This window comes from Rhamphochromis sp. 'chilingali' (genome assembly GCF_963969265.1).
Source record: "Rhamphochromis sp. 'chilingali' genome assembly, chromosome: 2".
In the NCBI taxonomy this organism is placed as follows: Eukaryota; Metazoa; Chordata; class Actinopteri; order Cichliformes; family Cichlidae; genus Rhamphochromis; species Rhamphochromis sp. 'chilingali'.
In genome coordinates this window covers 636,642-705,941 of record NC_137930.1, presented here as the reverse complement: position 1 = coordinate 705,941, position 69,300 = coordinate 636,642, and the positions used below count along the sequence as shown (strand labels likewise).

Genomic DNA, 69,300 nt, shown 5'->3' with positions numbered 1-69,300 from the left:
CATGCTTCCTGCAGTTCACCTTCATCGGGAAGTTCGAGAGCCTGGAGCGTGACGCCAACTTCCTGCTCCGAAGCATCGGGGCGCCGGCTAACCTCACGTTCCCGGACTTCAAGGACAGGAACCCACTGGCGGAGAGGACATCCTCCAGCATCACGCAGAAGTACTTCTCACAGCTCAACGCCACCGAGCGGCAGAAGGTCTTCGACTTCTACTACATGGACTACCTGATGTTCGGGTACCCCAAGCCCTTCAGCGACCTGCACTGAGCCACTGCCGCGCTCAGCATGTTTGGCTCTGTTAACGTGTCAGAGGGGTGGGACAAGCTGAGGCTGCGTACCTGTGCAGGTGTGAGAGCTCCAGACTCAGAGACTGATTTTTGTGTTTGTGTGTTTTTAACGACTTCTGTGAAGTTTGTTGAGCCGCGTCCTGCAGAGAGAAGCTGTCAGATAACGGCGGGAATCACATGGATGCTTCCGGGCTCAGACGCCGTGATGTCACACATTGACAACTTTGAGTCAATTGCTTGCGACGTTGAGGCATCAGCCAATCAGATCGCATTTAGCCAAATCTGCTCCAAACGCAGCTGTTGGCGAAAGAAGCTGAGGTGGTCTGCACAATTGCGGAGGAGGATGAGGAGATGAGCCGATGTGACCTCTGACCTCGGCGTTGTGGCAAAGACACGGTCGAGATGCTGTTTAATAATTTTTTTTAATCAGTGAATCAGGCACAAAAATATAAAAATGTTTTTCACAAAAATGTCATTTTATTATTTAACCCGACATTATGACAGCGAACAGGAAGTATGATGCTGCGGACTGACCGAGCTCTGGATTATTTTAATAAAGACCTTAAATCTGCTCGGGTGGAGGAGTGGCTCAGTTGATCATTTATGTACAGTCTGTTTAAAGCAGGAACAGGAAGTGAGGTAGGAGGTGATGCTGCAAATGTGTTTGTGGTGATTTTCAGACGACCTCGAAGCCTTAACACTGCCTTCTCACCTGTGACCACAATAAACGAGACACTCTTTGAACACCTGGAGACTCGCCTCTTATTCTGATACTCACAGGCTGACCTTTGACCTTTGTGCTCAGGTCTGGGTGTAAATAAAGTTTAGCTCCCCTAACATCACCTGCAGACCGTCAGATTTGTTATTATTCACCTGTATTTATTCATCACTGACGCTCTCCCTGTGGACCCAGTTGGACCCTCTAGTGGCCAGTCCAGGCCTGGGAGCCTCATGTTTGATAGCAGAGGCCTAAGCTGGGTTTAGATTAACCTGGGTAACTTCAGGCTTAACCTGGTTTCTATACAGATAAATCACCATGGTAACTTAAGATCAAGATTAAAGATAAATAGGTATGACATCACCGCCTACTGACCAATCAGATCTCCAGAAAATACCATTTTTGGACGATCCCTCGGACCTCTGAGCTGGAACAGCAGGTCTGTTTTATCACCGTGCGATGTCTCATGTTTCTCCGCTGATCAGTGATTTTTAAAAAGCCGTTACCTTAGAAACAAACAGCAGCATCTCATCACTGAGCGCGCTCGGAGATGAGATAATGAAATATAATTAAAATGTTTACTTTGGCGCTGTTGAGCACCAGAGTTGTGATCTGTGGCGACGAGCTGGGCCCACGTTCTCCGACCCAAACAGGAAAACTGAGTTCACACGAGAATAAATCTGAGCTGACTTAACGAGTGACATTTAAAACGAGGCGTCACACTGTGACTCACAGGATCACCACCGGGGGGCAGAGTTTGACCTGTGTGTGCACCCACTGTTATCATCTTCAATGCCAACACAGAGCAGAGCAGCTACCTGAACATTGCTCCAACAGAGGTCCATCATCTTGTTAATAACTTTACCTCCTGTCACTGCGTACGACTCTGGATACTGTAGCTCTGGTGAAAAATAGACTTAAATCAGAAGTACCTGACTCCGTGGTATAATTCTCAAACACGTAGCGTAAAGCAGACGACTCGTTAGTTTCAGTCAGGTTTCAGAGCTCATCACAGCACAGAAGTGAAGATGAAGGTTGTAATGTTCTTATTCCTCTATGAATAAAACATCAAGAATTGCTCCTGGTGCTAGCTTCAGCTAACACCCAGTCTGTTTATTATTCTTTCTACAACGATCGCTTCTTCTTCTGTTCTGTATATCTTATTGATTCCAGAGCGCCCCCTGTGGGTAGCTTCAACAATAGCAACTATCATTACATCCCCTTTCCAAACAGGTTGGTGTTATAATAAGCACAATTCCAAAGAGAACTGTTACTCTGTAACATCTGAACATTCTTGTCTAACATTCAACATGTTATAAATTGTGCAACAAACTACATTCAGTAGTGTTTTTTTTTAACCAAAAGTTGTAGCACAAGTCAAACAAAATAAATCCAAATGTATACCTTACATCGTCCAGAATGAACCAAATGAATCCCATACAGCCCTCAAGCACATTAGAACTCTTCACCTTTGACAACTTGAACAGTCAATAACACATTATAACTCAGCAGGTCTCAATTAAGTGTGAACAATTACTATTCTAAATGAATTATTATCCGTTATTTACTTGTGATTTATTATTATTATTTTTTAACAATTCTTTACCACAACAGTTCACACTTGTTCTATGAGCCTCTCTGTAGGTTTCTTAGGTCTGGTAGACCTTCTCAGTATCTCAGACATTGGGGAAGGTGAAGGAGGCTCACTGTGGTGCTCAACAGGGTTAGCACCTCGTTGTTCAGTTCCAGTCTCTGTGTCCTGATGTTTAACATCCTGTGTCTTTAACAGACTTCTCCGGTTTCTTCTTAACACTTGTCCATTCTCTGTCTGAACAGCAAACGATCTGGGCCCTACTTCGCTGAGAACTGTTGCTTTTTTGTCCCAGAAATCTGGACCTGCAATCCTCACAACATCTCTTTCCTGAAGCGGTTCCAGACGCCTTGCAGTTTTGTCATAGTTCCTTTTCTGTCTGTGCTTGAGTTTCATTCTTTTGTCGGTCAGCTTGTTGTCATGTGCATTGTCATTTTCCTTGGAAATGTGTGCAAGTGTGGTGCGGAGCTTGCGATGCATGAGTAGCTCAGCAGGTGATGCCCCACACTCCAGGGATGAAGCTCTGTAGCTTAGCAGAGCCAGGTAAGGGTCGGTCTTACTGTCTCTTGCTTTTTTGAACAATCTCTTTACTATTTGGACTCCTTTTTCTGCCTGTCCATTCGCTTGGGGATACAAGGGACTAGAGGTGATATGTTGAAATCCATATTGTTTTGCAAAGTCACTAAATTCTCTACAGTCATATTGTGGACCATTGTCACTGATGACACACTGTGGAATTCCATGTCTGGCAAAAAAGCCCTTCATGTGTGTGATGACTGACTGTGCTGATGTACTGGAAAGCTGTGCCACTTCTGGATAATTAGAATAGTAGTCAATCACCAAAACATAGTCCTTGCCATCCAGATGAAATAAGTCCGTGCCTACCTTTTGCCATGGTGCAGTGGGTAGATCTGCTGCCAGCATTGGCTCTTTTGTTTGTTTGTAGTGATGTTTGAGACATGTTTCACATTTCTGTATCATCTCCTCAATATCCCTGTTGATGCCTGGCCAGTAAACTGCTTCTCTCGCTCTCCTTTTACATTTCTCCACTCCAAGATGTCCTTCATGGATACGCTGAAGCATGTCTTTCTGCATGGATTGAGGGATGACAATCTGGTTTTGTCTCAGCACCAGCCCATTAGCCATGCATAAATCAGCTCGCACAGAGTAGAACCCTGGACAGACTCCTTTTGACCACCCATTCTGTATAAGGTGTGATACTTTCTGCAGCACTGGATCTTTTGTCGTCTCCTGTACAATTTGCTGCAACATGACATCTGATGCTGGGAGTGAGGCAGTTACCATGTTTACATGTGTTTCAGCCTCCTCGGCTGTAGTGCTGACTAACCTGTCACCACTTGGTGCTGGCGCTCGGGATAATGCATCCGCGAGTACGATATATTTCCCAGGCGTGTAGATCAGCTCAAAATGGTAAATGGCCTCCATTTGTATAGCGCTTTTCTAGTCCATAGGACCCCAAAGCGCTTTACACTACATTCAGTCATTCACCCATTCACACACACATTCACACACTGGTGATGGCAGCTACATTGTAGCCACAGCTGCCCTGGGGCGCACTGACAGAGGCGAGGCTGCCGGACACTGGCGCCACCGGGCCCTCTGACCACCACCAGTAGGCAAACGTGGGGTTAGTATCTTGCCCAAGGATATTTGGCATGCAGCCAGGAGGCAGCCTGGGATCGAACCACCGACCTTCTGATTAGTGGCTGACCTGCTCTGCCACCTGAGCTACAGCCACCCCAAAATCATAGCGCTGCAACACCATCATCATGCGCTGAATTCTGGGTGACATGTCGTTGAGGTTCTTTTTTCTGATCGAGATGAGAGGTTTGTGATCAGTCTCTGCTGTAAAGGTTGGTAATCCATATACATAGCTGTGAAATTTTCCACACCCAAACACTAAGCCCAAAGTCTCTTTTTCAATTTGAGCATAGCGTTGTTCAGTTTCTGTCATTGATCTGGACGCATATGCTACAGGTTGCCACTTGTCTTTGTTCCTTTGGAGCAGAACTGCTCCCAAGCCATCTTTTGAGGCATCTGTTGAAATTTTTGTTGGCTTTGATGGATCAAAGAATGTCAAGACCGGCTCTGTAGTTACAGTTTCCTTCAATTTTTTCCACTCTTTCTCATGCCGGCCCGTCCACTCGAACACTGTGTTGTGCTGTAGCAGCTCCCTTAGGCATGCTGTCGTGGAGGTAAGATTAGGAATGAACTTACCCAGAAAGTTGATCATCCCCATTGCTCGCAAGACACCTTTTTTGTCAATGGGTGCTGGCATATCCAATATGGCTTGTACCTTTGACTGATCAGGTTCCACCCCTTCACTTGTAACCTTATCTCCCAGGAAGGTCATCTCTGAAACACCAAAGAGGCACTTGTCTCTATTCAGTTTAAGTCCATTCTTGTTAACTCTCCACAAAAGTTTCTCCAGCCTTTCATCATGTTGTTGCCTTGTATTTCCCCAGACTACGAGGTCATCTATGTAGACTCTGGTGCCTTCCAGCCCTTTGATCAGGGACTCCATTGCCCTGTGGAAGATCTCTGGTGCTGATTTAATTCCAAATGGGAGCCTCAAGAAACAGTAACGCCCAAATGGCGTGTTAAAGGTAGTGTACCTGCTGCTTTCTGGGTCTAGCCTCAGCTGCCAAAATCCATGTGATGCATCCAGTTTGCTAAAAAACGTATCTCCTGCCATTTCACTCATTATTTCCTCTCTCTTAGGGATCTGATAATGCTCTCTTTTAATATTTTCATTTAGATCTTTGGGATCAAGGCAGACTCTTAAGGCACCTGTATTCTTTTTCTTGACACAAGTGATAGAGTTCACCCAGTCTGTGGGCTCTTCCACTCGTTCAATGACACCCATTTGAGTCATTCTTTCAAGCTCTTTTTTCAAACTTGTCCGTAATGGAGCAGGCACTCTCCTTGGGGCATGCACCACAGGCACGGCATCATCCTTGAGCTGGATTTTGTAGGTGTAAGGCGATGTTCCATGTCCTTTGAAGACTGAAGGAAATTTACTGATAATGTCTGAACTTCCTTCATGCCCTTGGTGTTCCAGTCTTTTGCCTTGTTTGGCTTCTTTCATGGCGTCAGTATTAATCTGATAGATCCTCTTTACTAGTCCCAAGTCCTCAGATGTTTTATCTCCTAAAAGTGACTCGTGTCCATCAGGTACGATGGTGAACAAAATGTTATGCTGTTTGCCTTTTGCTGTCACTTTAAGTCTGCATCCTCCTTTTGTTTGTATTGGCTGGTTATTGTAGGCCCTCAGCGGCATGACTTTCTCTGTAAATCTTCTAGGCTTCTCAGTCAGTGCCTTGAATCCTTCTCGTTGATCAAGTTAGCTTTGGCCCCTGTGTCAATTTTAAATGTTACCAATGTCCCATTGACTAACAGTGGAGCAGTCCATTTATCATTTGTGACTGAACTAACACTTTGGCCAGTGTTATGTCTTGAAGACTGTGCATTGACATCTTCTTCATGTGACACCATCTTAATGAAAAATGTTTCACTTAGATCATCACTGTCATCTGTGTCTTCCTGCACAGTGTGTACTTTTTGTCCCTTGTTTTTGGAGAGACACATTTTTGCATAATGGTTTTGTCCTTTACATTTTGCACATTTTTTCCCATATGCGGGACATTGTTTTGGTCTGTGTTTCTCTCCACATCTCTTGCAAGTGAACATTTCATTGTCACACATTCTGTTTTTGTTGTCGTTGTTTTTGAATTTACTCCATGGCTTTCTTTTAATCGACACTGCATTCACTGCCTCATTTTCCTGTTGCGCTGCTCCTTGAACAGGCTCTCTAAACGTCAGTACATGTTGTCGTGCTAGCTCACTGGCTTGACTTATCTTTATAGCACTTTCCAGCGTTAGTTCTGTTTCTCTCAACAGTTTCTCTCGGAGCTTCTTCTCATTAGTTCCAAACACTATTTGATCTCGTATCATGGAGTCTCTGAGATCACCAAAACTGCAGGACTGAGCTTTGATCTTGAGGTCTGTGAGAAAAGTATCAAATGACTCACCCTGATGCTGTAAGCGTGAGCGAAAGACGTATCTCTCGTATGTTTCATTTTTCTTTGACAGACAGTGCTCGTCAGATTTCTTCATGACTTCATCAAAGTTATCTTTGTCCTCGGGCTGAGCAAACACAAAAGTGTTGAAGACCTCTACTGCTTCTGTGCCGGCGATGGTGAGCAGCATGGCTATTTTCCTTTCATCTGCCCGTCGATCCACTCCGACAGCTGCAATATACAGTTTGAACTGCTGTTTGAAAGTCCTCCAACTTGCATCCACGTTTCCAGTCAGTTTCAACGGACTTGGCGGTTTTATTGCATCCATCTTGTTGCATTGCTTCTTATAGAGATTGACAGACCACGTGACTTTCGTGCATTGCATGCCGTGAACTCGTGGCAAAACAATCCAAGTACCTGCATCAGATGCAAGCATTTGCAGCACCGCAAAACGTTCATTCTCCGGTTCCAATACCTTCTTGCTTTTTCTTTGCCCCCCAAAAAGGTATGTACAAAACGAAGGAGAACAATGCCGGTCCGTACAAAGACAGACTCGATGAAAAGTCAAAGAAAAGATACGAGGAAAAAATCAAAGGAGTGAAAGGGTCAGACCCTTACGAGCACACAGAGGGACAAAAGACGTTAGTGTGCTGCCCAACTTCACCACGCTCATATTTATAATCATACGGTTCTTGGAGTGAGTGCACACACTCATGAAGTTTAGTAACTTCAGGTCACTGCAACAAGCCCAGGTACAGTTTACCGACGGATGGGTGCAGGACCTTGAAATGCACCGTGTAGAACGAAAGACCATCGTACGTATCATAAGTTTACCAGTCTCACAAATCGTCGTCATAAATACACATTCGTTAACCGTTTATTAATATAACCTTTGAGCTCAACGGTAATTAATTAGTAGTGGAAATAATTTCTGGTAGCATCACAGAAATGTAGCAGTGACAATAATATTGTATGCTGTAATCGTACTGGACAATTAGTGATACAAAAAACCTGTTTTATCCTGTGAATAAAAGTATATGTTTTTGTCAATGTACCATAATAACAGAAGCGAAACGCAATATTGTGTCAGGACAATTCACTATTTATGCACAATAAATAAAGGAGCATAGCGCCACAATTTCTGTTCAGCGCCAGACTTGCTTGTAACCTATATCACCAATTATGTTAAGAAAAATGACGCATTAACTACAACAGCAGACTGACCTTTGTGGAAATGCTTGGAGCAGACTAACCTGTGAGCTGGAGTGCTCTGGGACGTTATATTTGGTCTTTGAATGGCTGCAATCCAGTCGCCTCTTTGTTACTTCGGAAACATGGCTCGAACAATTTCTCTTCAACGACGTAATCCGATAACAACCGATCTCTTTACCCGTCGGCTTCCCGTGGCTGTCATGCGACCGGCTATTGCAGTTAATAATACAACAGCTTCTTGACATTTTTGTGTTTCTTTTTATCGCTGTATAACTGATTTCAATTGAAAGCCTGCGTGCGCTAGTACCTCTTGCCACGAGTTCCCAGAATTCTTTGCGGTTCTACCCCTGAATGACGTCACATTTTCAATCTCTATTCTTAACCCATCTCCTGGTACCATGTAATGTTCTTATTCCTCTATGAATAAAACATCAAGAATTGCTCCTGGTGCTAGCTTCAGCTAGCTGTTTATTATTCTTTCTACAACGATCGCTTCTTCTTCTATTCTGTATATCTTATTGATTCCAGAGCGCCCCCTGTGGGTAGCTTCAACAATAGCAACTATCATTACAAAGGTCACAAATGATCTTCTTCTTGATACATGCTTCCCCTAGGCAGCATCACTAGAAGACATAGCATACATTTACACCGCTATGCAGACGATGCACTGCGGGTTTCTTCTTCACTCACTATGTGTTACCTCTCTGCATTGAATCATATCTGTTATTAATCTCTGTCTCTCTTCCACAGCATGTCTTTATCCTGTCTTCCTTCTCTCACCCAAACCAATCACAGCAGATGGCCCCGCCCCTCCCTGAGCCTGGTTCTGCCGGAGGTTTCTTCCTATTAAAAGGGAGTTTTTCCTTCCCACTGTCGCCAAAGTGCTGCTCATAGGGGTCATATGATAGTTTTTCTCTGTATCTATTATTGTGGGGTCTGCCTTACAATATAAAGCTTCTTGAGGCGACTGTTGTTGTGATTTGGCGCTGTGTTAATAACATTTAAACTGAATTGAATAAATCACTTAAACAGAAGCTGTGCAACAGAGTGAAGCAGTCTAAAATATGTCAAACAGCAGTTTAAATTTCAAATGTTTTATAATAAGACAAAACTATAAACTCACTCTAACTAACTGAAGCCTTTCATTGACCAAACAAACACATCGGTCCTCTCTGTGCACACACACTGCTGCTGTCAGTGTGTTTGTATGTAACAAAATCAAAGTGCAGACATGCGTTTGTGACTCTGTCACCGAGCTAACAGCCGATCACTCGGCATGTTTGTACTGTCGGCTCATGTTGCCTTCATGTTCCCAGGAGCACTCAGCTGACGACATCTAAAGACCTGCAGGCCGTTCGAGTCACATCTTCCTTAAACTAACAGCGTTTCATAAAGAGAACATCACAGCAGCAGCAGACACGGTGGTGTGATGGTCTGTGCTGCTCTGCTGCTTCAGGACAACTCGCTGTAACTGAGGGAATTCTGCTCTCTACCAGAAAACCCTGAAGGCAGCAGGACAATGATCAGGTCCTGCAGCACGTCCCCCTCCGATTGGCTCAAAGAACAAAATGAAGTTTTGGAAGTCTGGAATAAACGGCCTCAAAGGGGAGCCAAACCAGTACGATATGATTCAGGTGTAACAAAGATTTACAGGTGTGCGCGCTGATCTGTGTGTAACGTCTGAGGACTCACAAATGTGTTCATCCAAAGCCGAGTAAATTCAGACCTTTACAGTTAATGAAGTTCAGATCGTTAGCTTCAATAACGGCTCACAGATCCACAAACGTGAGCTGCGCTCAGGTCACGCTCTGTGTGGATCAGATCTGAAGGAGGAGGGCGGAGCGTCGTCCTCGGGGAACATTCTGGTTTCAGGTCTGTGTCATTCCTTCGTGCCGATCCAGTTTGTACCACAAGGTGGCGTCAGTGTTAGTGGGTCATCTTGTATTTACAGGACATTGTGGGAATATGTAAAAGAAATCAAAATAAACCGCGGGTGGGGGTTGCGCGCGCTCTGCAGCTGAAAATGCTTTCGGGTGCGCGCGCTCTCCTCTTCGCATGCGCAGGCTGGCGGCGCACGTCTCCATCCAGCAGTGCGCAGTAATTGAAATGGCGCATTTGGCCGCGGGCGGGTAATGCGTGATGGGACGCGTCATTCGGGAGGGGGCGGGACCTGCGGGATCTCACCTTCGTGCGCGCGCTGCCTCGGTGGGGTCGGGACTGTGACCTGGCCCCGGGGGTTCTGCGGGGCCCCGGGTGCTCTTCTGTCGGCCCTCCTCTCTGCTCCTCCTCAGTCTCTCCGGGACCGCAGCCCTGCCGCCGGGACGGAGCTCTCTCTCACGCCGCCCTCCATGTCCTCCGTGTCGGTCTCCTCTCAGGTGAGTGAGCGGGACGGGAGGGGGGCACAGGTGCTGCTGTGAGGCTCATTTATAAAGTTTTCGAGTTTATGACGTAAAACTAGAAATTCAGACGCGTTTCGGGGGAAGACACGCCGAGCTGCTCCGTTCTCGCCGCCAGACTCCATTAAAAAAACGTCCGATTTAAGTGTTCCGGGGTCCCGGTGACAAACAGCCACCACACCACACACCGTCGTGTTTTCCGTTGATTTCGTAGCACATTCTTCACGTCGGCACAAACAAATATTCTGACATTACAGAATGTTTCAGCGCAGTCGGAACCTTTGCCGGTAGCGCGTCTGCTTTCTGGCCATCCTTTAACGGCTGCTCCGCCGCTGTGGACGGACGTTATCTCCGTTATTTGTGGTTAAAGATAAGGTTCTCCAGAATTAACAGAGGGGTCGGTGAGGGTTCGTATCCAGATTTCACCAGAAGCCCGCACAGTGTGGAGAGGAGACCTTCACACAGGTCAGGAGACACCTGGCTTCGTTGGATTTGCGAGGATACGTTAAATGTTGGGTTTTTCTAAAGGAGCCTGGCGTATGTTGGTTTAAGTGCGAAAGTGGAAGGGCTTGATGTTCCGAACCCTAAAGTTCAAACACGTGGCCTCACGTGCAGGTCAATTCTTTATTTCAGGGTTTGATGAAAACCACGGACTGATCTCACGTCTGTTATTTCCCGATATTTGAACGCACCACTGCAGACAGGCAGGTGGGGGCGGGGCCCTACGCTGGTGTGACCCGAGGCAATGTTCACCTTTCATGCTCCATAGCCCAGGGGGCGGAAGATAAGGTTCTTCAGCGGCAGCAGCCACCCCCCAGGACACCTCCCACCCCGGCTCGTTATAAATTTATCTGAACCAGAATAAAAATAATTGTAACAAAACTTATGCTTTGAGGGGGGAGGAGCCCCTGCCCCTTCATCAGCCGAGGTCAGAGGTCAGATTATAGATGCCGTTATTCTGAGAGCGCTCCATCGTCCTTGTCTTCCTCCTCCATCAGTTTGACTCTGCCTAGGTCAGAGAAACACTAGTTGGCGCTGTTCGTCTTCCAGCTGGCTCAGTAAACAGCAGCAGCAGAAGAAAACTAGGCATAGGTTTAACACGCAGCGAATCCCCTGCTGGTCGTGTAGGGCAGTGTTTCCCAACCTTTTGGAGCCACGGCACACCCCCAAACAAAAATGTCACAAAAAGCACATTGATCATTTCCCCCGCACTCCAGGCGGCGCAGAATTGACTTGGTTTGTCCCCAGTTTACCTTTTTTGCTTCCTTCTGACCACTGCTCATGCTGGGGCTTCACCTGGGTCGGAGTTTCCTCCAGGACCAGGTCACACTGACTACTTTTCCTTTGCAATTACTTATCTATTGCTGTTACGCGCTGTGTCATCTCACAGCATGACTATTATGTCATTTCTTTGTCTTCTTCTTTTTTACTGGCAGTTGGCGACCCATTGAATTAGAGCAGGTAGTTGTACTGCCCTCTAGTGGAAGAGAATGCCATTGTTCTGCCCGTTACTCACGCTGGTTGCTTAGAGTACTAATCAGGTGGAACCAGATAATCTTCCACGGCTCACCTGATCATTTCTCACGGCACACCTATGTCCCGCACCCCAGTGATTGGGAAACACTGGTGTAGGGGTACTGCCCATAGGCTGTACATAAAAGATGGAAGCTGCCACCTTACTTCACCTCTTGGTTCGTCGCTCTATGCAGTTCGAGCTGAGCGTTTTTGGCCTCGCCAGCTTGGAGTAGGGTTTTAACTTGACCCACAGGTCAGGATTTGAAGGGGCGGAGCCAGGGTTTAAAGGAGGTGGAGCTATAACAACTAATTCCCGACTGTATCAGATAAAGAAGGATTATTTTGAGCTGTGAATTATGCAAAGCTGCTGAAACAATCACTTAAGCGTTTTAAACTCAGCAGGACACACCTGGGTAAATCCAGGTGAAGCCTCTTCAAAATAAAACCGGTGTGTTCTGAATTTTGACCTGCTGTTATTTGTGATAGGAGGGACGGAGCTTGTCCAGGATGTCTCTGAGCCACTCACCTGTGTCGCCCATGACGACCCAAGGTATCCCGTCGCCCGCCCAGCTCACCAAGGCCAACGCCCCTGTCCACATCGACGTGGGCGGGCACATGTACACCAGCAGCCTGGCGACGCTCACCAAGTTCCCGGAGTCCAGGTGAGAGACATGAGCCTGGGGGAATACCTGGGCATGCAAGTATGTTTACTGAAGTGAGGTGAGGTTTCCAGGTCAGTAAACACAACCAGAGTTCATACATAAGGCGCACGGGATTATAAGGGGCTCTGTCGACTTTCAGAAAAATCAAAGGGTTGATTTTAAGTGCGCCGTATTTTCCAAACAACTCGGTAATAACGACGGCCCGCTAGCATGCGCTACCAAAAATAGTGCTTTGTTGTGTATCTGACGGACGAAAGCTAAACCAGTTCCACACCAGTGAAGCTGCAGCATTTTTACAAACCAGTTCAGGTTCATCGTTTCATTCAACGATCCGCTTTCACTCTCCTCATTCTCCATCGCCACCATGTGCGTATGAAAACAAAGGCACTGCACATGCACGTTTTACCCATATTCTATCGCCATGTTTCATTTTCTTATTGTTGCCCAACGTTATACCAGTAGTACCGTGAGCGGTATGATATGGCCCAGCCCTAACACCCACACAAGTGTGTCTGAGTCAGGCCAGTACCAGCAGGTATCTACAGCCAATCAGGCTCTGATGTGGAGTCTTTCTCCATTACCTGTATCCACCCACAGCGCAACCATCAAAAACACAATGGTTTCACTTCCTGCTTTAAAAAAATAATCATGGCCTGAAACAAAAACAGCCATAATAACGTGATTAATGCTAATGTGTGTGTGCTGTATGCTAATATTACTCTGTGGTATAAAATATTAACATTAGAATGAGAAACAGACCCATGGCGGGGCCTTCCCCTAATTATTAAGTTAAAGATGAAAAGGAGCATTTAATGGTGATGCGATGAATACAAACACCTGCAGCTGTTTAATGGCGGGAACAGGGAGTTTAATGATGGCGTGTTTGATCGCTCTTTGCTGTACCCGACCAAAGAGAGCGAGAGAAGGACAGAGGAGCTCTAATTTACTTTTGAAGGCCAGAGGAGGCGACGAGGAGGCGAAGCTGATAAGAGGAGGAGGAGAAGAGATTCAGCCTGCAGAGACTCCACAAGAGCCTGACCACGGCTCAGAAATCCTCCAGCACACGTTACATGATCCTCCTCACTGAGCATGCTCAGACTGGGCTGGCTGTAGTGGATGGTAGAGCAGATCAGCTACTGACTGGAAGGTCGGTGGTTCGATCCTTGGCTTCCCCCAGTCTGCATGCCAAATATCCTCGGGCAAGCTACTGACCCCAAGCTGCGTCCATTGGAGTGTGAACGTTGGTTAGATTGGGTGCATGTGGCGTGTTGTATAGAGCGCTTTGAGGACTCTGGCAGAGAGCGCTCTATAAGAATCAGTCCATTTACCATTACTCCTCCTCCTCACCCAGCACGCGCGGACTCCTCCTCATCCCCATCATCATCATCCTCCTCATCCTCCTCACCCAGCACGCGCGGACTCCTCCTCCTCCTCCTCATCCCCATCATCATCATCCTCCTCATCCTCCTCACCCAGCACGCGCGGACTCCTCCTCCTCCTCATCCCCATCATCATCATCCTCCTCATCCTCCTCACCCAGCACGCGCATGGCTGCATGTTGTTGACCTTTGACCTCGGGCAGTCTGACATCAGACCGTGACCCCGGCTCGTGTCTCTGCAGGATCAGCCGGCTGTTCAGCGGTGCAGAGCCCATCGTGTTGGACAGTCTGAAGCAGCACTACTTCATCGACCGGGACGGCGACATCTTCCGCTACATCCTTAGTTTCCTGCGCACCTGCAAGCTGCTGCTTCCTGAAGACTTCCAGGTGAGCCCCTGCAGCAGCCGGCACAGGTGAACGCCTGTTCACGGTTCAGACCAGTTGCATTACTGATGATCTTTATATGGCTGCCCATCCGTGAGCCTGGGTCTTCCTGTTAAAAGGGAATTTTTCCACAGGCAGCGGTCCGCTTGTTGATTTCCTGTTATTGTGCGACCCTCAGCCTGAAGTATGAAGCTCGCTGAGGCACACGTGTGATTTGGTGCTACATTAACAAACCTGTAGCTGTATAACCCGTGAGCTTGGGCCAATCAGTGACCAGCAGAGCGTGAGAGGATCACATGCTGAGCAGAATCTAAATAAACTAAACCGAGACAACCGGCACGCGGTTTAGTTTATTTAGATTTCAGTTTCCATGGAAACAGCTAATGTTTATTTTACTTTCATGGTCAAATTTCACAAATGGGTAAAACAAACTCTGAGGAGACGTGAAGAGTTTGACTCAGAGATGATTGGTTCATACTGAGACTCGTTTTAGCTCGGACTCTGTAACACGCCGATGCGGCGGCGCAGACGAGTGTCTTTTACTAAATGAAAGCAGGAGGTGTGTGTTAGCAGCATACTGTTTCCTCTGATCTGTGTGTGTTGTTACTGAGACACCCGGCTCACAGTGAGTCAGACGGCCCGCGGACACACCGCCGCTTTACATAAACACACCCACCCCCACTTCCACCGGGGGGGGGCTTCGATGCAGCAGGACGCCTGAGGCAGTGAGGGGAAAAACCACAAACCTCCATCTGAGTGTCAGACAGAGAAAATCAGAGGCAAGAGAATTAAGTGTGCTCGGGTTTTCAGAATAAAAGCACCAGTACAGCAGGAAGTGAAGGTCAGGAGAGTTGTCTTTTTTAAAGGGAAATAGGAAGGAAAGAATTAAAGGAAAGAAGAATTGGAGAGAGGATGTGATGTGGAGCTCCTCGTGCTGCTGGGATTCTTCTCTGTGATTGGTAGATTGATCCTACATGCTCCAGCTGTTGATCTGACAGTTTTCAAATACCACGCAGGAAACAGGTCGTCCATCATGAGGTCATGTAATCAGGCTGATCTGTAATTAGCTTATTATTTATATTGATCAGCTGATCGTTGTCATGTGACTCTGTCCTCAGGACTTGCCCCAGCTGTACGAGGAGGCTCGGTACTACCAGCTGACTCCGATGGTGCGCGAGCTGGAGCGCTGGCAGGCGGAGCGCGAGGCCCAGCGGACGGCGCCCTGCGAGTGTCTGGTGGTCCGCGTCACACCTGACCTGGGCGAGAGGATCGCGCTGAGCGGCGAGAAGGTCCTCATCGAGGAAATCTTCCCCGAGACCGGAGACGTGATGTGCAACTCTGTGAACGCCGGCTGGAACCAGGACCCAACCCATGTCATCCGTTTCCCTCTGAACGGGTACCTGAGGCTCAACTCTGTGCAGGTGAGTCCGCTCGCATCGCCAAACGTTCTCCACACGCCAGGAGCCGAGGAGAGGCGGGTCTCATCTGTGCCTCCGTGTCTCCATGCAGGTCCTCGAGCGCCTCTTCCTGAAGGGCTTCGAAATCAAGGCGTCCTGCGGCGGCGGCGTCGACTCGTCCCAGTTCAGCGAGTACGTGCTGTGTCGCGACCTGCAGCACAGCCAGTCCGTCATCAGCACGCCAATCCGGATTAAGCAAGAGCCTCTGGACTAAAGAGCAGCGGTGACCGTGTCACCTGAGCACGCCGAGCACACCTGGAGCGGAGGCCTCAGGAGGCGGAGCTTGGCTGCCGTGTACATAATGGTTTTTCTAAGTGTCATTACATTTTTATAAAGTGCTGTTTGTATATTTAATGTGTTTGTAGCTCAGCTGTTGTTCTCATAAAAAGAAACCACACAAAGCTCCGCCCACTTTCTCCTTCTCTTTATTTCATTTTTTTTGCAAAGGTACAAACGACTGTAAAACGGCCCGGCGGGCCTCAGGTGCGAATACACAATGTAGGAAATATAAATAGTCCCAAAAATGGCGTCCTTCAGTTCATAGGGCTCTACGCCATCGCCACACAGACCGACATTAAAGCGTTAAAAACCTTCCGGAAACTTTCAAACTGCATTTCAACCACGAGGCTCGAGTCCAGTCGCACGCAGCCGCCGCCAGGAGGAGCACTTCCTGTTTCACCTTAAAGGGACAGTCCGTCAGTCTACCTGCTGAGAGTCGTGACGTTCAGACCCCGCCCCCTTCCAATGAAGCCACTCGTCATCAACATTTTTTCTAAAGAAACGACTTCATGAGGAAAAATGTTTTTTTTCCTCAAACGTGTAGAAAGTTGGAATTTTAGGCTACAGTTGCCCTACGGTAACCGCGGTAACCACAGTTGCTAGGGAAAATAAATAAATCTGCATTCTGCAGATGGCGCTGCATTCAAATCCTCGTGATCACGCGGCTGATGTTTTCCGAGCTGCATGGAAACCATGCCGGAAGTTGTAATAGTTCACCTTCAAAGTAAAAGCTTTGGCGTCACAGGCAACAAGATTTTAGCGCGTTTGCAGACAAGGTGCGTGTTCAGCGGGCGATCACAACAACAACGGGTGGTTACCAGGGCGTCAGTCTGCGTTAACAGGATATTTGTAATTTCATTATCTGAGAAAAGAATCAGCTGGTTAATCAAAACAAACTGGACATTGATTTTTCTAATCGATAAAAAGTTTTCAGGTTGTGAAATCTTGCTAGGTTTTGCGCTCGATTTGCCCGAAAACGCCACGACTTCACCGATCTGACCGTCCGGCTCTCACACAGATTTGTCTTAATGTTAAACTGTTCCTTTGACGAACACAACATCGTGAAAAGAAGCTCCTCCCATCACGTGACGGAACTGAGCCGAAGGATCTGAGCGCGATCAGAAAACTTTCAAAACAAAACGATGAGCCTGCGAGCCTGGCGTCCTGAGTGGGCCAACAGGAAATCTAAAGAGGTCGGGAAAGGTTTGACTCAAAGGCACCTGTTCAGGTACAGCGCTGGAGTCCGGAGGCGCTCGCCACCTCATCTCACAGGAGAAGCTCAGTGTCACGCTGCATGCCTGTCAGCTCAGCTTTTTATGGCGTCACAGGAACACCACGTGAAACCGCGCGAGACGGTTCACGTGTTGATTGGCGGACTAATTGCGTGGAGTTGCAGCGGAGGAGTTGCTGTGGACGAAAGGTTTCTAAGAGGAAGAGAAACCACAGCAACCAGAAACATTGGCGAAGAACAAAAGGACCCAAAGTGGCGCCCTGACGAACTCCACGCTGAAGTAGAATTTGCTCAAATGAGTAACTAAGAGAATAATTACAGGTGATGTGGTGATGTTCCTCAAGTCAGCGGCTAGACACAACAGAGGAGATCTCCCACACAGCTTCTCGAGGTCCAGCTGGATTGTGGGTAATGGAGGGGGCGGACTTAATAAGGCAGTTTATTTCCTGGTCACATGACTTGAAACAGTATTCAACAGCAGTTTGTTCCAGACGTCACTGCTGGACTCAACTACAGGGGTAGGCGTGGCCACAGCTTCGATAGCATAACCCAGGCCGCGTTTCACACCCTGTTTTAAACTGCATCAACGAGCAGCCGAGCACCAAAACAGACCAGCCTTTCAGCCAATCACAATCTGTCCAATCAGCCTTGGATCTGGTTTCTGATTGGCCTGATCTGGATGAGAGCAGTGGAGTGCTCCGCTAACGGAAGGGCGAGCTGAGGCGGGATGTCCTTTTCTAAAAATAATCGTAAAAGCAGAGCTGAGCGTTGAAAGGTGCCGTAAGGACTGAAGACCAGAATCAAACACCTCCGCTGGAGGACTGGGGGCGAGGGGGGGCGGCTGCGGTGGCTCCCTCCTCACTTCAGCAGAGCCTTGTAGAGTATCAGGGAGCGAGCCGTGGGCCGATCGTGCTCCATACAGAAGATTAAGTCCCTGAGGTTAACTCGTGTGATGCGCTGGCGGGGCTGCTGGCGGGAGGAGCCGGCCACGGAGGAGCCGGCGGCTGAGCCCGAGGACACCTGGAGAGGAGGAAGGAGAGAGGAGGCAGTGAGCAGGAAACAAACATGGAAGGAAAAAACATCCTGATGAGCTAAAGCTGCACTTGCTGTGCGACCTCTGACACACCGTTTGTCTCGCGGTCTTAAAAAGTGCCTGAAGCACAGCGACCTTTGACCTCCATGTTTGGTGCATTTAGAGATGCCGGGTCTATGCCGAGGCTCCGCCCCATGTCTGCACAAGCTCTCCCACGCTGCTTTAATCCCTCGCTGGGTCCAGACCTGCTGCCGGGCCACACCTGCGTGCGGAGGGCGCGCCGGCAGCCGGAGGTCAGGTGACTCCCAGCCCTGCAGCGATTAGTCAAAGTACTGAGCAGCTGCTGCTCCAACATGCCCGTCGCAGCAGTTCCAGTCACACGGTCTAAGGTGAGCCAATCATATTCAAGCATCCAAAACGAGAGAAACTGATGAAGCCCCCCCCCCCACGACCGAAAAGGCCCCAATAATCCAGAAAGGCCCTGAGCGATGGGTTCTCACAGAGCTGCAGGTATCTGCAGTCAGCTGATGGCGAACGTGATGGCGAGCTGCAGGCTGACCCGATTACCGAAGCCGACCAGGCTCATGTTGGCGAGGAATTCAGAGCGAGCTGCTCCTGAGGATGACGGATGCTCTTCCTCCCTCTGCTGGATGTTATATGAAGGAAGATGGACTTCCTGTTTCATTCAGAGCTGACAACGCCACAGTGACACCTGCGTGCACGCGTCTGCGACTCAGTCCTGTCAGCACATGTCACGGCGTCCGAGCGCTGCTCCCTCTCCGCTGGAAATTTCCAGCACAAAGAGATTTGTGTTGCCTCTTTCTAATCTGCCCTGGAGCTGCAGCAGTTTGCCCTTCAGCATCCACTGCAGGCCCGATCAGGCTTCAGCTGGGTCTGCCCGCCCCGGACCCGCCCCCACCACCTCAGGCTGTAGCCTGCTCTGAATGCACGCCTGCAGACGCCTTGTTTCACCAACAGGAAGCACAAACGCTTCCTTTCATTCGGCTTTGATCGCCTTCAGGCTCAGTTTGAACGCCTTTGTTTCTAACAGTGGGGCGCATTCGTGAGAACACCTGAGCAGGTGTCACGGCACAAACGCAGACTCTCCCAGCACCAACCACAGCTGCCCCGACACCGCCTCGCCCCACACGAATGTGACCTCTGTCCCTCAGCGGGCCGTCTAAGCTTGTACCATTAACACTGATGGTGTGTGAACTCACGCTCAGCGGGGGCTCAGGTAAAGGCTCCATCTACACCGACGCCCTGCGGGCTCGTGAACGCCCCTCAGGGTGACTACAGGAGCCACGGCGGTTCACTCTGCAGCGCTGCTGCCACACGGTAAGGTTTGAGCTTCTCATTGAGCTGACTCCTCTGAGCTCAGAGCGTCCACGAACACAAACGGCGTCTGATCCTAATGCAGGCTGAGCTCAGTGAGCTCGCGCCACACACTCCATCGCGTGGTCATTCCTCTCAACCTCCAATCAGGAGCTTCATTTCCTGAGAAAAGCACTGACAGCTGCAAACATCTGGAGCCCAACCCAGTTCATAAGCCAATAAGTTAACTCATTAGTCAAACGAGCATGGCGCCAGCACACCGTTACTAAAACATGAACACAGCAACTCCGACCGGAGTGCCTCGCCCCTGTTGCCCCGCCCCCACGCTTGCTGCCAGCTGCTCTGTATCTGCTAAACGAGCCCAGAAATGCTGGATTTCTCTGTAGGGGCTTGGCTTTGTCTGCGGCTGCTGGGGGGCCAGCCCCAGGCAGGACAGGGGGGCACCACCCACCCCCGCTGTCTCAGTTCATTTCAGAAATGAATGGCTGCCCCTGAGGGGAGGGGGAGGTGGCAGAGGGGGAAAGTCAGACCCTCACAGCCCCCAGGCACACACTGACCCCCTTCACTCAACTCTGCTCACATTCACAGCCTGAATTGAGGAGAGGGAGGGTCGTTATATACACGCGCGCTCTCTCGTGATTGGTCAGACACGCTGCAGGTTCTCCACTCTGTGCCATTAAAAGCGCAGCAGCAGAAGAAGTAAACCTACAGTTCCTCTGACGACCAGCGGAGGCAGCAGTGAGTCATCACCTATACGGGTGGATAAAGGTGGAGGTTGTTCAGTAATGTATTCAACTGGTCATGCAGGGGCTCTGAGCAGTAGCGCCCCATGATGCACAGCTGATTGGAAGAACAGCTGAGCTAGCAGCTGACATCATCACACATACACGATGATGATGATGATGATGATGATGATGATGATGTGGTTCCCTGCTGTGTTCTGTTTCTTACACCACCTCTGAGCTGGTGTCTTACCTCTGTGCCAGCTCCGCCCGGTGAGTCCAGCTTGCGTTTCTTGCGCGGGCCGATGGCGGCGAGCGCAGTGAGGTTGGCGTCTCTCTGTCGCATCTGAGCAAGCTCCTGCTGCTGCATCTGTGGGAACAATCAGAACATCAGGAATACTCACATGACTCAGTTTTTACACTTAATGAAGTCACAGACAGACAGGCGCACAGACAGACAGGCGCACAGACAGACAGGCGCACAGACAGACAGACAGGCGCACAGACAGGCGCGCGCACAGACAGACAGGCCCACAGACAGACAGACAGGCGCACAGACAGACAGACAGGCTCACAGACAGACAGGCGCACAGACAGACAGGCGCACAGACAGACAGGCCCACAGACAGACAGACAGGCGCACAGACAGACAGGCGCACAGACAGACAGGCGCACAGACAGACAGGCGCACAGACAGGCGCGCGCACAGACAGACAGGCCCACAGACAGACAGACAGGCGCACAGACAGACAGGCGCACAGACAGACAGACAGGCTCACAGACAGACAGGCGCACAGACAGACAGGCGCACAGACAGGCGCGCGCACAGACAGACAGGCCCACAGACAGACAGACAGGCGCACAGACAGACAGGCGCACAGACAGACAGACAGGCTCACAGACAGGCGCGCGCACAGACAGACAGGCCCACAGACAGACAGACAGGCGCACAGACAGACAGGCGCACAGACAGACGCACAGACAGACAGGCGCACAGACAGACAGACAGACAGGCGCACAGACAGACAGGCCCATAGACAGACAGACGCACAGACAGGCGCACAGACAGACAGACAGACAGGCCCACAGACAGACAGACAGGCGCACAGACAGACAGACAGGCCCACAGACAGACAGACAGGCCCACAGACAGGCGCGCGCACAGACAGACAGGCGCACAGACACAGGCACACAGACAGACAGGCGCACAGACAGACAGACGCACAGACAGGCCCACAGACAGACAGGCGCACAGACAGACAGACAGGCCCACAGACAGACAGACGCACAGACAGGCGCACAGACAGGCGCACAGACAGACAGACGCACAGACAGACAGGCGCACAGACAGACAGACGCACAGACAGGCGCACAGACAGACAGACAGGCCCACAGACAGACAGACAGGCCCACAGACAGGCGCGCGCACAGACAGACAGGCGCACAGACAGACGGGCGCACAGACAGACGCACAGACAGACAGGCGCACAGACAGGCCCACAGACAGACAGGCGCACAGACAGACAGACAGGCCCACAGACAGACAGACGCACAGACAGGCGCACAGACAGACAGGCCCACAGACAGACAGGCTCACAGACAGGCGCGCGCACAGACAGACAGGCGCACAGACAGACGCACAGACAGACAGGCGCACAGACAGGCCCACAGACAGACAGGCGCACAGACAGACAGGCGCACAGACAGACAGACAGGCGCACAGACAGACAGACAGGCGCACAGACAGACAGACAGGCGCGCAGACAGACAGACAGGCGCGCAGACAGACAGGCGCACAGACAGACAGGCGCACAGACAGACAGACAAACGCGCAGACAGGCCCACAGACAGACGCACAGACAGACAGACGCACAGACAGACAGGCGCACAGACAGACAGACAGGCGCACAGACAGACAGACAGGCTCACAGACAGACAGGCAGGCTCACAGACAGACAGGCGCACAGACAGACAGGCGCACAGACAGACAGGCGCACAGACAGGCGCGCGCACAGACAGACAGGCCCACAGACAGACAGACAGGCGCACAGACAGACAGACAGGCTCACAGACAGACAGGCGCACAGACAGACAGGCGCACAGACAGACAGACAGGCGCACAGACAGACAGGCGCACAGACAGACGCACAGACAGACAGGCGCACAGACAGGCCCACAGACAGACAGGCGCACAGACAGACAGACAGGCCCACAGACAGGCGCGCGCACAGACAGACAGGCGCACAGACAGACAGGCGCACAGACAGACAGACAGGCGCACAGACAGACAGGCGCACAGACAGACAGGCGCACAGACAGACAGACAGGCCCACAGACAGACAGACGCACAGACAGGCGCACAGACAGACAGGCTCACAGACAGGCGCGCGCACAGACAGACAGGCGCACAGACAGACGCACAGACAGACAGGCGCACAGACAGGCCCACAGACAGACAGGCGCACAGACAGGCCCACAGACAGACAGGCGCACAGACAGACAGACAGGCGCACAGACAGACAGACAGGCGCGCAGACAGACAGGCGCGCAGACAGACAGGCGCGCAGACAGACAGGCGCACAGACAGACAGACAAACGCGCAGACAGGCCCACAGACAGACGCACAGACAGACAGACGCACAGACAGACAGGCGCACAGAGAGACAGACAGGCGCACAGACAGACAGACAGGCGCACAGACAGACAGGCCCACAGACAGACAGACGCACAGACAGACAGGCCCACAGACAGGCGCACAGAGAGACAGACAGGCGCACAGACAGACAGACAGGTGCACAGACAGACGCACAGACAGACAGGCGCACAGACAGACAGACAAACGCGCAGACAGGCCCACAGACAGACGCACAGACAGACAGACAGGCCCACAGACAGACAGACGCACAGACAGGCGCACAGACAGACGCACAGACAGACAGACAGGCCCACAGACAGGCGCACAGAGACAGACAGGCGCACAGACAGACAGACAGGCGCACAGACAGACAGACAAACGCGCAGACAGGCCCACACACAGACGCACAGACAGACAGACAGGCCCACAGACAGACAGACGCACAGACAGGCGCACAGACAGACGCACAGACAGACAGACAGGCCCACAGACAGGCGCACAGAGACAGACAGGCGCACAGACAGACAGACAGGCGCACAGACAGACGCACAGACAGACAGGCGCACAGACAGGCGCACAGACAGACAGACAGGCGCACAGACAGACGCACAGACAGACAGGCGCACAGACAGGCGCACAGACAGACAGACAAACGCGCAGACAGGCCCACAGACAGACAGACAGGCCCACAGACAGACGCACAGACAGACAGACAGGCCCACAGACAGACAGACAGGCCCACAGACAGGCGTGCGCACAGACAGGCGCACAGACAGACGCACAGACAGACAGACAGGCCCACAGACAGACAGACAGGCGCACAGACAGGCCCACAGACAGACAGACGCACAGACAGGCGCACAGACAGATGCACAGACAGACAGACAGGCCCACAGACAGACAGACAGGCCCACAGACAGGCCCACAGACAGACGCACAGACAGACAGGTGTACCTCTTTAGCCTTCTGCTTGAGTCGAGCCTGTTCAGGGTCTTCTTGTCTGGCACGACTCTGGAAGTAAAAACAGAGTAGATGCATTAATCTGCTCATCTTCACCTGTCAGACATCGGCCCACAGCTCAGACATTATTAAAGTTTGGGGTCAAGGGAGCAGGTAACCTCGGTAATCGACACAAAGAGAATCCTGGGTGATGTTGCAACAGCATCCACGGGTGGAAATGATCACCTGCCCCAGGCCACCGTGGCGGGTTTAGATTGAACTCCTGACCTGTTGGGGCAGCAATGCACCACGTTGCTGCTAGTCTGCTTTATGCAATTATGTGATCCCAGCATGTGATGTCGTCAGACTGCATGTCACCGATTGGCTGGTCAGTAGCATCACTCGGTTCGTTCATGAAAATTCAAACCGCCATTTTTGAAAAGAACTGGTTACAAACAACAACAACGGTGTGTTCCCCGAGCGAAAAGCCACAGAGCGAGCAGCAGGTATATCGGCTTTGAAGCGCTCGTGTCGCGCGATGTTCTGACATGTTGCTATGACGACGATCATGCAGGTTAGGTAGTAAAGCATTGTGATGGAAAACCAGTCGATCCAAGTCAAGCCGTGGCGATCCATGGTGAGCCGATCCGAGTACTAATGGAGAAGGCTCTGGAAGGAGGGAAACGGTAACTTCAGGCGTGTGGCGTTACAGTTCTGGAGTTAAGTGGGCGGGCGAAAACAAAAACGCTGGTGTCCAAGGAAGAACCCAAAGTTAGACAGCGGAAAACGGAAGAGAAAATGGCGAGGCATTGACGAGCTCGTTTTGATGAGAGCAGCCAGTCAGTGGTTTGTTCCAACTGTCGGCAGCACGACTAAAAAACTGTGAAATTATCAACCACAAATGGTCTAAATGAGGAGGAGGAAAGCATCCTTCGAGGAATCACAGCTGCGCGGGGTTACATCAGTCTAAGTACATGCGGGACGAGGACCTATATGTTCTCCCCATCTTTTACCTACAGTCTGTTCTTTCAAATCAGAGTGTCTAAGCTCAGGCGGGGACAGAAGCACGAGCTATTAGTGTGAGCTCATCAGTGATGAGCAGAGAGACGCCTGAGGGCACACAGCGAAGCAGAGATCGTTACAGAAACAACCTTTTCTCTGTCAGAGAGGACAGAAGATCCAGGACCGCAAACAGAGCTCCTCAGTTTGGACTTCCTGCAGCAAACACACCTGAAATCTAACCTGCGTGCACGCTGAGGGTTAGACTGCGAGCCGCCGCCTTCATCCAGGCGGCTCACGCACTCATTTTAGAAACACGCCTGAGAGTGAAGGTGTGCTTTCACTGTGAGCTGTGATTAGTGGAAACTAGGGGTGGAGCTGAATTCGAATACGGTGTTCGGAAAGGCACGAATATCGCGTTTTTTACGAATAATTATTTCAAATAAATACTTTAAAAAATATTTGTATTCGGGAACAAGAAAAACTTTATATCAAAAAGCTGAGTTTCCTCATGAGACTGCAGCGCATGAGTGCACGAGCGAGTGACGTGTGGGCTGCTCCACAGCAACAGAGAGGCTCGGCTGAACTGCATCACTGGTTTTGTTGAATAGATTTTTGTTCTACCTTAACTGGTTTCCGGAGGCAGTTTATAAGTTTCGCGAGGATCTGAAGATTAATCAATTACGCTGCATTATTGACGTCTGCACAGGTGCTCTCGTGTTCGCTCTGTTTACGCAGCTGTTAGCGCGACATTTAGACCAGCGGTCCCCACCCCCGGCCATGCACCGGTACCTGTCCGTGAGCCTTTTGGTACCAGGCCGCGAGTGTTGAGGTTCAGGTGTGAAATTTACGGTTTTCAGGGTTTTATCGTTAATATTTATTGTTTTGATCGTTACCTCAGTTTCTCTGTCTTTTGCCGTGTGTTATCAATAAATTTTATTTGGTACCAGTACTGGTTTTATTTTGCTGCATTTATCCGCAACACCTTAAAGGCCGGTCCGTAAAAATATTGTCGGACATAAACCGGTCTGTGGCGCAAAAAAGGTTGGGGACTGGATTTGGACAACAGGCTGTTGACAGAGTAACGTTAAAGTTCGGTTTAAAAGGTTAAAACAACGCTTGTGTAGTTGTGTCGAATTGTATGCACTTGTGGGAGTTATACAGTGGGGCAAAAAAGTATTTAGTCAGCCACCGATTGTGCAAGTTCCCCCACCTAAAATGATGACAGAGGTCAGTAATTTGCACCAGAGGTACACTTCAACTGTGAGAGACAGAATGTGAAAAAAAAAATCCATGAATCCACATGGTAGGATTTGTAAAGAATTTATTGGTAAATCAGGGTGGAAAATAAGTATTTGGTCAATAACAAAATACAACTCAATACTTTGTAACATAACCTTTGTTGGCAATAACAGAGGTCAAACGTTTACTATAGGTCTTTACCAGGTTTGCACACACAGTAGCTGGTATTTTGGCCCATTCCTCCATGCAGATCTTCTCGAGAGCAGTGATGTTTTGGGGCTGTCGCCGAGCAACACGGACTTTCAACTCCCGCCACAGATTTTCTATGGGGTTGAGGTCTGGAGACTGGCTAGGCCACTCCAGGACTTTCAAATGCTTCTTACGGAGCCACTCCTTTGTTGCCCGGGCGGTGTGTTTTGGATCATTGTCATGTTGGAAGACCCAGCCTCGTTTCATCTTCAAAGTTCTCACTGATGGAAGGAGGTTTTGGCTCAAAATCTCACGATACATGGCCCCATTCATTCTGTCCTTAACACGGATCAGTGGTCCTGTCCCCTTGGCAGAAAAACAGCCCCATAGCATGATGTTTCCACCCCCATGCTTCACAGTAGGTATGGTGTTCTTGGGATGCAACTCAGTATTCTTCTTCCTCCAAACACGACGAGTTGAGTTTATACCAAAAAGTTCTACTTTGGTTTCATCTGACCACATGACATTCTCCCAATCCTCTGCTGTATCATCCATGTGCTCTCTGGCAAACTTCAGACGGGCCTGGACATGCACTGGCTTCAGCAGCGGAACACGTCTGGCACTGCGGGATTTGATTCCCTGCCGTTGTAGTGTGTTACTGATGGTGACCTTTGTTACTTTGGTCCCAGCTCTCTGCAGGTCATTCACCAGGTCCCCCCGTGTGGTTCTGGGATCTTTGCTCACCGTTCTCATGATCATTTTGACCCCACGGGATGAGATCTTGCGTGGAGCCCCAGATGGAGGGAGATTATCAGTGGTCTTGTATGTCTTCCATTTTCTGATGATTGCTCCCACAGTTGATTTTTTCACACCAAGCTGCTTGCCTATTGTAGATTCACTCTTCCCAGTCTGGTGCAGGTCTACAATACTTTTCCTGGTGTCCTTCGAAAGCTCTTTGGTCTTGGCCATGGCGGAGTTTGGAGTCTGACTGTTTGAGGCTGTGGACAGGTGTCTTTTATACAGATGATGAGTTCAAACAGGTGCCATTCATACAGGTAACGAGTGGGGGACAGAAAAGCTTCTTACAGAAGACGTTACAGGTCTGTGAGAGCCAGAGATTTTCCTTGTTTGAGGTGACCAAATACTTATTTTCCACCCTGATTTACGGATAAATTCTTTACAAATCCTACCATGTGGATTCATGGATTTTTTTTTTCACATTCTGTCTCTCACAGTTGAAGTGTACCTCTGGTGCAAATTACTGACCTCTGTCATCATTTTAAGTGGGGGAACTTGCACAATCGGTGGCTGACTAAATACTTTTTTGCCCCACTGTATGTACGTTTATGTTAGTCTTTTGCAGACAGCAAGACGTAGGCTATAGGCTAATTAACATTAGCAGAGGTTCCCATTGTCCATTCACTACTTACTATAACATTAATTAGAAGTGTAATGCAAAAAAATGGATTTTTACTCGAATACAAATACTTCCCCCCCCTCAACAGATACAAATACCGGCTGCTTTGTACATCTCTAGTGGAAGCACTGATCACTAGGCAGGCCCATAAAAACACAATTTGATTTCACGTCCACGAAATTATAACCTTTAGAGAAACATGAGCTTTCTTGGTGAGTTTTTCCACACAAACATCACACGTGGAGTTCCACAGGGCTCAGATGTGGGTCCTCTGCTGGTGGACATTCACAGACACACACATCTATCCAACGTCTCCGTCATTGCAGCTCTTTATACGTTGGCTCTGATCTGACTTCGCTGCATGCAAGCTGTTTGTTTTTAAGAGTCTCGATGGACCAGCTTACTTAGCAGAACTTCTGAAACCATATAATCCTGCGGGCGCTGAGGTCCACCAACCAGCTGCTCCTGCAGATTTAACAGCCTTCCCATTGGCTCCTGATCTTTAGAACCTGTCTGGTCTCTCAGAAGCAGAAGCCCGGCCTTTTATACAATTGCAGTTTGATTTACTTGTTTCATTTTGTGTTTAGTTTAGTGATCGTTTCTACTTAGTGTATATTTGATATAACTTTGCATAAAATGTGTTACATCAGGACGGGGAACAGGAAGCTGGTCCTCTTCAAACTCAGCTTCTTTCAAAAACATTTCATTTTAAACTGAACTCTTCAGAAAGGTGAACGCAGAAACGTGTCCGTACCTTGGCGGCCTTCAGCAGCATCTCTCTCTCCTGCTCGTCTTTCCTCTGTTTCTCCAAACGCTCCAACTGCTCGAAGAAACGCAGCTGAGAGCGAACGTCCGACGTCTGCTCGTAGCGCTCTTCATCCTGATGGGGGGGGAGGAGAGAAACGGGACATGTAAACCAGACTCCATTTAAATATCTGCTAATTTAACATCAGCCTGCGCAGCTCAACGGTAACAGCAGATCTACAGCGGAGTCGTCCAGAAACAGCCCGACGGCGGCTCGATCTAAACGCAGGTGAGGCACGCTGCGAGCGTTCTTACCTTCCCGCCGTCCGTGCGGTGCTGCGCGATGGCCGAAACCTTCTCCAGCAGGGTGCGCAGCCGGGACTGCGTGGCGTGGGAAACCAGGTTCACCACTTCTGGCGGGACCTCGCTGACGCCAAACTTCTTAGCTGAGGACGAGAAAACAGAGATCATCAGGACGGGACGCCGCTGCACGTCAGCAGGTGGTTTCTGCAGGTCGATCATCCCGGCTTCATTTCCTTTCTGAATTCGTCTTCATCAGCGCCTACAGTTCTCCTCCTGTCCTCGAACTAGTTTTAGACTCCTCCCTGCATCCTTCACTAAGAACAGCCGACAGAGGAGGAGGAGGTCCCGACTGACTCAGCTGACCTTTGAGGCTGAAGGTGAAACAGGCTTTCAGGCGTGATACCTGAGCAGGTACAGGAGAATCAGGAGACCCGCTGATTTGCTGAGTTTTCACACTGACCTGTGTCCAGGATGCGGCGGAGCAGCAGGCTGCTCGGCAGGAAGGCCTCGTCTTTACACGAGCGGATCTTTGTGCCCACGAGCTCCGAGCTGGTGGCGAGGATTCGGGCGTTCTCCTCATTGAGATTGACGCCAGCCATCGAAGCCACGTCGTTGATGTCGTCGTCATCTCTGCGGGTTAAGAAAAGGAAAGCGGGAAGGTTAGGGATGTCGAGGCTGAGGAAGAACGTGTCAGAGCTCAGGTCCACACTGCGAATGAAGCACAGCAGCGTTCCCCAATCTCATTGGCCCAAAGATGAAGTCACTTCCTGTTTTTTTAAACGCACACACTTATTTTTTATTGCAGTGTATTAAAATATGTTCCTCTCACACCTACACTCAGCTTTGCTCGCTGTGGGCACACACTGCCCCCTGCTGCCTCATCTGTGAACTACGCTTCCAACAGGAAGTGGTGACTAGTCTTTTTTTTCTGTTGGAGCCTTCGCCGGGTCAGAGTAACACTCCGGCTCATCGCAACCCCTCTGACCCAAATCAGGAACCAGTCAGAGCCAGAGACGCTGGACAGTCACTTCCTGCTGTCACAGGTCACGCGTGCTTCATCATCGTGACCTGTGCTCACAGAGGCCCAACCTTAAGAACGCTAACCTTCTCCAGACTGATCCGACACGGTCAGGTGTTCTCAGCTCATGTTTTTAAATGAATGTCACTTGTGCCGTTTCAGGTGAGGCGACCCTCGACCGTCCTCAGTAAAGCCGACCTGTGTGACTGAAACAGCTGTTCTGCACTTCCTGTTTTGATGCTTGTTTTTTGGCGCTCCGGGGCCTCCGTATCTCTGTTCGACCTCCGGGACTAGTGTATCCATCGTTCCGTGTCCATTGTTAGTTTACAGGTGTCACAGAAGCTTTTTACTTTTTAAATAACGTTTTGCTCACCTGAACGTCCCGCCCCCTGGATCGCTCAGCTTCTTCTGATTGGCCTGAGCTGCAAGGTTCACAGGGCTTTTGCTGATGATGGTTGTGGGTCCTCTCACCTGCAGCGTAGCTGAAAAGGGAAAAAAGCATGCTTATTAAAAAAAATAAAAAAGCTCCTCCCACCAGCTGTGAAACAGGCCTGATAACCCTGCGGTCTGCTGCCACCTGGTGGTGGCGCTTGCTGCTTTTTTTTAACCTTTAAAACAGCCGATTTATTTAAAACTGAGCAGCTTAAGCTGCGGGAGGCTCCGCCCCTTAAAACAAAAGTGACTCTCCAGGTGCGCCGAGCAGCTCGACAAACTCACCCTGAGGTCTGAAGACAATCGGCGCCCGAGCCTGCACGGTCTGCACTCCAGGTCTGCACACAGGCTGCAGGAGAGCATCATGACATCATCATTACATCATCATCACAGAGGGCTGAGCCTCAGACTTCCTCTGAGGGGTCAGCGTTCACTTGTTTGTTGACGGCGAGTGGCGTGCTCACGGTTACCCGCAGCGCTCCGGTGAGGACGTTAGAGTCCGAATAAACGAGTCTGACGCAGGTTTGCAGCTGGAGCGTTTTTCCAAATTAAAACATCCAAAATATTTTCATATTTACAAGGTCAAAGGTTACAAAAGTCTTTTTGTTGACCTGTAACCTGACGATTCTTACCAGAGCCGCCGTGCCGATGGGTGCGTTCAGACGGACGGTGCCGCCGGCCGGGTTGACGGGCAGCCGCGGCCTGATGGTGGCGGCGGTGACTGAGCCAGGGGTGGCCGGGGGCGTGACCACGGCGCCGGGGGGTGCAGTCATCAGAGACTGCTGGCTGTTGAGCAGCGTCTGCCGCAGAGCGGGGAGGCTTTTCTGTGGAGACACACACGCTTAACACCTGCAGTAACACCTGCAGTAACACCTGCAGTATTCGCAGTACTACAGCCGTACCTTGAGGAAGGGGATGAGGTAGGGTTGTGGCGAGGACTTCAGCTCGGCCTGCAGCCGAGTGGTGAACTCCTCGGGCTCGATTTTGGCGTCCTGAAAACATGAAGACGGCATCGTACGATCACATGACCCCATAGGTCCAATCAGGCGGCAGTGAGCAGGAGGAGGAGCTACTTACGAGCAGGTCCTGCACCAGGGCTTTCACGTTCTTCGAGGTATCCGGCGAGGGCGAGTTGTGGGACGCCAGCTTGATGAGCGTGGCGAGGAAGTTCTTGCATTTCTTTACGTTTTCCTGCATTTCCTGTTGAGGACGACAGAGGGTCAGAGACAGGAAGTGCCTCCATCACAGCAGCCCAAACCTGCCGGATACACCTGAACCCACCTGGGACACCACGGTGACTCTGGTGGCGGGCGAGGCTGCGGGCGCCGGTGTGCCGGTCATGGGGGTGGACGGCACACCGGCAGGTTTGGCGACAGGCGTCCCCCCCGTCGTGATCACCGTCGGCGTCTTCTGGGGGGTCGTCATCTTCACCGATACCGGCGTGATGCTGGGCGCCACTGCGAGCGCCTTCTGTAAAGCAACAGAAAACAGACAAGTCACATGACCACCATCAGGCTGACCTCATGTGACACACGCCGCTGCGTTCGCTCTAAATAAAGACCTGGTGTGAAGATGGCGGTCTGATAAGTTTTAAAAGTTTAGAGCTCAGGTGTGGAAGGTGAGGCGGGGTCTAACACGTCTGTCGCCTTCATCACAGGCTAGCGACCACCAGTGTTGGGAAGGTTACTTTTAAAATGTATTCCGTTACAGAATACATGCCCCAAAATGTATTCTGTAACGTATTCCGTTACGTTACTCAATGACAGTAACGTATTCTGAATACTTTGGATTACTTAATATATTATCATGCTTTTTACAACAACGTGAATGTACTATTGCTGTGTGATTTATTACTATTACTGAAGGTCCGCGACTCCGAACTGTAGTAAAGGGACCTCTGACTAATACGGCGGGGTCCCTGTCGGCTCGTAGCCAAAAACTAGCTTTACTTTGTTGTCTGGGTCAACTTTGCTAGCAGAGACAGAGAGAGGCGTTGAAAGGCTGCTCCAACAGAACTTATTGTTTCGGAGGAAAACACGAACACGGTGTACAGTCGAGTCTTAATAGCTTACTTACAGCTGGGCTCGTCAGGCTCTCTTCTTGGCTGCAGTGGTTATTATTATATTTACATGCTTCCAGCTCCCGTTTTTCCTCGACGACAACTCGTACCTTTCCACTCGCCTTTTTCTCCCTCCTCGCGCTCACAGACCCATAACGTGTATGGCAGTGCATTCTCCCTGCAGCACGGACTACACTGCCCATGATGCTACATTCTTTAGAGCTATGCTTGTAGCATTCTGCCTGTTAGCTTAGCACAACAACAACAACAGCGAAAAGGCGCTCTCTCACCCAGGAAACACACAGTCGCAGAGAGAGAGAGAGCGTCGCCCTGTAACCATGGCAACCGTAACGCTGCCGCCTGGAACAACAGAGCGTAGCTGTCAAACAAAACCCAAACAGTCCTGACCCGCCACAATATGAAACAGGAAAGTACCGCAGTGTAATCCATTTATTTCAACAAAGTAACTGTATTCTGAATACCACCTTTTTAAACGGTAACTGTAACGGAATACAGTTACTCATATTTTGTATTTTAAATACGTAACGGCGGTACATGTATTCCGTTACTCCCCAACACTGGCGACCACACAGTTTGACCCACAGCCGTGTGGTACCTGTGGGTACCTGTTACTACAACCTGATTAGTAACAGGTACAACCCCACGCACGCTGAGGCGGTACTAACTGTTAATGGAGCGTTAGAGACTGGTGGAAAAGAGGCTTAAAATAACCATCAGGTGTCACATGACGTGCTGCCAGCAGGAAACGCACCTGCACTGCGGCAGTCGTGGAGGGAGGCTGAATCATTCTGGTCTGAGTAGGTGTGGCCAGGCGGACGGTCTGAGGGGTGCCCGGTGCCTGCCGACAGCGGGGAGGAGGGGAAAAAACAAACCGCACCATCAGGTAACATCAGTTCCACCAATCACAAACAAGCACTACAGAAGGACTTCCTTTTTAATTCATTAAAGCCCCTCCCCAGAGCTTTAAAAGGGGAGGGGCTTGACTTCTAACATAAGATAAACTTTATTAATCCCTCGGGTGGGTTCCTCTGGGAGATTCGGTTTCCAATAGCAACACCGACAGAAGTTACAGAACGTGAGCAGAAGATTATCTATACACACATATGTAAAGAAAATATACGAAAGGGATAAAAAGAATAAATAGAATAAGAATACAAGGGCATTGAAGTCTATTGCACCGCTGACTGTTAACAAAAAGTATTGCACAGTGAAGTAAAGAGGCTCTACAGCTTAGCTGTTCCCCCTCCTTTGGCCTCTGTTCTGGCTGCAGCAGTAAATAAACTGAAAAGTAGGGCTGGGTATCGATTCCGATTCACGAGGTCCCGATTTGATCGATTCGAATCAGGGAAATTTTGTCCCAGACAGTCAGAAATATTATAATTCTGATCATTTATCAGCACATATTCATATTTTTACAGCTTGTCAGACTTTATCAGAGGTGTGAGCATCACAGCAGAGGCCTTTGTGTCAAAGTAAGTGAGCAACACACAAACACATGAAGGAGATTTTCCTGTTCTGGCGTTTTATAGCAGACAACCTTAAAATATTCTGCAGTCGATCAAACACAGAAGAAAACCATGAATCAACATATAAACATGACCTGATGCTGCTGAAGTGAAGCAAAGTTACAGGATTAGAGACACAGCATTTTAAAAAGTTTACATTTGTTCAGTATTGAACAGCAGAAATTACGCTTCCTTGTCAGAGGTCAGTTAAATTAAATCAAATAAAGCACAGCGGCCGACAGCGCTGTGAACAACGGGTGACTGGTGCACAATAATGCAGAAAACAGATTTATAGAGGGGAAACTGTTCTTGAAGTACAGAGAGAGAGCTGTGCAGGAAGTGTGACTTTCTCGTGGTGGAAGCAAAACATCCAAAGTCAGAGTGAGTCCATGACGATGTTTATGTGATGCGGAGTTTGGATCTGCAGCTGGTTCAGTGAAGTTTGGTTGGAGAGACAAAACTACCGCTTCAGAATCGAGCCCAAAAAAGGACGTAAACACAAAGGGCGGACCCCCCGACGCATCAGAATCTGTGAGCTGTCGGCTTTCTCACCTGATGGCACGTACACGGGCACGCCGTTGGGGCTAAACGCCGACAGCTGACTGATTCTGATGCGTCGGGGGGTCCGCCCTTTGTGTTTACGTCTCTGTGCAGAATCGTGTTCCTGCTCGCATTTACTGTTTTAGCTGTTTGGTGGTTGTAGAAATGTTGTGAGGTTTAACCTGAGATTCTGGCGTTTCGGGCAAAATCAATATATTTAAAAATCGATTCAGGATTTGAATGAATCGATATCGCCTCATTCAAGCTAGAATTGATTATTGATTATTGAAACCCACCCCTACTGAAGAACTTGCCTGTGATTGGTCAAGCTCATCAGATTGGGAGTATGACAGTGAAACAAAAATTAAATGTGAAGTAAAAAACTCTCGCACCTGCATTGTGTGGGCGGAGCTTACCGTGGGGGCAGTGCTCACCCGGATGGTGGTGGCGGCCGTCGGCGTGGCGGGTCTCTGCGTGATGCTCGTCACCGCCTGGCTCTGCTGCGTCTTGGCCTGAGCCTGAGCGAGGACCTGCTGGGGGACCATGACCAGCTGACCCGTCTCAGTCCGGACCAGAACCATACCTGCAGGGGGAGGAGGAGGGGGCAGGTCAGGACATTTACTGTAAACTGAGCACTTACTACGCCTGAACGCAACACCTGACTCTTCACTTCCTGTCTCAGCTCTCACCTTTGACCAACCCACACAATCAATCGTTCTCAACAATCTGCTGAATATGGTCACGTGACCCCGAGGAGCTGGAGACTCGAGCTAGTCCACTGATCAGAATCCTTTATTGATCACTGCTGTGGTCGCTGTGGCTCACACAGCAGGAGCAGGAACTCAAACAGAGCCAACCTCAGTCTGACAATCTGCCTGCTGATCAGATTATTGATTTAACATTCACACAACAAAAACCTCAAAGCTGCAACTATGAAACGTTCAGATTAGTCGATTAATCAGTCATAAACTGATCAGCAGCTGATCACTTCATCGATAGCCTTCCATCAGAGGCTGCCAGCTCTCAGCAGATCAGTTACTGAACAGAATCAGGTCCTCCTCAAAGGGACGATCGATCACTGATCGGCTCACAGATCAGCTGGGAGACTGTGGGTCACCTGGTGTGTGCGTGTGCGTGTGTGTGTGTGTGTGTGTGTGTGTGTGTGTGTCCTCACCTTGGGGCATGGTGAAGCCCTGGGGCAGCTGGATGGTGGTCTGCTGCTGGGGCCGGACAGCCAGCGAGGGTTGCGAAGTAGCGACCCGGGTGGTGGCGGCCACCAGCCCGGGTCTCTGCTGCGGGATGGAGGTGGCCACCACGGCCGGTCCGGGCGGCCTCACCACGGCCACGGCGGGCTGGGACACCCCGTTGACTGCGGGTTTAGCCCCGGGGGAGGGTGACGTGCTGGTCCCGGTCTGAGGGTGGCTGATGGGGGCCTGGACCGGGGAGGGGGTGCCGGTCAGTATGACCGAGCTTCCGGTGGCGGGCTGGCTGGGCACGAGCACCTTGGCGTGCATGAGAGGGTTGTTGTGGTTCACGACCTGAGAGGCGGAGGCGGCGGGGGCTGCCGGCGGGCCGCCCTGCGGGTCGAGCCCGTTCTGGGCCGCCGGGCTGGGGAGCCTCTGCAGGACCGCGGAGGGGGAGCCCCCGGAGTGCTGAGGTACGGGGAAGCCGGGCTGTGAAGTCGCGGGGCCGGCCCCGGCGGTCGCAGGAACACCGGGAGAGCTCACCAACTTGGCGGCTCCGGTACCGCCGTTCACGCTCTGCAGTCCGGGCGGAGAGCTCCTGACCGCCTCCGCAGCGCTCGGACCCGGGACCGCAGCCCGGGGGAAGCTAGCGCCGGCGGCCGGAGCGCCGAGAGGTCCCGGTCCCGGAGAACCGGCGGGCGGAGGCGGTCCGACCGCGGCCAGGCTGGCTCCCGCGGGCCCGGCGGAGGTAGACGAGGGCAGCGGTGCGGCGGACGGCGGCTCGCTTGCGGCGGGCTCCGGGGTCAGCACCGCTCCGGGATGTCCTTGTTGCGGCTGCTCCGCGGACTCCGCTCCGCGCACTTTCCCTGAGAAGTGGCCCGCGGCCGACGGAGCCGCGTCTCGTTTCCCGGCGGAAAACGGAGGCGCGGGAGGCTTTCGGTCGCCTAGCTGAGATTCCAGAGAACCGACCAGGTCGCTCACCGCCTTCTCGTCCACCTCATTGAAGAGCATGTCCTCCAGTGGGTCGGAGGCTCCCGCCATCTTTGATGCTGGACCGTTGTGCAAATCGTATTTTAGAATGTACGCATGCGCCGAGGATCCGGCTCGCTTCCGAGCATAGAGATAGGAGAGGCAGATTTTCCATTAGAGCCGCAGCTCTTTGTGTACAGGTGAGTTCGCAGGTGAGGGCAGAGTCCAGCCACTCAAAACTTTATTTGAACACAGGTTCCGTTCCGTTCAATTCAGCCAACGAGGACAAAGAGGCTTCGTATATAACCCGTAAAAACAAAAGTGGAGTAAAAGAAAACAAAAGGATCCAGGAGAAACCTGATCAGATTCTATCTATCAATCAGATTTCTCAATAATCTGGTCAATAAATCCTGCTGATTTTATTCCACACATGTTTACATCTGTGAACTGTCACAATCCACCACTTCAACAGAGCCACACGGTCCTTCCTGCTTCCAGCTCTAAAGCTTCCGTTTTTTAGAGGTGGGCGAGGAGCTTCGGAGGCAGCTGAGATAGTTCGGGAGGATATTTCCTAGAGGTTAAAGACATCTGACCTGGGAAGAGCTCCCAGGAGAAGGTGGAAACTGACCAGGCTTCAGACAAACATTGGATGGTGAATAAATAAAAGAATATTAATAAAGAATCAAGAAAACAAAACTGACCCTTTAATTAAACGTGTTGTTTGGTATGGTGCTATGGTAGAGTAGTTCTATTGTTCCATACGAGGGCCAGCAGCTGCCGTCTCTTCTATCATCCTCAGATCTACAGCTGACGAAGCCGTGAAATATCGCGATGCTGGGTAGTATCGTTAGCCCCCGCGCTCAGAGCCTCAGATGGAGGAGCAGGTAGCCATGTTGTAGCCGCGGAGCGCAGTAGAGTCAACACACACAGACCCCCCGAAGGATCGTTTCTGTTTCGCGTGTACTTCACACAAGGCGCCTGTCCGTTTCTCTGCTAGAAGCTCCCAGTCACGGACAGCACCATGAGCGGCGGGACCCCCTACCTCGGCAGCAAGATCAGCCTGATCTCCAAGGCCGAGATCCGCTACGAAGGCATCCTCTACACCATCGACACCGAGAACTCGACAGTGGCGCTGGCTAAAGGTAGCACTGCCGCGTGAGTGGAGGGCTCGCGGCTATGCTCTTGCTCGGTTTAAGCTTTGTTTGTGTTGCTGAGTTGCGGCTGCGCGGGCGTAAACAACGGTGATTAGCAGTTTTAGCCGAGCTTAGCACGCTAAACTAAACCCATTGGCTAACACTATCATGCTAACATTCGTCACAAAAAGCGTGTTCTGCCGAGCTAGCATGAAACTGCACCGACTTATTCGGGTTCAAGCGGATAAAGGGAGGCTAAACTGCTGTGACGGCTCACACCAGCTCTCTGTGCGCAGATAGAGTAACAGGTGATTCACCTAACCGGCTAACGCTAGCCAGTAGAGGAAGCCGACACCATGCTCGTTTCCGGTCAGCCTCACCTGCTCGCCGCACTCTCTGACGTCACTGAGTGCACGTCACAGACCGGTGCAGGCGGAGCCGGGACAAGTAGTATAGTGGATCGCGTGGTTTTGTGGTGCTATGTCCAAGCGTTATGTTGTGCGAGTGAAGCACGGTGTCACGTGACCTGTGACAGAGCAGGAACAAAAAAAAAAAAAACAACACACACCAGAGTGAGGGCTGTATGTATATGTGTTTCCTTAGATTTCCCAGAGCCCTCTGCAGGTATTCCGGGTGATCTGAGAGGAGATGTGTCCGGTCTCCTCCCAGCTCAGACCACAGCTCCTCTGACCGCCATTAGGTGCCTGACGATCAATAACTAGGTCACCCAATGCTCTCCTCTCTGTAGTAGGGGCATCACCTAGACTACTGTTCTGCTCTAATTAGCATTTGGTGCTCCATTAGGGTGAATTTAAGAGGGGTGGTTTGAACCCTGTTTCCCCTTTGACCTGTGATTCTAGCAGCACTTTGTTTCCTCCTCTGACAGTTCGTTCGTTCGGCACTGAAGACCGGCCCACCGACCGGCCAATTCCGCCTCGGGATGACACGTTTGAGTACATCATCTTCAGAGGCAGCGACATCAAGGACCTGACCGTGTGCGAACCACCCAAACCCACCTGCTCGCTGCCCCAGGACCCTGCCATCGTCCAGGTACGCCCGTCCTGAGGAGGCAAGGTCGTGTTTGGCCTGTGGGCTGTCTGATTGGACTTGGCCCCTCTGACCTGAGGGTCCTGACCGATCCACTTCCAGTCTATCTTATGTTGAAATATTATTTCCACCACTTCCTGTAAGCTGAGCTATGTGTGAGAGAGCTTTATTTTAATCTGTCCCCTCTGCTATCACAGGACCTTTACTGTGAAAGGGACAAATTAGGCTTCCTGTTTCAGTTTTCTGCGAGAAATGAAACGAGGAGCTGATGTGACCTTTAACCTTTCTTCCTCCTCCTGCAGTCATCTATGAGCTCCAGCTCCTCGTCCGCCACGGCGCCAACCCCATTCCAGTCAGCCGGTTCCTACGGCCTCTTCAGCCGAGCTCCGGTCCCCGCCTACAGCCAGTTCAACAGCAGCCCGTTGGTGTCGCCGCAGCTTGGTGCTGCAGGTAAGCAGGGGGGGTGGGGTTCTCGCCGGGCATGAAATCCAAGGGTTGAGGGTAGATCAGGGCGATATGGCCAAAAATATTTATCACGATATATATATATTTGAAAATTTGCGATAACGATATAACTGACGATATAATTGATGCGAGACAAAATACAACTCCACAACATTACTAGCGCAAAAAGACAACCTTCCATTTATTTTCACTTAAACAAGAAGCTGGTTTTTATGTACATTAAAGCTTTATAAAAATGTAACAGTGCAAATGCAAATTCCTTGCTGAAAGTTTAACCAAAAGGCATTTCCAGTAGAAATGGGCTGACATATCCTGAGCATAACCATGTATAATATCCACTGAAGTTAAAAAGAGGTGCTTTGCAACATTAAACTGCAGTGTGCAGTACGCATTTTTCGGACCATAAGGTGCACGGGATTATAAGGCACATTAAGCGAAACAAAGCAGTCAGATAAATCAAACTTTATTAAACTCATTCTTCTTGCTTCCTCCACTTCTGTACCATTGATTCATTAATGTTGAATTCTCTGGCAGCTGCTCTATTCCCATGTTGTTGCAGTATATTAATGACTAACCTCGTATTGTGGATGGATTATCTCAGTTGTTCTCCTGACTGAAGTTTGGTCCGTTTACAGCATCCTGCCATGCGATTGCATTTGTCTCTAACCATCAGGAACCTTCACGTTAACTTTTATAAGTGGAAAAGTGTTAGTGTTCGTCCTCCAGCTTCACTGTTTATGTTATGCTAACATAGCTGTGTCGCTAGCGATCACGTAGCACATCATTATATACCAGCTAGCCCAACTTCAGTAACCCTACAAATGTCACTGCTGTTTAGTTTCCTGTCTTCATTTATGTTGGAAGTGATAGCAGAGCTGTACGTTTGATTTTTTTCAGAAATCTCTGTCAGAACATGCTATATCATGCTTAGGTAACTAGCGAAACTAGCGAGCTAACTTCCGCTAGCTTCCTGCTAACTTCTAACTCCGTTAAATGTAATAACTTTTGTTTTCATGGATGCCTGGAAGTTAAACTTCATAGTTACACCTGGTAAAGCAGCAATGCTGATCGTTTTATTAAAGATGAAAGAATTTAGACAGTTTTTAACTCTAAGTGATGCTGCAGTGTTGTTTGACCTGAAGAATACGGAGTTTAGGACCCAGATTACTCCCAGATTTAAGAGCATCTTAGTCCGACAAATATGACAATAACAACGGCCGCTTGCATGTAATGCAAAAAAATGTGCTTTGTCGTGTATCTGACGGACAAACACCAAACCAGTTCCACATCACTGAAGTTGCACCATTTTTACAAACCAATTCTGGTTCATCTGTTTCACTCAACAATCGGCCATGTGCGTATGAAAACAAAGGCACTGCGCATGCGCGTTTTACTCCCATTCTATCGCGATATTTCATTTTCCTATCGTTGCCTAACATTATACCGGTATTACCGTGAACGGTATAATATGGCCCAGCCCTAGTTGAGGGTCTGTCTGTGACCCTTGTGCCACATAACTCATGCCACAGGAAGCGAGCAGGGGTGGTTTGTGGCGTTGGCGTGACTGAGCCATCAAGGCCTTCATTTCCTGCTCCACATGACCTCCACGCGGTCCAGAGGATTAAAAGTCAGCTGCGATGTTGAAGCTGCCGCTCGCAGCGCGTTGTGTCTGCTCGCCAGTTGTTATAAGAAATCCCGATTGCAGCAGAGACGCAGCGAGAATTTCGCCTTTACTGTTACTGCAAATGTTTGTTTCACGTGATCGTGTCATGGACCCATCGCAGTTCGCCTTTTAATGTTTTTGCTTTATTGTGCAATCTTTACTTTGTGTTAAATGACTTCAAAGGTCAGCACAAATTCCTGCGCTGCTTCATCACCGTGTGATGCTGAAGAGTTGTATGAGTCACTTCCTGTCCTCCTGCAGTGCTGAAGCAGGAAGTGAGGAACACCTACACGCCCTGCTCAGTTTCTCTGATATGAGTTTCTCTCGGCGTGATCATTGATGATCGAGTAGCGCCGCACTAACTGTGACCTTTCCCCGGTTCTGCAGGTCGAACCAGCCCAGGTAACCTGGACCCTCTGAGGAAGAGTCCGGTCCTGGATCAGGCAGCCAGCGCCGCCCCCTCAGCCACCACCACTACTGCACCGGCTCCTGGCCTGGGACGCCGAAGCCCCACCCATGGCCGCACAGCCTCCTCAGGACAGAGCAGCCAGAAGGCGCAGCACTCGCAGGAGAGCGTGGACACGAGGAGAGGTGAGGCTGTAGATGCGGCGTCGGCACCACACATACCGCTCTGTGTTTACAGTATGAGCCAATCGGAGCGTGACGTCCATCCTCACGGTGTCCTATCAGGTAACTGGAAGTCAGTTGAGTGTCACCTGACTTCCTGTTACCTGCATGTGTGATTGCTAACATGTGACATTACCTCGAAGTGCTGCGAGGTCGTCCGTCATCGTGGATGTGCCTCAGTTCACGTCCTCGTGTCTCCCCCTCTAGTTACCACGGTAACTAATGTCCTCCTCGTCCTCCCTCTATTCTTCAGCTGCCGCGGGTGCTCCGTCTAACAGACGCGGCAGAGGAGGCGGTCACCGCGGCAGAGGACGCTTCAATGTGCGCCGGGACGGCCCAATGAAGTTCGAGAAGGACTTTGACTTCGAGAGCGCCAACGCGCAGTTCAACAAGGAGGAGCTGGAGCGCGAGTTCCAGAGCAAGCTGAAGCTCCGAGGTGAGGTCACCGACGGTGGGCCGAAATGCAGCGTTAAGCGTAACGTTCGTCTGAGCGTGTCCCGTTTCTGTTGTTCGCCTCGCAGACGAGAAGGCACTCAACGGCGAGGATAAAGGCGACTCTGGCGTGGAGACTCAGAATAGTGAGAGCAATGCCGACGACGAGTGCGACCCGCTCGGGCCCAACTGCTACTACGACAAGTCCAAGTCGTTCTTCGACAACATCTCCTGCGATGACACGAGGTACGAGTGCTGTCAGTGTGGGCGTGGCTTCTGTACACTGAAGGGGGCGCGGTCACTAACAATGGAAATGTTTTCTGTCCGGCAGGAAGACGAGCGAGCGGTCCGGAGGGTCGGGGTTCCCGAGGTGAGTCGCTTTAACCATAGCCCCGACCACTTCCTGTGTGTAGCGTGCCGCGTCTCTCGCTCACCGCCGCTTGTTTCTCTTGCAGGGAGCGGAGGCAAACGTGGGCGGAGGAGCGGCGGATGAACGCTGAAACCTTCGGCATCCCTCTGCGTCAGAGCCGAGGTCGCCAGGGCTACCGTGGCCGCGGCGGCACAGGTTATCGCGGTGGGCGGGGTCGCCCGGCCAGCCGGGGCTCCTTTGGGCCACCGCAGGGAGGCGGTGGCGGCTACAGGGGAGGATACAGAGGAAACCAGGCCGGCCGGGAGTTCGCCGACCTGTCGGCGTACCGGGTGAAGTCACGTTATTGTGTTTTAACTTCGAGACAGTGAAGGCTCAGGGGGCGGGGTTAGAGGGCTCCTGTCAGACCAACACATGACTTGAGGAAGTAGGAGCTGGAGTTCCGCCCCGTCCTTCTGACCTTAAAGTCCGTCGCCTCTCGGTGCTAACGTTGGCGTTTGTTCCTGTTTTTCTTGCAGAAGGACGACAAAGTGGCGTCGTAGTAACGGTGGGAGGAGTCGTCGGCACAGAGGCGGAGCTTCTTCAGAGGAAGACGAGTAGTTGTTGCTGTTTTGTTGAAAATAATGAAGTTGTGTATTTGTCACCAGCACCGGTGTCGATGCTTGATGCAGCGTAACCTTCCATGTCTGTCAGCGGCAGCGGCGAGAAATCCTCGCAGGCAGCAGCGAGGCGTTTCTGTCATGCCGTCTGTGACGACTTGTCCGACCAATGCCTGCTGACGTAGCTTTACGGGCACTTACTTTCCTCTAACTTCATCGCCAAAATGGCTGCCCGCTCGCTCTCACCTTTTGTAATGTGTATTTTTCTACTGCTGCGTAGACTTCCTGCGTTCTTCTTCGTTGCCGACCCGCTCGCCCTCACGCGTCGTGACCCGCTGTTTCTTTCCCGCGTTTCCTTTGGTTGTGGAATAGGGTTTGGTGTTTTCTCCCTCGGTGTCGCGGTCTCACGTTAGCGTAGCCGCCGACGTGCACACGTCACTGGCGTTTCTTTTTCTTTTTTTCTTCCCGGGTCACACACTAACCGAAAGGTCAAAGTTCACCTTTCTGTCGCCACTTTGTTTTTCCTCATAGTTTGTTTCAGTTGGAGGTGCTGCGGGAAGTACGGAGGACGTTTAATGCTTAAATTAATCCGTTCCCACAGATTCATTAGAATTCCATACTTACCATATGGAAGGTTTAAAATGCCACCGTTTAGAAAATAACTTGTAGATGGTTCACTTCATGTTCCTTGAGCGTGTTCAGTGATAGTTCAGGAACTAAGATGTCAAATAAACTTTATAAAGAGTGAGAAATGAAACCTGCAGCAACAGGAAGTGCTAGAAATATTTTAATTCTGACACATTAAAAACAAATGAACTAAATCAGGCGTGATATTCGATGTTTGCTGTCAGCTGTGAGAGTCCTAAAGACACGTACAGATGATTGAAATCACACTGACACATTAAAAGCGTCTGCAGACAAAACTGAAGCTTTTTCTTGATTTAGGCATTTAAAGTCTTCCGTAGTAGAGTGCGTTTTGCACTTTCCTCATCGTTAACTCGTTCGTACACTAAATAACTCTGCGTTACGGTTACCCTAACGCGTGAGCCCGTAGCCGCTGCAGGAAGTGATGTCAAGTAGAACAAGCACGAGCTCGCTGTAGCATCGTAGGTTAGCAATATTCAAACTCTTGGCGGGTTCTTACTAACGTGAGTCCTGACTCCGCCCCCTCACAGCCAGGCACGTGCAGTGTGACCTCAGGATGCGTTCAGGGTTTCCTTGGCGGTGAACGCATCCTCTCAGTTTGATTCTCGCTGCTGTGATTGACAACAGGTCGATGCCCCCGCCGTCCAATCACAGAGAGACTTGAACAGGAAGCGAGAGATTTTGGACTCGATGTGTCACAGGACTTGATTTAAAGGCCAGTACGGAAGCTCATCAGGGCCAGTAAAGGTGCAGAGTAATGGCTGGATGTACTGGAGTTTATATTTGGCCGTGATGGGCCTCCGTAGGTGTTGGAGCTGCACTTTGACACGTGTTTAAAAATCAAACTTGTTGAAAATAATTGTGTTTTTAATGATGACACGAGCAAAATAAATTGAAGTCACTGATTGTGTCCGCCTGCTCATTGTGTCTGCTGGAGGTCAGAGGTCATCGTCAACACTTTGGTGTAAAGGTGATTGATCTGTGTCGCGGGGTTACAGGCTGGTGCGGGGTCATCGCGAGCCGCCACAGGTGCTCCAGGTCATCGGTGCGCACCGCTGCTCGGCGCTCATCGGGGTCTTCGCCTGCTCTTGCCTCAGCATTCCCTCAGGTGAGCTGCGTCTCCACCCGGGTCTGATGATAATTCCAGGTCTTTGAGTGCAGAGACGCGTGGACAGGTTTTCCACGCTGAGCCCAGGTCGTCGAGTCAGGTGTGTTCTTCTAAAAGCTGCAGCAGCTCAGACTGAACGTGAAACGAACGCAGAGCGGCGCCTGAACCGCTCTGATGGTGCGTTTGAAGCGATCGATCCTCTCTGTGGCTGGACTGAAAGGAGCACAGAGGCACTAATCACAGCAGCACAGGAACGAGCTCTGAGCACAGATCCATGGAGGCCGGGGTCTATCACAGCAGGCAAGACCCCAGGCTGCGTAACGATGAGACAATCCAGCACATAACAGCAGGGTGCACGATGCTAGCAGGCAGGGCGTACATGGAACGCCATAACCAAGTGGCCGGCATTATTTTACATATAGTTGGGGTATTTTCACTGTAAGAATATTCAACACTGATATCAATACATCAAAAAAATGTCTGTGCAAAATCGGTTTAAAAACAAACAACTTTGGGACACTGTGGCTGTGATTTGAATCGGGGAATAAGCCGTGACGTGACCAGTGTTGTACCGAGGCAGGTATCACCGACAGAACGTGTTCCCCTGTGTCGCGAGCATTCACTGGGCACGGCGTGAGGATCCAGTTTACTCCGCCCCCATCACAGACATTAGACATGGAAGGAGTGATGTTTTAGTGTTGTGAAAAATGAGTGTTGTTACATTACCTTTGAGTGTGAGGGTTGCAACAGAAAATGATGCATTTATTGTTCTCACGTGGTATCGGACGGGATTATTGGAACAATCAAGGACATTTTGCCTGATAATTATTTGTATCCTCCTGTAACTTTACTGTACAGAGACCTAAAACCTCCAAAGTTTCAGGAGTAGTTGGTTGTTATAAGAAGTATTTGTGAACTCAAAATCAAAAACGTGGGATACTGTTTATCAATGATTTGGAGAGCCCAGCGTGTGCTCCCAGCGCAGGGGAAACAAACTCTGTTTGGAGACATTGAAACAATGTACGCTGTAGATGGCCGGGACAGACCATCATAACACTTATAAATGTCTTAAAGAGAAACTGCAAAGAAAGTTGAGGTTTCCTTCAGCATCCAAAGGCTCAGAAACAAACTGTGACAGGAAGAGGTCTGCAGACAAAGACACGACCGAATCAGAGGACACGTTCCTGAGAGTGAACAGCTGTGTGATGGCGGCTCACAGGACAACAGCTTCAAGCAGCTTCATAGTGGTCGTAGTGAGTCCAGTTTCAGCTGTGAGAAGACTTCAAGCTGCAGGTCCTTTAGTTCATCACACAGGATCTTTGTACGCCATTGAGTGGGTGAAAGGACGGTTCCACAGTGAGTGGCATCAACTGTCAAACACGGAGGAGGAAGTGTGATGGTCTGGGGCTGTTTGCTGGATGCAGGGTCAGTGACTGGTACAGAGTGAGGGGCTCCCTGAACCAAAACAGCTACCGCAGCACTCTGCAGCACCATGCAGGACCCTCTGGTGTGCATCTAGTCTGTGAGGGCTTCATCCTACAGCAAGATAATGATCCAAACATAAGTCCGAGCCGTGGCAGAACCACCTCAGGAACGAAGAACGAGACGTTAAGGTTGTAAACGTGGAGGTCCAGCACAGTCTCCAGACTGAAACCCCATCGAGCTGGTTTGGGATGAACTGGACAGAAGAGTGAAAGCAAAGCAGCTACAAAGTCCACAGATATGGGAGAAGATTAGACTTCTGTTGTAGACAGAATGCAGCGGCTGTGTTCAGCTGTTACATCTGCCAAAGGAGACACTTTAAAACATATTTATATGATTTTTATTAAATAAGGGTAGCATGGTGGCATGCCTGTTGCCTCACAGCAAGAAGTTCCCGAGCTTAACGCCGCCATGTGGGTGGGGTCTCTCTGTGTGGATGTTCTCTACATGAGTGTGTTCTCTCCGAGTACTCTGGCTCTCCGCCACAGTCCAAACACATGCAGGTAGGAGGGTGGGGTTCACTGGACATTGTAAGCTGTCCATAGGCGTGAATGTGAACGCTTGTTTCCCCACCTGTCACCCTGTGGCAGCCGGGACAGGCTGCAGTTTGACTGTAGCCCCTATAATACATAACTATGCAGCCCAGTGAGTATAAAATCCACAAAACTACACATCAGGTTTTTCAGTTACAAACACGGGTGTAACTTCAGTTGGTTTTGTTTTTTGTTGCTTAAATTCACACAAAGTGTCAGAAACCTGCAGTGTGATGAAAACACTGGTCACCAAAATTCAAACCTAATTTTTCAGGATTTGTTGGGTTACCCCTCTGAGTCCAAAATATAATTGGACACTTTTGACTACAGTTAGATTTTACGTTTGTATTTTACCTTTAATTTTTCTCCTTGTTGTTGGTCGACATGGGACATTTTTTGTGATGACCTTAGAAAATTACCATTTCTTCCCACACAAACGTGACAATAGTACTCAGGGAAAAGAAGAACTTATTTATATAAATATATGTCTACATCCTCCTACCTATCTATACATAGGTAGGTAGATGGAATTGGAAATTTTAAATATTTGGTTCTGATCAACGAGATCTCAGATTTGTTATAATCTTTAAAGCTGAGTGAATGTTTTGTCCTACCTGGATATAAGGTGTTAACCAAATACCTCCTCAAAAACTGAATATTGCATTTTTCATTAACCAAGTCAAGACCATCTAGTTTAATTTTATGTAAATTTGGAGTCGGTATATTTGAAAAATTGTTCTTTATCGTATTTACAAGGACTGTTGGGATATTCTGTGAGACCTTTTTATAGAGCTCGGATGAGCAACTCATGTCATATTTCTCATTAAGCCTGTTTAATTCAAGTATATCTCCATTTTCATCCATTATATGTGTCACAGACAAAATTTGTTTTGTCATCCATTCTTCCACAAACATAGATTTCCCCCGATTCAATATCACCCTATTGTTCCACAGTGGAACGTTGTGGGGACTAAAGTTATGTTTAAACATTAATTTCCAATTTAACAAAACTTGTTGATGAAATTTGGAACGTTTTATGGGTAGTTTAGAAATTTCAAAATCACACACTAAAAGGAATTGGATCCCCCCAACTTTGTTGAAAATAAGAGATGGTATCAAGAACCAGATCTCATTATCATTTTTCAAGAAAGATCGTAGCCAATTAATCTTTAAAATGCCATTCATTATTTCAAAATCGATTGCTTTTAAACCCCCCTCTTCATAATCTTTTATCACGTCCCTGTTACTGATATAATGATGTTTATTTTTCCATATGAAATTAAAATTCACCTTATTGATGTCTTTTATAATTCTTGGTGGGATGGCTAGGGAATAAGCTGGACAGATTCATCTGGACAAAGATTCAACCTTGGTCAACATTATCCTGCTGAACAACGTTAAATCTCTCTGTAGCCAATGGTTCAGAGTTTTTTTGCATTTGTCAGTTGTATTCTGAATATTCTTTTCTTCACTATCAGCCATGCATTTAGTTATCCAGATTCCAAGATATTTGATTTCATTTTTGACAGGTATATTGTACAAAGAAGAGTGAGAACAATTGTGGATACTCATGAGTTCACATTTGTCCAGGTTCAGCCGTAGTCCAGAAGCATCAGAAAAGATCTTTATTGTATCTAAGGCCAATGGAATTTGTTCTTTATTTTTTAGAAAGACTGTTGTATCATCGGCAAGCTGACTTATTATTAATTTGTGGTTATTTATGTCTAATCCTTTGATGTTTGAATTTATGACAGTAATAGCAAGTAATTCAGTGGCTACAATAAATAAAAGATGTTAGCATAACATAAACAGTGAAGCTGGAGGATGAACGCTAACTTTTTTTCCTCTCGATAAAAGTTAACGTGAGGGTTCCTGATGGTTAGAGACAAATGCAGTCGCATGGCAGGATGCTGTAAACGGACCAAACTTCAGCCAGGAGAACAACTGAGATAATCCATCCACAATACGAGGTTAGTCATTCATATACTGCTGCATGGGCTGGGCTGCAGCTACATGGTAAGGGTTTAAACACTGAGCTTTAAAATAAACAGTGATGATGAAAACGGAGAGAGACCGACAGTGATCACTGACTATTTTAGGGGTGTTTCAGATTAAATAGAACAAGATACAAAGCTTATTTTAATAAACAACAGTGTCATATGCAAAGCTAGGATGGCACTAGGGGTGGCAAGAGAGCATTTTAGGGTGGCACATGCCAGCCCATGCCAACCCCGTAGATCTGCCTTGTCGCAATATCGACGCAACATCGTCACTAATCGGCTTCCATACTTCAGTCCCGCTGCCTTTGAGGACGTGACGGGTCGGGTCTGTGGGCGGAGCTCGGGTGGTGGGTTCTATGCTGTGATTGGTTGGGAGCGGCTCTTTCCTCGCGGTGCTCCTCCCTGACTCCCCACCACATTCAGTCCAGTACTGGCTGCGGAGGGTCGAGTCTCACCGGGGAGCGTCTTCAATTTGTCCACATCGAGCACCGAGCAGCCGCCATCATGGCTCTGACCGCCGACGCAAACTTCCAGAAGCTGAAGCAGTGGCACGAGGCAAACGGCGCGAGCCTCAACATGAGGGCCCTGTTCGAGTCCGACCCGGAGCGTTTCGGCCGGTTCAGGTGAGGACAGCCGGAGGACGTATCCCCGTGGTTGGAGGTCCTCAGCGCTCCGCCCGGTTATCGATTCTCCTTCTCGGACTGTGACCGCAGGTGACCGACAAGGTCACCGATCCGCTCCGCGCGTTTCCGCTGTAAGCCCCCCCACCCCGTACTCCCTTCGTCATCATCGCCCCCCGCCCGGGTACTGAGCCCGAAACCTGCAGACCAGAGGCCCGACACCCGGTGGCTCCCTCCTCTACCGATATGGGTTACTGTTAGCTGCTTGCTAAAACGACTGCTTCCATTATCGGACAGTCTGCAGAGATTTCCTGTTTGTGCCGAACCTGCGCACGTGCTTACTAAGCGTTCACCAACACACCACCAGGCCCTCGCAGGTGAGTCTCAGGTGTGGGGTTGACCTCATACTGACGTTTACGTTGCAGACTGTCACGGGAGCGACAGGTTGCCTGTGGCGCGTCTGTCCGTTAATGGAAGCAGAACACCTGAAGGAAGTTTCAGGTGTTCTGCTTCCATTATCGGACAGACGATAATGGAAGCATTAGCCCTGACATCGGGCGAGCCCCCCCGCCGGGCTCGCCCGATGTCAGGGCGGGATGCGGGCGGTAATGAAGCACAGGAGCCGGGGGTGGGACAACCGGGCACCGGTTCTGCCCGCGGGTACGTGCGCTGTGACGCATCCGCAGACAGACTGAGTCATCGCGTGAAAGAGGCCCACGTGCTGAGGGAGTCTGAGCAGAACCATCACAGGAGGCGGTGTGAGGCGTTTCCTGGACCCTCACACGGTCAGCTGAGGGTGATGCTGCGGTCATCACCCTCAGGCGGTTGCTCTGTTGTTGTTCAGGTCCTGTGTTTGGCTGCTCTGTGCGTGTCTGTGAAACTGGGTGTAAATAAAGGTTTTTGGCTCTGCTCACAGCACCACCCTGCAGACGGATGATGGCGACATCCTGATCGATTATTCCAAGAACCTGATCAACCAGGACGTCTTGGCCATGCTCCTGGCCCTGGTGAGAACACACTCGGTCTTTGATTTTGAAAGGCAGCTGGAGCTCACCTGTAGCAGCAGGTTCAGCTAAAGGTGAGCGGAGGAGGCGTGCCTTATCTGCTCAGAGCTCCAGTGAAACAGGAAGGTTTCCACACTTTATTTGGAAAGAGAAGCGTTGCGCCACGGCACCAGTGGCGGGCGCCGTGTCGACATGTCACCGCTTCCTGGTGGTGAAATGAGCTTCCTGAAGTCACCTGATTGCTGCCCGTGTGTTTCCTGTGTGCAGGCCAAGTCTCGGGGGCTGGAGGAGGCGCGGAAGAGGATGTTTTCCGGAGAGAAGATCAACTTCACCGAGGTAACGCCTCCTCACACGTCCACGTAGAAACTAAAAGGGGAACGAAGGTCACGTGACCGCTTTCCTCTAGCTTCACTTATCCATCATTAATCCCACGAAGGTGTTTATCAGGTCGATCGAGCAAAGGTTTGTAGAGCGAATAAATGATTCAGGTGTGTGTGTGCACTCGCGTTAAAGTACACCTGCGCAGGCTCGACCTGTACGCATCTAAATTCCAACTGACACTCAAACGCACCACGATGGCTTTATTTTGTTGGTTTCAGAGACGCTCTTCATCCTCCACCTGACACCGCGCAGACTCAGAGCTGCTGACACACACACACACTGAAGGTCAATGTATTGCTCAGCAGCGGCTGATTGAGCAGCTCCTGATCAACACGATGGATCACAAATCTTAAATATTTACGCAAACACGTTTGTATCACTTAAATCAGGCTGTGTGGTGACGTCATCGATCACAGGAAGCTGTTATAATTTTACCAAACACTGTAAATGGCTCCTGTATCAATAAAGTTCAGCCTGTTTGAACGTGCTGATGGATCCTGACCTGATCGGGGGATTCCACAGATCTGATTGATCAGTATGGTGATGTCACACCTGCTGATCTCTAACCTGGGAGCAGGGTAGGGTCACAGCATCTGTTGCCATGGTGATATATCCCAGTGTGAGGTGGCCCTCAGACTCGGAGGTGACTCCGACATCAGCGCGTGCGTTTGTGTGAGGGGGTCGCTGCTAACCCCGTTGTTGTTACCGCATGCGCTCACAGGGCCGGGCCGTGCTCCACGTCGCTCTGAGGAACCGCTCCAACACGCCGATCCTCGTCGACGGCGAAGACGTGATGTCCGAGGTCAACAGGGTGCTCGACAAGATGAAGGCGTTCTGCCAGGTGAGTGTGTGTCTGTGAGCGTGTGTCAATGCGTGTGACGCCTGGAGGTCGTGACCTTTGTGTCGTGCGTTTACAGAAAGTTCGCAGTGGTGACTGGAAAGGCTTCAGCGGGAAGAGCATCACTGACGTGGTGAACATCGGCATCGGAGGCTCCGACCTGGTGAGTGACCGCTGAGCTCTCGCACGCGCGTCAGCAGTCATGTGACTCACTGTGTTGTGGTGCGTTCAGGGCCCTCTGATGGTGACGGAGGCTCTGAAGCCGTACTCGGCGGGAGGACCGGACGTTTGGTTCGTTTCCAACATCGACGGGACTCACCTGGCCAAGACGCTCGCCAAGCTGAACCCCGAGACCACCCTGTTCATCATTGCCTCCAAGGTCACACACGCCTAACTCCTGGGTCTGAGCGTGCTCAGTCGGTTGCTTTCAGTTTCGAGAGACTATTGGTTTGAGTTACTGTTTGCTAACTCTCCGTTCCTCACTCTGACCTCCTCAGACCTTCACCACCCAGGAGACCATCACCAACGCCGAGTCCGCCAAAGACTGGTTCTTGCAGACCGCCGCCGACGTGAGTAGACCCGAGCCTGACGCAGCTGCTCTAAAACACACAGTCACTTTAAAATGGAGGCAGACGGGGTCAGGGGTCAGGGGGTCGGGTGGTGATCTCTCCATCACGCTCACGAGCTTCTCTCCTCTCATCCTCCACAGAAATCTGCTGTGGCCAAACACTTTGTGGCTCTGTCCACCAACTCAGTGAGTCACACACGCAGACACACACACACACACGCAGACAGACACACACGCAGACACACACATGCTCACACGCAGACACACACACACACACGCAGACAGACACACACACACGCAGACAGACACACACGCAGACACACACATGCTCACACGCAGACAGACACACACGCAGACACACACATGCTCACACGCAGACACACACGCAGACACACACATGCTCACACGCAGACACACACACACACACAGACAGACACACACACACACGCAGACAGACACACACGCAGACACACACATGCTCACACGCAGACACACACACACACACGCAGACAGACACACACATGCTCACACGCAGACAGACACACACATGCTCACACGCAGACACACACACGCAGACAGACACACACATGCTCACACGCAGACAGACACACACATGCTCACACGCAGACACACACACGCAGACAGACACACACACGCTCTCATGCACACACAGGCAGACACACACACGCTGCTCTAATCAGATCATCTGCAGCCTCTCTGTCTCCGCCTCCTTCAGGCTAAGGTGAAGGACTTCGGCATCGACACGGCGAACATGTTCGAGTTCTGGGACGTAAGTGCGCCTGTTACGATGATGAGGAGGATGATGTCACTATGAATGCATGTGACTCGGATGGTTTTCAGCGGCGGGCTGGTGACGTGTAACCTGGGTAACAGGTTTTTGAGTCGACCCTCGTTATTTATTTAATAATATTCGTTTGTGTTGATTCTGGCTCCTTCACAGTTAAATTCATCGCTTTTCTTCAGATTTAAGGAGCTCGTCATTTTTACCGTAGTCGGAGTTCCTTCGTGTTTCTCGTGAGGTCGCTCCTGTCGTGACCTCGGTTAACGCTGCCATCCTTCTGCTGAAAACAAACTGACAGAAAGCGGCTCAGTGCGAGCTCGCTGCTTCCTGTCACTGCTTTTATTTTGACGATCTGCTGCCCTGCCTGTGCTCTGATTGGTGGAGTGACTGTGTGATGTCATGTTTGCTTGTCCTCAGTGGGTCGGAGGTCGCTACTCGCTGTGGTCGGCCATCGGTCTGTCCATCGCTCTGCACGTGGGTACGTCTGTGACTCTGCTGTCGCCGGGGCAAAGTTATCAGTCAGTGATGGCGTCGTCCTGTCAGAGGAAAGAAGGATTATTCTGGACTGAGAATCAAGCAAAGCTGCTCTGCAGCGAGCTGAGCTTCAGCCTGTTGATATGTGCACGACTGAGTTGTTGTCCCTCCTTCTGAGAGCCTGATTGATAAACTCTGGTTTGTTTTGTGTTTCAGGCTTTGAGAACTTCGAGCAGCTTCTCTCCGGAGCTCACTGGATGGTACGCCGCCGTCTCTTCTGCTTTCTTGCGAGCGAGTTACTTCACGTTCGTCCGCGGGACAAAAATGGATTTCAACACGTGTTATTTGATCGTTGCGTCACTCTGAAATGTTTCCACGCTTCCCGTCAAGTTACTGAACAGGACACTTTCACAACTCGGGCTCGAATGTGAAAGGCGAGAGAATGGCGCCCTTTGTTTCTGCACGCGCTCTGTGCACAATACTTGCACACGCTCTGCTGACTGCAGGTGAACATCTCACCTGCAGTCAGCAGAGCGTGTGCAGCCTGACAGCAGGAGCATGAACCTAAACTCTCCTCCCCCCTCCTCCCAGGACAACCATTTCCGCAGTGCCCCCCTGGAGCAAAACGCCCCCGTGCTACTCGCCATGCTTGGCGTCTGGTACATCAACTTCTTCCAGGCAGAGACCCACGCCATGCTGCCCTACGACCAGTACATGCACCGCTTCGCCGCCTACTTCCAGCAGGTCAGTGACGCAGGGAGGCGGGTCTGCAGGTGTGACGCCTGCGTCACGTAACGCGCAGGAGACCACAGAAACCTTACATTACATCAGACTGCGGCGTGGGGGTGGAGTTTCGTGTTCGTGATGAATGTCGGCGCTGATGACCCGTCTGTTTGGTCTTCAGGGCGACATGGAGTCCAATGGGAAGTACATCACCAAAGATGGCGCCCGCGTCAACTACCACACTGGACCAATCGTGTGGGGCGAGCCGGGGACCAATGGGCAGCACGCCTTCTACCAGCTCATCCACCAAGGTGAAGCTCCACCCTTTAATTATGTAACAGTGACCGCTCGTTAGTGAACATCAGGGCAGCTTGTCACACCTGCAGCCCCAGCGTAGGTCACACAAACCTTCATGATCCAAGCACAGGTGAGTTAAAATGGTCACAGACGACGTGCCGCGTACCTGGAGCGCCCGAGCCTGAAGCTGAAGCTCCTCCCCCTGTGGAAACACCTGTACAGGTCCTTTTGTAAACATAATCAGATGTCTTTTATTTAATAAGAGACGTGAGAGGGGCACACCTGAGTGTCTTTGATCTGCTGCTTATTGATCTGAGAACATTCGAGATGCTGTGATTGGATACCACAGGGCTCCTTCCACAGATGATTGGTGGCGTCGAATGCTTCCCCCCCCCCCCCCCCCCCCCCCAACCCCCACAGCAGAGGGAGCCGGATTATTCTGGATCACTGAGGCCAGACAGAGTTTTCTTCTTTGGTCTGATCTGATTGGAGCTCGCCGCCTCGTGCGTCTGAACAGCCTGTGATCAATACCCAGAGTTAACAGACTGCTTGTCCTTCCTCAGGCACTCGTATGATTCCTGCTGACTTCCTCATTCCTGCTCAGTCTCAGCATCCAATCAGAAACAACCTCCACCACAAGGTCTGGACATTTGTTACCTTAGCCAGGCTGAACTGATTAGCTGGAGGAACCGAGAGCACACCTGGATGATGTAACGCCTCACGGGTGTTGTGTGCTTCATGCAGATCCTGGTGGCAAACTTCCTGGCTCAGACCGAAGCGCTGATGAAGGGAAAGACTCCGGACGAGGCCCGGAAAGAGCTGGAGGCCGCCGGCATGTCGGGAGATGCTCTGGAGAAGCTGCTGCCGCACAAGGTAAGAGCGCACACCTGGACACACCTGTGTGTGACCATCAGAGTAGAAACAGTCAGGTGACTGTACAGCGTGTCGACGTTCCAGCGTTTAAATGATGTTTTTCTCTGCAGGTGTTTCTGGGGAACAAGCCGAGCAACTCGATCGTTTTCAAGAAGCTCACCCCGTTCATACTGGGAGCTCTGGTCGGTGAGTACTGGCTTTTTAATCAAACGTGCTGCTGTGGGCGGAGTCACTGCAGGTGATCTCCGGTTACTGTAAACTTCAGTTGCACCAATAACGTCTCAGGTGTGTCCATTTAAAGAGGAGGAGTCTGACACAGCTGTGTTGTTCTTTCAGCCATGTACGAGCACAAGATTTTCGTCCAGGGCGTCATGTGGGACATCAACAGCTACGACCAGTGGGGGTGAGTCACACCTGGGCGGGGCTAAACTCGGGTTTAAGGTAGATTAAGCTTCCACGTTTGGGTTTTATTTTACAATTAAACATTCATTTTTTAAAAATTTTTTAACGATCTTGAACGGTCACTTTGCTGCCACTAATAGACCTCCATACGTTCCCTTTTTTAAATAACTTAACCCTTTAGAGCCGGTCGGAGCGGGCACGCTCTGTTTTGCGTAACTATTTTTAAATCCCGGCAGCACTGCAACCACGTAAGCTAGCACAATATATATATTTTTTTTTTTGCATATGAAACCGGAGGAGTTGTACTTGCATCTGATGCCATCAGCTTGTCCTCGGTCACAGTTTCCTTCCACATACAGCTTTGCAAAAACTGCATAAAAAGCACTTGCAGCAACAAAAACATAATATTCCAGAAACACGCTTTGCCGATCCGATCAGCTGTTCATAACACTTCCTACGTCCATCAGCGCGAACTTTTGCATGTCCGCCATGTCCTGCCCGAAACCGGAAGTGACGTCATTTTCGCGGAAATGTAGTTTTTTGTTTTTTGTTTTTTTTTTACCATCAGGGCCTCATGAGCCTATACTGGTGTTTTTAAAAGTTATGTTTGACTTTATGACTTTCTGTGTCGTTTCTGTGATGCTTAGGACTCATATTGCTCTGCTGGAAATAGTTTATTTTGATGCACATGCTGCTTTTTTGCAAATTTGCATTATATTTATTTTCGTTTTTCCTGCAGTATATAAAAATTGGTGTATTTCAAAAATAAAACTATGAAGACACTCAAAATAAATTTCCTGTGGTGGGAAACTAGTTTGTGCAACTTTTTTGTATTTGCAGTTTTGAGGGATAAACCTCTTAAATTTCTCTAACTAGAAATATATGTTAAAAAAGCAAAAACGATTTTCAATTTTTTTTGTAGTTTATTGCACTTTTTTTGCAATTTATGTAATTACTATGCACTTAATGCAGACATATTATTAAAATCTGGGCTATAATTGTTGTATTGATGTATAGCAACTTGAAATGCTCCCAAAAATGGCTCCACAGCATGTACAAATATAATATAAGCTCTGGCGGACTTGGTTCTATGGTAGGTCTTAAAGGGTTAAAGTTGTTGGGTTTTTTGTATTTAAATTAAAACAATGAATTTTCACTGTATTTATTTTATCACGTCTTAAAACATGTATTCAGAACTGCTTACTCTTCATCGTGACTCCGTCTTAGTCTAGTTTTACATGTTTTCATTTTGTGCTTATGTCAGGTAACCTTGAGGGTCTTTAAAGGCGCCTTTTATTATTATATATCCGGTTGTTCAGTGATGACGCGACGAATCCTACTTCCGGGCCTAAAGTCTGCGTTTAATATGGCTTTTGTGTTGTTAACATGTTTAATGTTTTGTATTTTCTTCTATTTAATCTCAAAAAGCTCCTAAAACAGTCAGTGATCACTGTTGACCTCCCTCGGCTTTTATTACCACTAATCATTTATTTAAGCTCAGTTTTTAAAACCTTAGGATGTAACTACAGCCCAGCCCATGCAGCAGTATATGAATGACTAACCTCGTATTGTGGATGGATTATCTCAGTTGTTCTCCTGGCTGAAGTTTGGTCCTTTTACAGCATCCTGCCATGCGATTACATTTGTTCCTGACCACCGAGAACACTCACGTTAACTTTTATCCAGTGGAAAAAAAGTTAGCTTGTTTATATTATGCTAACATAGCTGTGTCGCTAGCGGTCACGTAGCACATCATTATATAGCAGCTAGCCCAACTTCAGTAACCCTACAAACGTCACTGCTGTTTAGTTTTCTGTCTTCATTTATGCTGGAAGTGATAACAGAGCTGTACGTTTGAATTTGTTTCCAAAACCCCGCAGTCAGGACATGCTATATTGTATTTAGATAGAAGCTAGCGAGCTAACTCCCTGCTAACTTCTAACTCCGTTAAATGTCATAAATTCCGTTTTCATGGATGCCTGGATGTTAAACTCAATTGTTACACCTGGTAGAGCAGAACGCTGATCATTTTATTAAAGATGAAAGACTTTAGACAGTTTTTCAACTCTCAGTAATGCCACAGTGATCGTTTGATATATGGACCTGCAGCGGAGTTTAGGTCCAGACACGGCTAGTGACGTCAGACTGAACAACCGGATTTAGTCAAACTTGCCTCATTGGTACCAGCGGTCTTCCGTACGTTTCCCTTACAAAATAATTGTTGTTGACCAACCAGCGTTGCTGTGTAAAGTTGTGTTGCTGACCCGCCTCTTTCCGCCGCAGGGTGGAGCTCGGGAAGCAGCTCGCCAAGAAGATCGAGCCGGAGCTGAAGTACGACTCGGAGGTGACCTCCCACGACTCGTCCACCAACGGCCTCATCAACTTCCTGAAGAAGAACTTCGCCTGAACGTTGAGCCGGCGTTAGCCGACCTCATCCTCCATCCTCATTGGCTGAATGATGTTTGTCTTGTCGTACGCTGTGAGCACTTCCTGTCTGTTATCTGTGTGCTAAGAGTCTTCACGTGTAGACGAGTCCTGAAAACGTACACGTTTGTGTAGGTGACCATGCCCAGTCAACTGTGACTTTCAAAATAAAAGCCTGTTTGTCGCCAATGCTGTGTTTGGTTTCATTGTGAGGTCACAGGAAATGCTTCTGTCCAATCAGTGAGCTTGTTTAAAGGAGAAGTCGGCTTCAGCAGTCAGGTAATTACTGATTACTGATCAGGTGTGATGTTGGACTGGCCTCGCTGGACGACGGGGGGGGGGTGCTGAGCTGAAGCCTCGCGCTGATGTTTGGGGCGGGACGAGGGAAATGCTGTTGGCGCTGCACAACAAGGCCGTGCTGGTGACACATGAGCAACAGGTAACGCACACCTGTAATGCTCACTGGTGCTGATTTTACACACCTGCTCTGAACTTATCATCCAATCAGAGGTCAGCAGTACCTATGCAAGTCATGGATTCTCACATCAAAGCAAATTTAAACTCTTCTGTGACAGAGCGTGGTGACTCACAGCCAAACGACCGTTTTAAACCTTTTCTGGTGGAACAAAAGCACCTGATCCCAGTTCAAACAGGTGAGTTATGACACAGCGTGTACAGGCGTTCAGTTCCTGCGTCAGCCGGCGAGCATGTTTATTTTAACATGACTCACTGCAGAGCCTCTAGTGGACATCAGGGGAACTGCAGGTGTGGAAGCGATGAAGGGTGCTGAGTCTTGACTTCCTGAAGTTGAACAGTTGTTATTAAGACGTTTAAGATAAAGGAGGATGATTTTGATCTGGATCAAGCAAAGGTGCTCTTATTTTAAAGCCCTAATATTGAATGAACTCTTTAAAGCCTGCTAGGAGTTTAACGTTTGTGTGGAGCAAACATTGATTAAAAACAGCCGCATGCCTGCTCCGACCTCCGTGCACAAATGCATCGTTTGTGCTTCAGTGAGCGCCAGCCCGCTCAGACTGGACGAGCAGGAAGCGATCAGATTTCTGATGGCTGCGCTCCAACTGGCACTCAGTTTACCCTCAAGGGTTTTTTTGCACTAATAAAGTGGAGTAAAGTATTTTGTCAATTATATCATCAGTTATATCGTTATTGCAAATTTTCAAATGTATATCGTGATATTTTTGGTCATATCGCCCTGCTCTAATTACCAGGCCTCTGCAGAACTTCAACACATGCTGATGAGGCCGTTTAAATCAGCTGTGCTGGATCAGGGACATGTCTAAGACCTGCAGGACACCACCTCGAACAGACTGTAGTTAAGAGGACAGGCTGCACAGTGGGAACATGGAGCTGTCGTGTTGCTGCCATCCGATTACAAACAGGCTCGTATTCTTATTAAAGATGTTCGTTTAAGTGGAAATATCTGAATTACACATTATCCTGAGCTTTTTGATCAGGGTTGAATTTATTCTGAAATAAATAACTGAAAGTTAAAACATCAATAACTCAAAGGTACAATTTTACTTTTATTTTGAAATTTTAATTTATCCAAACTTCATGTGTGACTCTGAAATTATTTTCAGTTTGAAGTTTTCTAATTATTTCCAAATATTTACGTTTATATTTGTTAACACTTTACGTTTCTAAGCCGTCATCTCTAACTGGTTTCCTCTCAGTCACCTTTGGGAACGAGGGGGCCGCCACTCGCCGCGGAGACGAGCTTCTTGCCACCTTCTCCTCCATGGCTCGGGCGGAGGAGACATCTACGCGGTGTTCTGGCCCAGATGTCACGGCAGTCAGCCGAGGATCCGTCTCCCGTGGCGAATGCCGTATGTCACGCTCTGCTGGCAACCCGGCCCAGACCGTTGTACGTTCATTGACCGCCGCCATGTTCGACCCGTTTTTAAACACACCAACTGTCAGGCGGCGGAGCTTCAACACTCGAGCTTAAACGAGACACTCTGAAATAAACACATCCTCCATCTTTTATTTACAGTCTGTGTTTTACTTCTTCAGAGGTCTGAACTAACCTTCACCTCCTCATGACGAGCAAACAAGTGGAGGAGGCGTGGCTTTAAACACCCCTCAGGTGAGTCACATACAGAGTTAAAAAACAAACAGGGAATAAACATGCAGCTCTCAGGAGCTCTGAGGCTGCTCGTGTCCTCCTCGTGGAATAAAAGCAGGATGTATAACATCCACACAGCTGCTGCTCCACGCCAGCCTCACGTCTAAAAACATCTGGAGCGCGAGCATCTTCAGTCCTGAGGCTTCACGAATGCTCTCTTTGCCGCCTCGTGGTTCTCCTCGTCCGCCTCCTGCGCCACTCGCTCTCGCTTCGTTGCAAACTTCTTCTTCATGCTTCCAACTAAACTCTCGTACCTGCCGAGAAAAACAGCAGATGAGAGCCTCGCCTCATGCACTGTGTGTGTGTGTGTGTGTGTGTGTGTGTGTGTGTGTGTGTGTGTCTGTAATGAGCTACAGTAGGAACACGCAGCGCTTCAGCATCAGAGGGAAACAGTTCGTACCTCAGAGCCATTTCTTCATCTGTGACGTCTGTTTGCATCCGGCTCAGGTCCTCCTCTTCCTCCTCCTCTTCCTCTCTGGGGTTCATCAGAGCCATCAGCTTCTGCAGGGACACACAGGACGGTTCCAGTTTAAATGCTGCAGAGCAAACACTCAGAGAGACTCGTCGTCCTGGGGTCAGGAGTCAGGGGGTAGGACAGAGGACCCAGGGTGAGGAGTCAGGGGGTAGGACACACCTGAAGCCTCCAGGTGACAGAGGCAGGGTCGTACTGGGATGCTTCTGCTGCAGTTGTACAGCTGAGATCTTACAGCAATATTTAAACATGAATAAAACAGCTGGTCGTTTCCATGGTAACCTTCAGTCAGACAGTCCCTGCTGGTTTAAATCGAGGCTGATTATTGTTAAAAAAACGAAGAACAAACTGATGTTTCTTAGCTCTGTGTCCTCCCAAACACAGCAGTCAGGTAATCTGACACTCCGCGAGGTCAGGGGTCAAAATAAAAACAGGAAGTGGGCGTGAAATGACACACACCTCGACTTCAGGATTGAAGCCTCTGAAGGAGAGTCGGCCATACTTCAGATCCTCGCAGGGAACGAAACTCCTCTCCTCGATGATCAGGTTCCTGCAGGAGCAGAGACGCCACAGTATTAAGAACACCTCCAGAATAACATCATCCGCCTCCATGATCACATGACCTCTGACCCCTAAGTACTTAAATCACACTTCACTGTGTTCAGACTTCAAACTAGACTCCATTCAGAAAACTGCACATTAAGCAGCTGCATGAAGAAAGTCCTTTAACGACGGTGCGGCGAGGCTGTTATACTCCTAGAGTATTTAAAGTAGAATGGGAGGCAGAGCCTTCAGTTTTCAGGCCCCTCTTCTGTGGAACCAGCTTCCAGTTTGGATTCAGGAGACAGACACTATCTCTACTTTCAAGATTAGGCTTCAAACTTTCCTTTTTGCTAAAGCATATAGTTAGGGCTGGACCAGGTGACCCTGAATCCTCCCTTAGTTATGCTGCAATAGACGTAGGCTGCTGGGAGATTCCCATGATGCACTGAGTTTTTCCTTTCCAGTCACCTTTCTCACTCACTATGTATTAACAGACCTCTCTGCATTGAATCATATCTGTTATTAACCTCTGTCTCTCTTCCACAGCACGTCTGTATCCTGTCTTCCTTCTCTCACCCCAACCAATCACAGCAGATGGCCCCGCCCCTCCCTGAGCCTGGTTCTACTGGAGGTTTCTTCCTGTTAAAAGGGAGTTTTTCCTTCCCACTGTCGCCAAAGTGCTTGCACATAGGCTCGTATGTATTATTGTAGGATCTACTGTACAATATAACGCACCTTGAGGCGACTGTTGTTGTAATTTGGCGCTATATAAATAAAATTTAATTGAATTATACATTTTGCTTGAACTAAAGTGGGCGGAGCCTGAATGACGCTCATACGTACTCTTTAGCCTTGAGCTCGGGTAGGTCCAGGTACCAGTGCTCATCACTGATGATCCTCCGCTCGTCCTCCTCCAGCTGCTTCTTCGTCTCTGCATCCAGACGTCTCTGCATGAACTGTGGACACACACACGTCACCTTCAGCTGACGTTTCTGTGAGGTTTTAACCACACCTGCGCTCATGAATGATTTACTGCACTCAGCTGTGATTGGCTGAGGTCTCCCTGCAGAGAACCACAGCTGTTTTTCTCAGTGTGAAATCTTCCACATCTGCAGACCAGATTTTTAAAGTAAAGGTGAAAATCAGCTGAGAGGGTTTCATTCTGATTGGTCAAAGCATCAGGCCCCAGAAACATCTTCTCCACGTTGGTTCAGCCTCCCCAGGAAACAAACCAGCACCCTGTAGGTTGTAACCGCCCCCTGGATGTCATATCCGGTTCTGATACAGTTTTTAAAGCATGAATTTCAGCCGTTGTTCCCATTATTAGTGACGTAAAACAAATACCTGAGCATCCACACCGGTTCAGATTCGCATCACGTGACAGATCATTTTAAAGTCAGAGCTTATCTTTAGTGTCTCATACTCATACACACATTATTTATTAATAAATTACATTTACAGCCTGTTATTAACTCTGCTGAACGCCGATTTACTCTCCAGGTCACACTTGACATCAGGTAATAAAATTTAGCTTCTGTGTGAGATTTAAAACTTCATGTGAAGCAGAAAACCTTAAATCATCAGATTTCTGAGTGGAGTTATGCGCCGGCGCATTACAAAGCTAACGTTCTGCTAGCTATCGGCTGCTAGCTGCTCTCCGCGTGTCCGTTAGCACGCGCAGCTTCACTCACCTTCATCCGCAGCAGGTTTTTGGACAGCTTCACCGACTCACTCGCCATCTTTTATCCAAGAGAATGCGGCTAACCGAACCGGAGGACCCTCGGTGCTGCACACCGAGCTAACGCCACGCTAAACAGAGGCAGAAAGAACCGAGCGCCGAGCTGCTTCTCCAGCCCTGCTAATCGAGCTCTGATGTGCAGCCCAGGGGCGGATCTAGAGAAATTTTCTTAGGGTGGCATGAGGGTGGCAAAGAAATCAAATGGGGTGGCAAAATCAAAGCCCCCCCCCCCCCCCCCCCCCCCCCCCAAACACTCATGCAGGTGGTTACATGTGGTTAAATGATTCAAATGCAGTAAGTATGCACGTTTTTCATATAAATATAGTCGATAACTTAATTATTGTCTGTAGCCCACATGATTACACACTTTAGTTACATAAAACATGTGAGTTTTGATGCTATGTACTGTATAGCCTGTATGATAAATAAATATGTAGCTCAATAAGTATAAACTCCAGTAAGCTACACAACATGGGGCGCTTCATTTACAAACACAAGTCTAACTTAAGTTTCACTGTTTTTGTTAGAAAACAGTCACATTGTTGCAGCTTAAATTACACAAAATGTCAGAAATCTGCACCGTCATGAACAAACATGTAAACCTCATTTTTCATGATTTGTTGGATGAACCCACTGAGGTCTGAAATACAACCGGCGATGTGTGACTCCTTTGAGTTTACGTTGTTTATGTCCAACACAGACATGTTGGGTAAATGTTTATAACTTGAAATGCAAATATAAAACGTACATTTTATAAACATAAACAACTATTTATCTAAAAATGCAGCCAATACACCGTTTGTTTCATTTTCTACAACCATTTAAAAATATTACTAAAACTAAAATGAGAGAACAATCAGGTGTGGCAATAAGATGCCCCACAAATGATGTGTGCCAGTAAAAACAAGTTTGTCCACCAAAAGACAGAAGAGCACAGGGACAAACCTGCAGGCCCGACAACAGCAGGTGTATCACTCCGCTGGTTTTCTACTTAGTGACAGTGTTTACGTTGCAAATGTGCCTCTGACAGTCATTAGTGCCCTCACTGACACACTAAACAAAACGACTACACAACAGAACGACTACACAACACACTAAACGTCACAAATCTGCCACATCTAAACTCTCTCTCTCGCTCTGTCTCGCTCGCCCTGTTACCGTCACTCCCCAAACTTTTCCCTCTTCCTAAACAACCAAATCCCACATGTTGACTTTTTTTTAATTGGTCGACATGGTGCATTTTTCCACCAATAAGAAAGAGGTGGCTTTTTTCCTTTCTTTCCTGTTTTCGTGCTGTCCTTACAAAACGCTTAAAACACACACGTGACGACAGTATTTAGAACGAAGCGTGGCTGATATATATGATCATAACTCTGGATTTACTGGCCTGTAATTAAAATTTAAAAACTTTGAAGTCCGAACTTTCAATGTGGCTGAAACAGAGACTCAGCGTGGCTGCAGCTTGTTGCTGTGTCAGCTTACATCAGTCATGTGATCTGGGGCCCGTTCTTCGTACGTCGCTTACTACATCCAAGATCAAATCATCGCGCTAACCGTGAGCTCGCTAATCCGGTTCTCCGAACACACCTGCTGTTGACGATTAGTACAGCTGGATGAAGTAATGTGACATCACTGGGTGTCGTAAAAGGGGCTACGCATCGATAGTAGAAACATTGATCGGCAACCCTCTGATTGGTCGGCGAAAATGTCGAAGGTGCGCGCTCGGTATTTTTCGGCAGCAGAGCAAGAACTCTTGAGTGAGGGATTTCAGGAGTTTCAGAGTTTAATCAGAACGCAAGGGAACACTGCAAAGGCTGCAAAAGCAAGGAGAGAGGGCTGGCAGGAAGTTGCTGACAAATTAAACTCGTAAGTAATTTAATAATAATAATGGATTGGATTTATATAGCGCTTTCCAAGGCACCCAAAGCGCTTTACAATGCCACTATTCATTCACTCTCACATTCACACACTGGTGGAGGCAGCTACGGTTGTAGCCACAGCTGCCCTGGGGCAGACTGACAGAAGCCAGGCTGCCATATCGCGCCATCGGCCCCTCTGGCCAACACCAGTAGGCGGTAGGGTAAATTTATTATATTATATTATATTATATTATATTATATTATATTATATTACATTATATCCTCTTTCACATTAGAGCCACAACAGGACCCACTAGAACATGGGAACAAGTAAAAGTGAAATATAAGAATATTCTACAGAATGGTAATATTTATCACTTATATTGCTTTTAGTCTCTTGGAAAGCGACCCTGAAATAATCTGTTTGTTTGTTTATAACAGCAACCAAGAAAAGGGCAGAGCAAAAAAAAGACAGGTGGTGGTCCTGCACCCCCTCGTCAACAAGTTGGTTAAGTAAATAATACCCTCACGGGAATATCGATATCTCTCTATGAGCACACTGTCGCGCTGAGCTAAAGGATCCTGTCTGTCCCGCAATATACGCTGGATTCTGAGGACTCTCCTTATCAATCTTGCACCTTCCGCAATGGGTGGCTCGCGTATACGGACAGGACATGGCTGCGACAGGCTTCCCAAATCCACCTTCGCTTTTATAGCCGTGGTCTCTCATCTTGATTACACGAAGTAATTTACAATTACTACTCTGAAATATGACTTACATCTGTAATAATCACATACATGTAATAGAATGTTAATAGTACATTTCCCTTTTTTAGGAAATGACCTGTATGTATCTGTGTGACATCAATAAAAGGATCAGGTGCTGCATTATCTTTAGTTACATTGATGTTATTTATTTATGGTGAAACAGTGGTGGAATATCGCTGTTGTTTTCGTATAAATGAAGCGGGCATACCTGCGTGGCCGCGATCTAATCCTGTTTACATAAAGTAAGCCTGCTCCCGAGCAGGTTTACGCTTACGGCTCTGTTGCTATGGCAGCAAGTCCCAGATGAGCTTCGGGGAACCGAACGATCCAAGATCACGCGAAATCGTCAACAATCTAATCCAGCTAACCTACTTAGCGAGGTACGAAGGACGGACCCCTGGAGGTGCAGCGTGTCCGTGGACCACAGAGGGTTAATAACACTCACCTTCCTTCCATTTCCACAGTGTAACATCCACCCACCTGTGTAAAATCCAAAATTCCCATGGTGTTGTTCAAAATGTGCTCTGGCACGATCATGAGCATCGCTTGCTGCTGAAAACAAGAAAAAAGCCGGTCCTGCTATGGGCTGAACCATTTGTTACTGGTGCAGGGGGGGGACACTATGCAGTATATTCAGTTTTAGCATTTATATTCACTGCTGACTGTAACTACGCTCAAACTGTTAATGCTGTCTTACTTTAATAAACAACACTGTCATATGCAAAACTGGGGTGGCAAGGGATCATTTTAGGGTGGCACTTGCCACCCCATGCCACCCTTCTAGATCCGCCCCTGGGTGGCATGGAAATCAAATGGGGTGGCAAAATCAAAGCCATTTCTTTATACATATGCAGGTGTTACATTCTGTAATATGCATTATAAATGGTTAAAATACATCAAGTGCAGTATAAGTAAACGCATGTTTTATATAAACATTCTTCTTATTTTCTCAAACTACATAATTAAACATCTCAGTTACATAAAACAACTCCAGTTTGGAATTTATGTACTGTATCCACCATATAATAAATAAGCATGTAGCATAATAACTATAACACACAGAAAGCTACACAACATGAGGAGCACAAAGTCAAAGTAAACTTTATTGTTATCTCTGCTATACACAGTACAGTATATAGAAAGACGACACAACGAGGGCTGTGAGTTCGAGAGTCCGATGGCTTGCAAGAAAAAGCTGTCATGCAGTCTGGAGGATCAGGCCCGATGCTATGATAGCGTCTGCCGGATGGAAGGAGAGAAAAGAGTCCATGTGAGGGGTGTGAGGGGTCAGGCACGATACAAGAGGCCTTACTGATGCAGCACACAAGATGTCCTGTAGCAGAGGGAGAGATGTTCCGATGGTCTTGGCAGCTGTTTTAACTACAAGTTTCTGACAATGACAATAAAGACATTCTATTCACACTGCTTTTATTAGAAATAATCAAACTGTTACATGTTACTACACACTAACTACACACTAACTACACACTCCAAGAACACTAAATGTCACAAATCTCTCACATGTCAGAACTTCCTATTGATGTCGTCTTGCCGTCGTCACATCCAAAGCTTGCCTCTCTCCCCAAACAACCAAATGCCATATAATTTTTTGATTGGTCGACATGGTACATTGTTCCACTATTCATTGCTAATTGTAGAAAGGCTCAAATTCCAAATAAAGAACATTATCATATGCAAAACTACAGCAGCAAGAGATTGTTTTAGGGTGCCACCCCAGTAGATCCGCCCCTGCTGCAGCACCAAGTTTATCAATAATGATCAATAATACTTTAAGGAGTCTGTATCTGTATGCTCATTTATATCCTATCTATCAATCCCTAAATGTGATCAGCTCCTGATCCTTGGACTCACCTCTCAGGAATCTAAAGCCCCTTCTCCATTAGTACCTACTTGGATTGACTCGACACGGATCGACTGGTTTTCCATTACAATCAAGTACCTCCTAATGTTCATGGTCGTTGTCATACGTTTTTTTTTTTACATTTTTATGTTCCCCTAAAAAGGTCCAGGGGGTGAGAGGAAATAACGAAATGTGTCCGGGTCAAAAAAAGGAGACAGCGAGACAAAATGGTTAAATTAAAGAGTTTTAGGGGAGTCACATGATGGAGCGTTTGGGAATGGCCGCGCCATAGAGAGTCTCTGACCCCCATCGATCCTACATTAGTTTTAAAACAAGGTAAACGCTCCCAAATAATATATTTCCTCACTGCGGTGACTTGCTAGATCAGTGTCCTTGGATTTATTGAGAGACATGGCCACAGGAACTAAGAAGAAGAGCGTGCAAACCCGAATCTCCACGGTGGCGGCGGGGGAAAGTAATGCTAGCAGTGCCAAGGTTAGCCCTGCTAGCCAAGAAGAAGGGCCAAAGATGGATATAAGCGGCCTGTTTGCCGAAACGACTAAGCTTGGAACTATCCTAACTAGTGTTGCGGCCGATGTATCTCACATCAAGTCAGATATGGTGGAATTTAAAAACGCTATAAGTGCAATCCAAATACGGATGACTGAAGCTGAGGGCCGCATTTCAGATGTGGAAGACAAAATGAGGAGCATAACAGAAGATAATGGCAAAAACGCTAAAAAGCTTGAACAACTTTGGGCCCGAGTAGACGACCAGGAAAACAGAAACCGCAGAAAGAACGTTCGGCTTATCGGTCTGGAAAGTGGTGGCAGCATAAATGATTACGTGATGAAGATACTCGCGGATGGCCTAGGTCTACGAGGGGAGGAATATGAGCTGGAACGATGCCACAGAAGTACGAGACCACGCCCGGGACCTGGTCAGCCACCTCGAATCGTGCTGGTGAGATTTCTCCGTTACACTGCACGACAAAAAGTTCTCATGACTGCTAAGCAGAAGAAAGGAATACTGTGGGAGAACTGCTTCTTGTCATTTTATAAAGATATGACCGCGGAGCGAGCGGCGCAGAGGAAGCTTTTCTCCCCAGTAATGAAGAAGCTATGGCAGCATCAGATAAAGCACACTCTGGCACATCCAGCAAAACTTCGATTAACATGGAAAGGCCAGCAGAAGAGCTTGGATTGAACCGGCTGTTCAAACCCCCACAAGGCTGCCCGCTGGGATTGAAATGATGGGAGAGGCGTGAGTTTCTCAAAATGGGCTCATTGAGTCAGCACGGATAAGCTCTTGGAGAGGCTACGGCTGCTGTGAATACTCAGAATAACATCTCTGACTGCAGACTGGATACATCTCGGGGAGGCACACTGCTGTGAGTTCTCAGAATCGGCTCCTTGAGCACATGAAATGACAACATCACAGAACGCAAGTATGGCGAAGCTCGCGGCTCTCCAGCGGGAGATTGAGAGACCAGTGTTGGACTGTAGAACTGCTTTGAAATTCATATGAGCTGTTCGCACTAAAGTAAAAGCCACCATCACTTCATGTGGAGACCCCTTTGGCGCCAGCTGCAAGGCCGGAGCTGAACAAAACACCCTGATAACGACTGTGTTTAGTCTGTTCTTCCCATTCCCTGCAAGGCCACCTGGGTTGGCTGGAAGACTGTTTACTTAGCCTGGCAGGGCGAAGGACACTGTCTCAGCTGAACTATGGACACACACACAAATACATATTCTGATACTGATAAGCACTCATCGACGCATCACCCTCCCTACCCCGGATCCAACGCCACCTCCAACGCTTACCTCCCCTCTGATGTGGACATCGGGTCAGCTGGAGGCGCAGTCAAAGATTGCAGCGGTCCCAGATCAGATGTACACACTGGAACTCTTTGCCATGTTGCTGTCTGTGTTTATTGTGCTATGGTGTGTTGATATCTGTGCATTCCTGTA

The 69,300-nt window shown here is 49.1% G+C and overlaps 6 protein-coding genes across 12 annotated transcripts in view; 4 read left to right on the top strand and 2 right to left on the bottom strand.

Moving 5' to 3' along the window:
- The window catches only part of LOC308392354 (carbohydrate sulfotransferase 8-like), a 64,220-nt gene extending 62,892 nt beyond the window's left edge, over positions 1-1,328 (top strand). Inside the window, exon 4 of one of the 3 annotated variants that reach the window (XM_080875334.1) lies at positions 1-1,328. This exon is cut by the window's left edge and continues 760 nt beyond it. In XM_080875334.1, the coding sequence (XP_080731460.1) occupies positions 1-266 (266 nt within the window). In that variant the 3' untranslated portion in view covers positions 267-1,328. The other 2 variants (XM_080875333.1, XM_080875332.1) reach the window with 2 other exon arrangements.
- An 8,594-nt stretch (positions 1,329-9,922) lies between these two features.
- Positions 9,923-16,024, top strand: LOC308392356 (BTB/POZ domain-containing protein kctd15-like). The gene is made up of 5 exons (XM_080875336.1): positions 9,923-10,222; positions 12,245-12,420; positions 14,042-14,186; positions 15,302-15,604; positions 15,693-16,024. The coding sequence occupies exons 1-5, from the start codon at positions 9,980-9,982 to the stop codon at positions 15,852-15,854; spliced, it is 1,029 nt and encodes a 342-aa protein (XP_080731462.1). The 5' UTR covers positions 9,923-9,979; the 3' UTR covers positions 15,855-16,024.
- A 26-nt stretch (positions 16,025-16,050) lies between these two features.
- LOC308392350 (transcription initiation factor TFIID subunit 4-like) lies at positions 16,051-36,636 on the bottom strand. Of its 5 annotated transcripts, none has more exons than XM_080875324.1 (15): positions 35,458-36,636; positions 34,676-34,866; positions 32,990-33,076; positions 31,440-31,628; positions 31,236-31,358; positions 31,061-31,150; positions 30,791-30,982; positions 30,444-30,507; positions 30,100-30,208; positions 29,169-29,338; positions 28,721-28,851; positions 28,416-28,541; positions 23,830-23,886; positions 20,494-20,610; positions 16,051-18,170 (listed from the first exon to the last, which is right to left on the bottom strand). In XM_080875324.1, exons 1-15 carry the CDS (start codon positions 36,506-36,508, stop codon positions 18,009-18,011), a joined length of 2,859 nt encoding a protein of 952 aa, XP_080731450.1. In that variant the 5' UTR covers positions 36,509-36,636; the 3' UTR covers positions 16,051-18,008. The 5 variants fall into 5 exon arrangements, with proteins under 5 accessions (XP_080731450.1, XP_080731452.1, XP_080731453.1 ...); XM_080875326.1 differs by having other exon boundaries at positions 34,718-34,866; XM_080875325.1 differs by having other exon boundaries at positions 16,052-18,170; positions 34,700-34,866.
- Positions 36,637-36,652: 16 nt separating this feature from the next.
- Positions 36,653-43,233, top strand: lsm14aa (LSM14A mRNA processing body assembly factor a). Its single transcript, XM_080875331.1, has 9 exons — positions 36,653-37,578; positions 38,456-38,619; positions 38,919-39,066; positions 41,132-41,335; positions 41,625-41,807; positions 41,893-42,049; positions 42,135-42,173; positions 42,259-42,502; positions 42,689-43,233. The coding sequence occupies exons 1-9, from the start codon at positions 37,458-37,460 to the stop codon at positions 42,710-42,712; spliced, it is 1,284 nt and encodes a 427-aa protein (XP_080731457.1). The 5' UTR covers positions 36,653-37,457; the 3' UTR covers positions 42,713-43,233.
- Positions 43,234-48,945: 5,712 nt separating this feature from the next.
- gpia (glucose-6-phosphate isomerase a) lies at positions 48,946-58,132 on the top strand. Its single transcript, XM_080875330.1, has 18 exons — positions 48,946-49,160; positions 50,074-50,164; positions 50,429-50,497; positions 51,264-51,383; positions 51,460-51,543; positions 51,613-51,759; positions 51,878-51,949; positions 52,090-52,134; positions 52,685-52,738; positions 53,168-53,228; positions 53,441-53,484; positions 53,816-53,968; positions 54,129-54,258; positions 54,808-54,884; positions 54,989-55,117; positions 55,228-55,303; positions 55,454-55,520; positions 57,803-58,132. The coding sequence occupies exons 1-18, from the start codon at positions 49,042-49,044 to the stop codon at positions 57,924-57,926; spliced, it is 1,662 nt and encodes a 553-aa protein (XP_080731456.1). The 5' UTR covers positions 48,946-49,041; the 3' UTR covers positions 57,927-58,132.
- A 1,791-nt stretch (positions 58,133-59,923) lies between these two features.
- On the bottom strand, positions 59,924-62,975 carry mphosph6 (M-phase phosphoprotein 6). Its single transcript, XM_080875337.1, has 5 exons — positions 62,796-62,975; positions 61,948-62,060; positions 61,021-61,111; positions 60,490-60,590; positions 59,924-60,343 (listed from the first exon to the last, which is right to left on the bottom strand). Exons 1-5 carry the CDS (start codon positions 62,841-62,843, stop codon positions 60,220-60,222), a joined length of 477 nt encoding a protein of 158 aa, XP_080731463.1. The 5' UTR covers positions 62,844-62,975; the 3' UTR covers positions 59,924-60,219.
- Between the last annotated feature and the right edge of the window lie 6,325 nt (positions 62,976-69,300).

Coding starts and splice junctions, on each gene's coding strand:
- LOC308392356 (XM_080875336.1), top strand. CDS start 9,980: ATGCGTGATGGGACGCGTCATTCGGGAGGGGGCGGGACCTGCGGGATC. Junction 12,421..14,041: donor ACCAAGTTCCCGGAGTCCAG/GTGAGAGACATG, acceptor GTGTCTCTGCAG/GATCAGCCGGCTGTTCAGCG. Junction 15,605..15,692: donor TGAGGCTCAACTCTGTGCAG/GTGAGTCCGCTC, acceptor GTCTCCATGCAG/GTCCTCGAGCGCCTCTTCCT.
- LOC308392350 (XM_080875324.1), bottom strand. CDS start 36,508: ATGGCGGGAGCCTCCGACCCACTGGAGGACATGCTCTTCAATGAGGTG. Junction 30,209..30,443: donor GATTGTCTTCAGACCTCAGG/GTGAGTTTGTCG, acceptor TTCCCTTTTCAG/CTACGCTGCAGGTGAGAGGA. Junction 28,852..29,168: donor CCGCCGCATCCTGGACACAG/GTCAGTGTGAAA, acceptor TCTCGTCCTCAG/CTAAGAAGTTTGGCGTCAGC.
- lsm14aa (XM_080875331.1), top strand. CDS start 37,458: ATGAGCGGCGGGACCCCCTACCTCGGCAGCAAGATCAGCCTGATCTCC. Junction 39,067..41,131: donor GCCGCAGCTTGGTGCTGCAG/GTAAGCAGGGGG, acceptor CCGGTTCTGCAG/GTCGAACCAGCCCAGGTAAC. Junction 41,808..41,892: donor GAGCAAGCTGAAGCTCCGAG/GTGAGGTCACCG, acceptor TTCGCCTCGCAG/ACGAGAAGGCACTCAACGGC.
- gpia (XM_080875330.1), top strand. CDS start 49,042: ATGGCTCTGACCGCCGACGCAAACTTCCAGAAGCTGAAGCAGTGGCAC. Junction 51,950..52,089: donor TCTTGCAGACCGCCGCCGAC/GTGAGTAGACCC, acceptor CATCCTCCACAG/AAATCTGCTGTGGCCAAACA. Junction 52,739..53,167: donor ACATGTTCGAGTTCTGGGAC/GTAAGTGCGCCT, acceptor GCTTGTCCTCAG/TGGGTCGGAGGTCGCTACTC.
- mphosph6 (XM_080875337.1), bottom strand. CDS start 62,843: ATGGCGAGTGAGTCGGTGAAGCTGTCCAAAAACCTGCTGCGGATGAAG. Junction 62,061..62,795: donor AAAACCTGCTGCGGATGAAG/GTGAGTGAAGCT, acceptor GTGTGTCCACAG/TTCATGCAGAGACGTCTGGA. Junction 60,344..60,489: donor GATGAAGAAATGGCTCTGAG/GTACGAACTGTT, acceptor TTTTCTCGGCAG/GTACGAGAGTTTAGTTGGAA.